The sequence below is a fragment of the Lampetra fluviatilis genome, unplaced genomic scaffold (genome assembly GCF_964198595.1).
Source record: "Lampetra fluviatilis unplaced genomic scaffold, kcLamFluv1.1 SCAFFOLD_402, whole genome shotgun sequence".
NCBI classification, from domain to species: Eukaryota; Metazoa; Chordata; class Hyperoartia; order Petromyzontiformes; family Petromyzontidae; genus Lampetra; species Lampetra fluviatilis.
The window spans coordinates 13,469-85,557 of record NW_027620772.1 but is presented as its reverse complement, the minus strand read 5'-3'; the positions used below and the strand labels follow the sequence as shown (position 1 = coordinate 85,557).

At 53.6% G+C, this 72,089-nt stretch overlaps 1 protein-coding gene across 1 annotated transcript; it reads left to right on the top strand.

The window, feature by feature from the left end:
* The first annotated feature begins 27,642 nt into the window (after positions 1 to 27,642).
* Positions 27,643 to 55,763, top strand: LOC144954372 (UDP-GlcNAc:betaGal beta-1,3-N-acetylglucosaminyltransferase 7-like). The gene is made up of 5 exons (XM_078884875.1): positions 27,643 to 27,941; positions 45,973 to 46,162; positions 48,462 to 48,863; positions 51,321 to 51,709; positions 52,847 to 55,763. The coding sequence occupies exons 2-5, from the start codon at positions 45,976 to 45,978 to the stop codon at positions 53,588 to 53,590; spliced, it is 1,722 nt and encodes a 573-aa protein (XP_078741001.1). The 5' UTR covers positions 27,643 to 27,941; positions 45,973 to 45,975; the 3' UTR covers positions 53,591 to 55,763.
* Positions 55,764 to 72,089: the final 16,326 nt, after the last annotated feature.

Sequence of the window (72,089 nt, the reverse complement as noted above, 5' to 3'; positions counted from 1 at the left end):
GTGGGGTTCACGGTGGCCGTGTGGGTGGGGTTCACGGTGGCCGTGTGGGTGGGTGGGGTTCACGGTGGCCGTGTGGGTGGGTGGGGTTCACGGTGGCCGTGTGGGTGGGTGGGGTTCACGGTGGCCGTGTGGGTGGGTGGGGTTCACGGTGGCCGTGTGGGTGGGGTTCACTGTGGCCGTGTGGGTGGGTGGGGTTCACGGTGGCCGTGTGGGTGGGGTTCACTGTGGCCGTGTGGGTGGGTGGGGTTCACGGTGGCCGTGTGGGTGGGTGGGGTTCACGGTGGCCGTGTGGGTGGGGTTCACTGTGGCCGTGTGGGTGGGTGGGGTTCACGGTGGCCGTGTGGGTGGGTGGGGTTCACGGTGGCCGTGTGGGTGGGTGGGGTTCACGGTGGCCGTGTGGGTGGGGTTCACTGTGGCCGTGTGGGTGGGTGGGGTTCACGGTGGCCGTGTGGGTGGGTGGGGTTCACGGTGGCCGTGTGGGTGGGGTTCACTGTGGCCGTGTGGGTGGGTGGGGTTCACTGTGGCCGTGTGGGTGGGTGGGGTTCACGGTGGCCGTGTGGGTGGGGTTCACTGTGGCCGTGTGGGTGGGTGGGGTTCACTGTGGCCGTGTGGGTGGGTGGGGTTCACGGTGGCCGTGTGGGTGGGTGGGGTTCACGGTGGCCGTGTGGGTGGGTGGGGTTCACTGTGGCCGTGTGGGTGGGTGGGGTTCACTGTGGCCGTGTGGGTGGGTGGGGTTCACGGTGGCCGTGTGGGTGGGTGGGGTTCACTGGCCGTGTGGGTGGGTGGGGTTCACGATGGCCGAGTGGGTGGGTGGGGTTCACTGTGGCCGTGTGGGTGGGTGGGGTTCACTGTGGCCGTGTGGGTGGGTGGGGTTCACTGTGGCCGTGTGGGTGGGTGGGGTTCACTGTGGCCGTGTGGGTGGGTGGGGTTCACGGTGGCCGTGTGGGTGGGTGGGGTTCACTGGCCGTGTGGGTGGGGTTCACTGGCCGTGTGGGTGGGTGGGGTTCACGATGGCCGAGTGGGTGGGTGGGGTTCACGATGGCCGTGTGGGTGGGTGGGGTTCACGATGGCCGTGTGGGTGGGTGGGGTTCACGGTGGCCGGGTGGGTGGGTGGGGTTCACGGTGGCCGTGTGGGTGGGTGGGTGGGGTTCACGATGGCCGTGTGGGTGGGTGGGGTTCACGATGGCCGTGTGGGTGGGTGGGGTTCACGGTGGCCGGGTGGGTGGGGTTCACGATGGCCGAGTGGGTGGGTGGGGTTCACGATGGCCGTGTGGGTGGGTGGGGTTCACGGTGGCCGGGTGGGTGGGTGGGGTTCACGGTGGCCGGGTGGGTGGGTGGGGTTCACGATGGCTGTGTCGTTGGGTTCACAGTGGCCGTGTCAGACACACTTAAGATCCTAAGTGCAGTACACGCTCCCGGCCACTAGAGACCGCTATCAGTTTTGATATCAGTCAGGGCAGTCTGTACAACAACAACCGCCACGAAGTGGAGGTGACGTCACCACGACGCTTGTGCCAGGCCAAGTGCACCTTGAGGCTACCACGTGAAGTGTCGAACGCCCGCTGGCAGGAGGTCACGGGGCAGACCCGGCAGGTGCCACGGGTCGACTGACCGAGATGACCGAGATGACTGGCTGATGCACCACCTTTGCCCCCTATTGTGCCAACTTGCTGTGCTTTAGCCACCCGGCACTCCGCTCGTTGTTGTGAGCGTCGCTCCTCCGCCCTCCGTTGTTGTTGGAGGGCGACTGCCTCCAACTGCCCAGTAGCGTCCTTCACGAGCCTCTTCCACTGAGGCCGATCTTGACACCGCTGGTACCAGTCATCGGCAAGTCCACTCAGCTCCATGTCCTCCTGTACCACATCACTCCATCTCTTCTCTAGCCCGTGCCGCGCCCGTTTAGCCCCCTCTATCCGGCCGAACAAAAGCTGTTTAGGCATGCGGTGGCTGGGCATGCGGGCTACATGACCCAGCCAACGCAGCCTTGCCTGCCGGAGGAGCTCACCGATGGGACTTTGCCCAGATCTATCAAGGATTTGTGAACTCCTCACACAATCCAGCCTGCTGATTAAACCCAGGATGGATCGTAGGCAGGCCAACCTAAATGTTTCCAACCGGCGAAGATGCTCCATTAGGGGGGTCCACGTTTCACAAGCGTAGAGAAGGGAGGGAATGACCGTGGCCGAGAAGACCTGAAGCTTCGTGCAGAGCGCCAGACCTGGTAGCTTCCACACAACCGATGAAAAGATATTGCCGCTCGACTGATTCGGAGTGAGACCTCTGCTGATAAACCGGAGCCGGTCATAAGCACACTGCCCAGGTATGGGAAACTCTCCACTCTCTCCACAACTGCCCCATCACCGATTGGGAGTTGTGGGGGTGGAGTGTCCGATGGTACAAAATACCCAGGCAGGTGCTTAGTTTTGGTGGGGCTGATGGTAAGGCCCCACCTCTTAGTGGCACGCTCCAGTCTCAGCAGCAGCGTCTCCAACTCCTCTTCTGAATGAGCAGCTATTACCAAATCATCGGCATACATAACGTGTTTGACCAATAGGGAGCCATCCCTTGATCGCACCCGGGCGTCGATCAGCCTCCCATTATATCTGTACCAAATGGAAATTCCCCCGGTACAGCAGGCTTCACGAACTACGCAGTCGAAATAGATGTTAAATAATGTGGGAGCCAGAGGACATTCCTGTCGCACCCCAAGGTGTACAGGGAAAGGCTCCGACTCCCGGCCACGTAGTTTTACCCGGGCCCGCTCACCATCATGAAGGTCCTCAATGATCGTGAGCAGAGGGTCAGGGACTCCGAAAGCACGAAGAACAACCCAGAGCCCAGGCCTACTGATGGTATCATAGGCCTTGACCAGGTCAATAAAGCAGAGATGTAGGTCTTTTTGGAATTCCCTACACCTCTGCTGTAGCAGACGGACAGAAAATATGGCATCTGTGCAGGACCTCCCTTTCCTGAAACCGCATTGGGGACAGACACATACACACATACACAGACACACACACACAGACACACGCAGACACAGACACACACAGACACACACACATACACACACACAGACACACACACACATACACACAGACACACACACAGACACACATACACACACAGACAAACACACACACAGACACATACACAGACACACACACACACATACACAGACACATACACATACACACACACATACACACAGACACACATACACACAGACACACACACAGACACACACACAGACACACACACATACACACAGACACACACATACACACACACATACACACACACAGACAAACACACAGACACACAGACACACACACAGACACACACATACACACACGATGCTGACGCTGCTGAATTCTCCAGGGGCTACTGGGTGAGGTTCACGCAGCTGCATGAGCCTCAGTCTTGAACCTCACCCAGTCGCCCGCGGAGAATTCAGCAGCGTCATCATCATCAGTGACGCGGGTGGGTGAGTGGGTGGGTGGATGTGTGGGTGGGTGAGTGGGTGAGTGGGTGGGTGAGTGGGTGGGTGAGTGAGTGGGTGGGTGAGTGGGTGAGTGGGTGAGTGAGTGTGTGAGTGAGTGGGTGGATGTGTGGGTGAGTGGGTGGGTCGGTGAGTGGGTGGGTGGGTGGGTGTGTGGGTGGGTGGGTGAGTGGGTGGGTGAGTGGGTGGGTGGATGTGTGGGTGAGTGGGTGGGTGGGTGGGTGGGTGAGTGAGTGGGTGGGTATGTGGGTGGGTGGGTGAGTGAGTGGGTGGGTGGGTAGGTGAGTGAGTGGGTGGGTGGGTGAGTGGGTGGGTGAGCGGGTGGGTGAGCGAGTGGGTGGGTGAGTGGGTGGGTGAGTGGGTGGGTGAGTGAGTGGGTGAGTGGGTGAGTGAGTGGGTGGGTGGGTGGGTGGGTGAGTGAGTGGGTGGGTATGTGGGTGGGTGGGTGAGTGAGTGGGTGGGTGAGTGGGTGGGTGGGTGGGTGTGTGGGTGTGTGGGTGGGTGAGTGGGTGAGTGAGTGTGTGAGTGGGTAAGTGGGTGAGTGAGTGAGTGGGTGGGTGAGTGGGTGGGTGAGTGGGTGAGTGAGTGGGTGGGTGAGTGAGTGGGTGGGTGGATGTGTGGGTGGGTGGGTGAGTGGGTAGGTGGGTGGGTGAGTGAGTGGGTGGGTGGGTGGGTGAGTGAGTGGGTGGGTGGGTGGGTGAGTGAGTGGGTGGGTGAGTGGATGGATGAGTGGGTGGGTGAGTGGGTGGGTGAGCGGGTGGGTGGGTGAGTGGGTGGGTGAGCGGGTGGGTGAGCGAGTGGGTGGGCGATTGAGTGGGTGAGTGTGTGTGTGGGTGAGTGGGTGGGTGAGTGGGTGGGTGAGTGTGTGGGTGAGTGGGTGGGTGGGTGAGTGGGTGGGTGAGTGAGTGGGTGGGTGAGTGAGTGGGTGTGTGGGTGGGTGAGTGGGTGGGTGAGTGAGCGGGTGGGTGGGTGGGTGAGTGAGTGGGTGAGTGAGTGGGTGGGTGAGTGGGTGGGTGAGTGAGTGGGTGGGTGAGTGGGTGGGTGAGTGGGTGGGTGGGTGAGTGGGTGGGTGGGTGGGTGAGTGGGTGTGTGAGTGGGTGGGTGAGTGGGTGGGTATGTGGGTGGGTGGGTGTGTGAGTGAGTGGGTGAGTGGGTGGGTGAGTGGGTGGGTATGTGGGTGGGTGGGTGTGTGAGTGAGTGGGTGGGTGGGTGTGTGGGTGAGTGGGTGAGTGAGTGGGTGGGTGGGTGGGTGGGTGGGTGTGTGAGTGAGTGAGTGAGTGAGTGGGTGGGTGGGTGGGTGAGTGGGTGGGTGAGTGGGTGGGTCGGTGAGTGGGTGGGTGGGTGTGTGGGTGGGTGAGTGGGTGGGTGGGCGGGTGGGTGGGTGGGTGAGTGGGTGGGTGAGTGGGTGGGTGGGTGGGTGAGTGGGTGGGTGAGTGGGTGGGTCGGTGAGTGGGTGGGTGGGTGGGTGAGTGGGTGGGTGAGTGAGCGGGTGGGTGGGTGGGTGAGTGAGTGGGTGGGTGAGTGGGTGGGTGGGTGAGTGAGTGGGTGGGTGGGTGGGTGGGTGGGTGAGTGAGTGAGTGGGTGGGTGGGTGGGTGAGTGGGTGGGTGGGTGAGTGGGTGGGTGAGTGAGTAGGTGGGTGGGTGGGTGAGTGGGTGGGTGAGTGGGTGGGTGGGTGAGTGAGTGAGTGGGTGGGTGAGTGAGTGGGTGGGTGGGTGGGTGGGTGAGTGGGTGGGTGGGTGAGTGGGTGGGTGAGTGAGTGGGTGGGTGGGTGAGTGGGTGGGTGGGTGGGTGAGTGGGTGGGTGAGTGAGTGGGTGGGTGGGTGGGTGAGTGGGTGGGTGGGTGGGTGAGTGAGTGAGTGGGTGGGTGGGTGGGTGGGTGAGTGGGTGGGTGGGTGAGTGGGTGGGTGGGTGGGTGGGTGAGTGAGTGGGTGGGTGGGTGGGTGGGTGAGTGAGTGGGTGGGTGGGTGAGTGGGTGGGTGGGTGGGTGAGTGGGTGGGTGGGTGAGTGGGTGGGTGAGTGAGTGGGTGGGTGAGTGGGTGGGTGGGTGAGTGGGTGGGTGGGTGAGTGGGTGGGTGAGTGAGTGGGTGGGTGAGTGAGCGGGTGGGTGGGTGGGTGAGTGAGTGGGTGGGTGAGTGGGTGGGTGGGTGAGTGGGTGGGTGGGTGAGTGAGTGGGTGAGTGGGTGGGTGAGTTAGTGGGTGGGTGGTTGGGTGAGTGAGTGGGTGGGTGAGTGAGTGGGTGGGTGGGTGGGTGGGTGGGTGGGTGGGTGAGTGAGTGAGTGGGTGGGTGGGTGGGTGAGTGAGTGAGTGGGTGGGTGAGTGGATGGATGAGTGGGTGGGTGAGTGGGTGGGTGAGCGGGTGGGTGGGTGAGTGGGTGGGTGAGCGGGTGGGTGAGCGAGTGGGTGGGTGAGCGGGTGGGTGAGCGAGTGGGTGGGCGATTGAGTGGGTGAGTGTGTGTGTGGGTGAGTGGGTGGGTGAGTGGGTGGGTGAGTGTGTGGGTGAGTGTGTGGGTGGGTGGGTGAGTGTGTGGGTGGGTGGGTGAGTGAGTGAGCGGGTGGGTGGATGTGTGGGTGGGTGAGTGAGTGGGTGAGTGGGTGGGTGAGTGAGTGAGTGAGTGGGTGAGTGAGTGGGTGGGTGGATGTGTGGGTGAGTGAGTGAGTGGGTGAGTGGGTGGGTGAGCGAGTGAGTGGGTGGGTGGGTGAGTGGGTGGGTGGGTGAGTGAGTGGCGTGGGTGAGTGAGTGGGTGGGTGAGCGGGTGGGTGAGTGGGTGGGTGAGTGGGTGGGTGAGTGGGTGAGTGGGTGAGTGAGTGTGTGGGTGAGTGGGTGAGTGAGTGGGTGGGTGAGCGAGTGAGTGGGTGAGTGAGTGGGTGGGTGGGTGGGTGAGTGGGTGGGTGAGTGGGTGGGTGAGTGAGTGGGTGGGTGAGCGGGTGGGTGAGCGGGTGGGTGAGTGGGTGGGTGAGTGGGTGGGTGAGTGTGTGGGTGAGTGGGTGTGTGTGTGGGTGGGTGAGTGGGTGGGTGAGTGGGTGAGTGGGTGGGTGAGCGGGTGGGTGGGTGGGTCGGTGAGTGGGTGGGTGAGTGGGTGGGTGTGTGCGTGGGTGAGTGGGTGAGTGAGTGGGTGGGTGAGTGAGTGGGTGAGTGAGTGGGTGGGTGAGCGGGTAGGTGGGTGGGTGGGTGGGTGAGTGGGTGGGTGAGTGAGTGGGTGAGTGAGTGGGTGGGTGGGTGAGTGAGTGGGTCGGTGGGTGAGTGTGTGGGTGAGTGGGTGGGTGGGTGAGTGAGTGAGCGGGTGGGTGGGTGGGTGAGTGGGTGGGTGAGTGGGTGAGTGAGTGAGTGAGTGGGTGGGTGAGTGAGTGAGTGAGTGAGTGGGTGGGTGAGTGAGTGAGCGGGTGGGTGAGTGAGTGGGTGCGTGATTGAGTGGGTGAGTGAGTGAGTGTGTGGGTGGGTGGGTTTGTGGGTAGGTGGGTGGGTAGGTGGGTGGGTGAGGAAGTGAGTGGGTGGGTGAGTGGGTGGGTGGGTGAGTGAGTGGGTGAGCGAGTGGGTGAGTGTGTGGGTGAGTGCGTGAGTGGGTGTGTGTATGGGTGAGTGACTGGGTGGGTGGGTGAGTGAGTGGGTGAGTGTGTTGGTGAGTGCGTGAGTGGGTGAGTGAGTGAGTGGGTGAATGTGTGTGTGAGTGAGTGGGTGTGTGTGTGCCTGTGTGTGTGTGGGTGAGTGAGTGGGTGGGTGCGTGAGTGAGTGAGTGGGTGTGTGTGTGGATGTGTGGGTGGGTGAGTGAGTGGGTGAGTGAGTGAGTGTGTGTGTGAGTAAGTGAGTGAGTGGGTGAGTGAGTTTGTGTGTGTGTAAGGCTGTGTGTGGGTGAGTGAGTGGGTGAGTGATTGAGTGTGTGGGTGAGTGGGTGGGTGGGTGTGAGTGGGTGAGTGAGTGTGTGAGTGGGTGGGTGGGTGAGTAAGTGAGTGGCTGGGTGAGTGAGTGGATGAGTGAGTGGGTGAGTGAGTGTGAGTGTGTGTGGGTGAGTGTGTGAGTGTGTGTGGGTGAGTGTGTGAGTGAGTGGGTGAGTGAGTGAGTTTGTGTGTAAGGCTGTGTGTGGGTGAGTGAGTGGGTGAGTGAGTGTGTGGGTGAGTGGGTGGGTGGGTGTGAGTGGGTGAGTGAGTGTGTGAGTGGGTGGGTGAGTAAGTGAGTGGCTGAATGAGTGAGTGAGTGGGTGAGTGAGTGAGTGTGTGTGTGTGGGTGAGTGTGTAAGTGGGTGAGTGAGTGAGTGGGTGAGTGAGTGAGTGAGTTTGTGTGTGTGTAAGGCTGTGTGTGGGTGAGTGAGTGGGTGAGTGAGTGAGTTTGTGTGTGTGTAAGGCTGTGTGTGGGTGAGTGAGTGGGTGAGTGAGTGAGTGAGTTTGTGTGTGTGTAAGGCTGTGTGTGGGTGAGTGAGTGGGTGAGTGAGTGAGTGAGTTTGTGTGTGTGTAAGGCTGTGTGTGAGTGAGTGAGTGGGTGAGTGAGTGAGTTTGTGTGTGTGTAAGGCTGTGTGTGGGTGAGTGAGTGGGTGAGTGAGTGAGTTTGTGTGTGTGTAAGGCTGTGTGTGAGTGAGTGAGTGGGTGAGTGAGTGAGTGAGTTTGTGTGTGTGTAAGGCTGTGTGTGGGTGAGTGAGTGGGTGAGTGAGTGAGTTTGTGTGTGTGTAAGGCTGTGTGTGGGTGGGTGAGTGGGTGAGTGAGTGAGTTTGTGTGTAAGGCTGTGTGTGGGTGAGTGAGTTTGTGTGTGTGTAAGGCTGTGTGTGGGTGAGTGGGTGAGTGAGTGAGTGAGTTTGTGTGTGTGTAAGGCTGTGTGTGGGTGAGTGAGTGGGTGAGTGAGTGAGTTTGTGTGTGTGTAAGGCTGTGTGTGGGTGAGTGAGTGGGTGAGTGAGTGAGTGAGTTTGTGTGTGTGTAAGGCTGTGTGTGAGTGAGTGGGTGAGTGAGTGAGTGAGTTTGTGTGTGTGTAAGGCTGTGTGTGGGTGAGTGAGTGGGTGAGTGAGTGAGTGAGTTTGTGTGTGTGTAAGGCTGTGTGTGGGTGAGTGAGTGGGTGAGTGAGTGAGTGAGTTTGTGTGTGTGTAAGGCTGTGTGTGGGTGAGTGAGTGAGTGAGTTTGTGTGTGTGTAAGGCTGTGTGTGGGTGAGTGAGTGGGTGTGTGCGTTTGGCAGTACAACGCCAACCCCAGCTGCAAGCACTGATGTGCTGTTGGCTCCAGCTATTATCAGCTGGCGGCACCCTCAAAACAAAAACAATGAGATCATCATCATCAGCAGCAACATCAACATCATCAGCAGCATCATCAGAAGCAGCTGTGGTTTGAGCTGCTATCTCCAAAGCAACGGCGGTGACGAGATGTTGACTACCTCGCCTGGTACGCAGGAGCTCGTGGGTTCGATCCGTGACCCTGATGAGATGTTAACTACCTCGCCTGGTCCGCAGGAGGTCGTGGGTTCGATCCGTGACCCTGATGAGATGTTAACTACCTCGCCTGGTGTACAGGAGCTCGTGGGTTCGATCCGTGACCCTGATGAGATGTTAACTACCTCGCCTGGTCCGCAGGAGGTCGTGGGTTCGATCCGTGACCCTGATGAGATGTTGACTACCTCGCCTGGTACGCAGGAGCTCGTGGGTTCGATCCGTGACCCTGATGAGATGTTAACTACCTCGCCTGGTGTACAGGAGCTCGTGGGTTCGATCCGTGACCCTGATGAGATGTTAACTACCTCGCCTGGTCCGCAGGAGGTCGTGGGTTCGATCCGTGACCCTGATGAGATGTTGACTACCTCGCCTGGTACGCAGGAGGTCGTGGGTTCGATCCGTGACCCTGATGAGATGTTAACTACCTCGCCTGGTCCGCAGGAGGTCGTGGGTTCGATCCGTGACCCTGATGAGATGTTGACTACCTCGCCTGGTACGCAGGAGGTCGTGGGTTCGATCCCGACCCTGATGAGATGTTGACTACCTCGCCTGGTACACAGGAGGTCGTGGGTTCGATCCCGACCCTGATGAGATGTTGACTACCTCGCCTGGTACACAGGAGGTCGTGGGTTCGATCCGTGACCCTGACGCCTGCTGCTGTGTTTGTGGAGGCTGCGTCTCTCTCTCTGTGGTGGTCACTGCGTCGATTTTGTCTCTGGATCCTCCGGTTTCTCCCATCCACATTTCGAATCAACATCACCACGCGTTTAGGATGTTGGGCTGCTTCACAATCGATCGAAACATCGTGGTTTTAGTTTTTTTATTTTCATTTAATTTTTATTACTGAAAGAACCCAGAATAAGTCCACATTATAGACTGCCAGTACACTCACTCAGCTTAATAACCAGGCTACAGGCCACATTATAGACTGCCAGTACATTCACTCAGCTTAATAACCAGGCTACAGTCTACATTATAGACTGTCAGTACACTCACCCAGCTTAATAACCAGGCTACAGTCTACATTATAGACTGTCAGTACACTCACCCAGCTTAATAACCAGGCTACAGTCTACATTATAGACTGTCAGTACACTCACCCAGCTTAATAACCAGGCTACAGTCTACATTATAGACTGTCAGTACACTCACCCAGCTTAATAACCAGGCTACAGTCTACATTATAGACTGTCAGTACACTCACCCAGCTTAATAACCAGGCTACAGTCTACATTATAGACTGTCAGTACACTCACTCAGCTCAATAACCAGGCTACAGTCTACATTATAGACTGTCAGTACACTCACCCAGCTTAATAACCAGGCTACAGTCTATATTATAGACTGTCAGTACACTCACTCAGCTTAATAACCAGTGTGTGTGTGACTGTGTGTGTGTGTGACTGTGTGTGTGTGTCTGTGTGTGTCTGTGGCTGTGTGTGACTGTGTGTGTGTGTCTCTGACTGTGTGTGTGTGGCTGTGTGAGTGTGTGTGGCTGTGTGTGTGTGTGGCTGTGTGTGTGTGTGGCTGTGTGTGTGACTGTGTGTGTGTGTGACAAAACTAAGCACCTGCCTGGGTATTTTGTACCATCGGACACTCCACCCACACAACTCCCAATCGGTGATGGGGCAGTTGTGGAGAGAGTGGCGAGTTTCCCATACCTGGGCAGTGTGCTCATGACCGGCTCCGGTTTAACAGCAGAGGTCTCACTCCGAATCAGTCTAGCGGCAATATCTTTTCATCGGTTGCGTAACGCTGCTGTGTGGAAGCTACCTGGTCTGGCGCTCCGCACGAAGCTTCAGGTCTTCTCGGCCACAGTCATTCCCTCCCTTCTCTACGCTTGCGAAACGTGGACCCCCCTAATGGAGCATCTTCGCCGGTTGGAAACATTTAGGCTGGCCTGCCTACGATCCATCCTGGGTTTAACTAGCAGGCTGGATTGTGTGAGGAGCTCACAAATCCTTGAAAGATCTGGGCAAAGTCCCATCGGTGAGCTCCTCTGGCAGGCAAGGCTGCGTTGGCTGGGTCATGTAGCCCGCATGCCCAGCCACCGCATGCCTAAACAGCTTTTGTTCGGCCGGATCGAGGGGGCTAAACGGGCGCGGCACGGGCTAGAGAAGAGATGGAGTGATGTGGTACAGGAGGACGTGGAGCTGAGTGGACTTGCTGATGACTGGTACCAGCGGTGTCAAGATCGGCCTCAGTGGAGGAGGCTCGTGAAGGACGCTACTGGGCAGTTGGAGGCAGTCGCCCTCCAACAACAACGGAGGGCGGAGGAGCGACGCTCACAACAACGAGCGGAGCGCCGGGTGGCTAAAGCACAGCGAGTTGGCACAGTAGGGGGCACAGGTGGTGCATCAGCCAGTCATCTCGGTCATCTCAGTCAGTCGACGCCGGGTGGCTAAAGCACAGCAAGTTGGCACAGTAGGGGGCACAGGTGGTGCATCAGCCAGTCATCTCGGTCATCTCAGTCAGTCGACGCCGGGTGGCTAAAGCACAGCAAGTTGGCACAGTAGGGGGCACAGGTGGTGCATCAGCCAGTCATCTCGGTCATCTCAGTCAGTCGACGCCGGGTGGCTAAAGCACAGCAAGTTGGCACAGTAGGGGGCACAGGTGGTGCATCAGCCAGTCATCTCGGTCATCTCAGTCAGTCGACGCCGGGTGGCTAAAGCACAGCAAGTTGGCACAGTAGGGGGCACAGGTGGTGCATCAGCCAGTCATCTCGGTCATCTCAGTCAGTCGACGCCGGGTGGCTAAAGCACAGCAAGTTGGCACAGTAGGGGGCACAGGTGGTGCATCAGCCAGTCATCTCGGTCATCTCAGTCAGTCGACGCCGGGTGGCTAAAGCACAGCAAGTTGGCACAGTAGGGGGCACAGGTGGTGCATCAGCCAGTCATCTCAATCATCTGAGTCAGTCGACCCGTGGCACCTGCTGGGTCTGCCCCGTGACCTCCTGCCAGCGGGCGTTCGACACTTCACGTGGTCTCAAGGTGCACATGGCCTGGCACAAGCGTCGTGGTGACGTCACCGCCACTTAGTGGCGAATGGCGGTTGTTGTGGTGTATGTGACTGTATGTGTGTGTGACTGTGTCTGTGTGTCTGTGTGTGAGTGTGTGTCTGTGAGTGTGTGTGGCTGTGTGTGTGGCTGTGTGTGAGTGACTGTGTGTGTATGTCTGTGTGTGTGTGACTGTGTTTATGTGTGGCTGTGTGTGTGTGTGGCTGTGTGTATGTGTGTGTGGCTGTGTGTGAGTGACTGTGTGTGTCTGTGTGTGGGTCTGTGTGTGTGGCTGTGTGTGTGCGTGACTGTGTGTGTGACTGTGTGTGACTGTGTGTGTGTGAGTGTGTGTGTGTGGCTGTGTGTGTGTGACTGTGTGTGTGAGTGACTGTGTGTGTGACTGTGTGTGTGTGTCTCTGGCTGGCTGTGTGTAGCTGTGTGTGTGTGACTGTGTGTGTGTGGCTGTGTGTGCGTGACTGTGTGTGTGGCTGTGTGTGTGTGTGTGGCTGTGTGTGTGACTGTGTGTGTGACTGTGTGTGTGTGTCTGTGTATGTGTGGCTGTGTCTGTGTGTGTGGCTGTGTCTGTGTGTGTGACTGTGTGTGTGAGTGTGTGTGTGTGTGACTGTGTGTGTGTGGCTGTGTGTGTGTGACTGTGTGTGTGAGTGACTGTGTGTGTGACTGTGTGTGTGTGTCTCTGGCTGGGTGTGTGTGGCTGTGTGTGCGTGACTGTGTGTGTGTGTGACTGTGTGTGTGACTGTGTGTGTGTGTCTGTGTATGTGTGACTGTGTGTGTGTGTCTGTGTATGTGTGGCTGTGTCTGTGTGTGTGGCTGTGTGTGTGACTGTGTGTGTGTGGCTGTGTGTGCGTGACTGTGTGTGTGGCTGTGTGTGTGTGTGTGGCTGTGTGTGTGACTGTGTGTGTGACTGTGTGTGTGTGTCTGTGTATGTGTGGCTGTGTCTGTGTGTGTGGCTGTGTCTGTGTGTGTGACTGTGTGTGTGAGTGTGTGTGTGTGTGACTGTGTGTGTGTGGCTGTGTGTGTGTGACTGTGTGTGTGAGTGACTGTGTGTGTGACTGTGTGTGTGTGTCTCTGGCTGGGTGTGTGTGGCTGTGTGTGCGTGACTGTGTGTGTGTGTGACTGTGTGTGTGACTGTGTGTGTGTGTCTGTGTATGTGTGACTGTGTGTGTGTGTCTGTGTATGTGTGGCTGTGTCTGTGTGTGTGGCTGTGTGTGTGACTGTGTGTGTGTGTGACTGTGTGTGTGTGTGACTGTGTGTGTGACTGTGTGTGTGTGACTGTGTATGTGTGACTGTGTGTGTGTGTCTGTGTATGTGTGGCTGTGTCTGTGTGTGTGGCTGTGTGTGTGACTGTGTGTGTGTGACTGTGTGTGTGTGTGACTGTGTGTGTGACTGTGTGTGTGTGGCTGTGTGTGTGACTGTGTGTGTGGCTGTGTGTGTGACTGTGTGTGTGGCTGTGTGTGTGACTGTGTGTGTGTGTCTCTGGCTGGGTGTGTGTGGCTGTGTGTGTGTGACTGTGTGTGTGTCTGTGTATGTGTGACTGTGTGTATGTGTGTGGCTGGGTGTGTGTGGCTGTGTGTGTGTGACTGTGTATGTGTGTGGCTGTGTGTGTGTGTCTGTGTGTGAGACTGTGTGTGTGTGTGACTGTGTGTGTGACTGTGTGTGTGTGTGGCTGTGTGTGCGTGACTGTGTGTGTGTGTCTGTGTGTGTGTGACTGTGTGTGTGACTGTGTGTGTGTGGCTGTGTGTGTGACTGTGTGTGTGTGACTGTGTGTGTGTGGAAAAACAACCCCCTACCTCCTCGTGGTGCCGGACGGCAACGCTGTGGTGGGCAGTGCCGTAGGGGGAGAGGCCAACTGAGATTGGCCTCTCCCCCCATGGCGTTTGTTGCCACCACAGAGGTCAAATGGGGGCTCTGGACGGGTGCGAGGGGCTGGTCACCCCTCCACCTTCAACAAATGACCACTGAACCACGAATTAAAACTTTAATTAAGCTTGTGCCGGAGGCCCCGGGGGGACAGGCGTCTATGACGTCTCCTGGCCAAACCCTATTTGGCGGAGCCAGGAGATTGAATCTTCACCCTCGGGGCTCCTCCAGAAACAACGAAAAGCCACTTCGTGTGGCCACGTGGAATGTTCGAACGCTCACTGCGGAGGAGAGGTGGTCGTGGTTACTTATGCCTCCACCGAAGACGAACATCCGTGGAGGGATGCAGGCAAGGCCGATGAGTCAGACGCTTTCTATGACCTCCTGTCACAGGTGCTGGCTAAAGTGGCCACTCGGGACAGAGTCATCTTGTTGGGTGACTTCAATGCCCGAGTTGGTCATGGTGCTGGCACCTGGTCTGGAGTGATTGGAAGGCATGGGCCAGATCAGCACAATAACAACGGCAGGAGGCTGCTAGATTTTTGTGCAACCCATGGGCTTGTAATTACCAACACGCTCTTCCGGCATCGGCGCATCCACACAACATCATGGATACATGCCGGGTCCAAGCAAGAACATCTGCTGGACTACATAGTGACGGACCAGCGGATGCGAGCCCATGTCCTTGACACCAGGACCTACCGTGGAGCTGATCTGCCCACTGACCATCGACTAGTCATCTGTAAGATGCGCCTGCCATTCTTCCACTCCGGTGGTGGGTGTACACCCAGGACCCCATTCAAACCCATAGTGGCATGGTCTCAGCTAGCTGATGAAAGTTGCAAGTGAGAATTTCATCATCGCTTGCGGCTGGGGTTGGCATCGTCCCCCACTCCTCCTGATGTCGAGGGTAAATGGGGGAGGTTTAGGACTGTGGTTCATGCAGCTGCAATAACTGCTTTGGGTACACGGTCCAGACCTCCCCAGAGACCCTGGCTGACAGAGGAGATGTTCATGCTGGCTGAGAAAAAGCGACAGGCCCACTCTCATCGGCTACAGCATCCCACGTCGGAGAATGAGGAGGCTTACCGCAGCCTTCGCTCGGAGGTTCGGAGAGCCGTGAGGCGCTGCAAGGATGGGTGGTGGTCGCGGGTTGCTGATGAGATGGAGTCTGCCTCAGTGGCCCGCGATCACTAATCGCTTTTTAATTCCATCAAAAAAGAAACCTGCAGCGCCACACCTATTACCATCATTATGGGGAAAAAACGGTGATCCAATCTCTGACCCCCAGGAACAGGTTTGCAGATTTTCTGAGCATTTCTGTGAGGTCCTGGGGGAGGGGAAATTCCTCAGCCAGGAAAACATCGTGGCACAAAGTGGGGATGACCCTGCTGAGGCTGCGGTGCCTCAAATATTGGAAGAGGAAGTCACCCCCTGTGAGTGGCTGGCTGAGGTGCCATCCGTTGAGGAAGTACTGAGGGCGATCCAGAGTCTGAGACCAGGAAAGGCACCGGGCAGAGATGATCTCCCAAGCGAAATGCTGAGGGAGGGTGGCGTTTGTGCACAGACTGCCCTACGTGACATCACAACAACAGTCTGGACCACTGGACGGGTTCCGCAGGACTGGAAGGATGCCCTGGTGGTCCCCCTCTTTAAGAAGGGGGACCGCACAGACTGTAACAACTACAGGGGCATAGGTGATACTACTGGCAGCACTTGCCCCTACTGCTTGCTGGAGGCTACCTAGGGGAGCTTTGTCTGTGTGTGTGTGTGTCCCCGTCACCGCCACTGGCAGAGACATTGACCGCTGAATCAGCGGAACGCGATGAACACACCCGCGAGGAGTGGTGGTGCAGTGGTTAGCGCACTGTGTGTGTGTGAGTGGGGAGCGGTGGTGCAGTGGTTAGCGCACTGTGTGTGTGTGAGGAGCGGTGGTGCAGTGGTTAGCGCACTGTGTGTGTGTGGAGTGGTGGTGCAGTGGTTAGCCCACTGTGTGTGTGTGTAGGGAGCGGTGGTGCAGTGGGTAGGACACTGTGTGTGTGTATGTGGGGAGCGGTGGTGCAGTGGTTAGCGCACTGTGTGTGTGTGTGGGGAGCGGTGGTGCAGTGGTTAGCGCACTGTGTGTGAGTGGGGAGCGGTGGTGCAGTGGTTAGCGCACTGTGTGTGTGTGTGTGGGGAGCGGTGGTACAGTGGTTAGCGCACTGTGTGTGGGGGGAGTGGTGGTGCGGTGGTCCGGCAAAACAACCTCCTACCTCCTCGCGGTGCCGGACGGGCAACACTGTCGTGGGCAGTGCTGTGGGGGGAGGGCCAATGCCCATTGGCCTCTCCCCTCATGGCGTCTGTGACCACCACAGTGGCTAAACGGGGGCTCTGGACGGGTGCGAGGGGCTGGTAACCCCTCCACCTTCAATTAACCACCACTAAACTACGATTTAAACATAAACCTGTAATTAATAAGCTTGTGCCGGAGGCCCCGGGGGGTCAGGCTTTTATGACGTCTCCTGGCCAAACCCCATTTGGCGGAGCCAGGAGATTGAATTTTAACCCTCGGGGCTCCTCCAGTAACAACGAAAAACCATTGCGGATGGCCACGTGGAATGTTCGAACGCTCACTGCGGAGGAGAGGCTGCCACTCCTCTGTCGGGAGCTGGACCGGTACCGCCTGGATCTCTGTGGCATTCAGGAGGTCCGGTGGACCGGTTTTGGCTCCTGCCACCATGAGGGGTGGACAGTCCTCTACTCGGGGCAGGAGACTGCCAAACAACAGGGTGTGGCTCTTCTTCTGAACAAAAGAATGAAGGGGGCGTGGGAGCGTGGCGGTGAGGTGTGGGAAGCTGTAAGCCCCAGGATACTTTGGGCTCGCCTTCCCATCAACCAGAGGCGAGGAGTGGTGGTCGTGGTTACTTACGCCCCCACCGAAGACGAACATCCGTGGAGGGATGCAGGCAAAGCCGATGAGTCAGACGCTTTCTATGACCTACTGTCACAGGTGCTGGCTAAAGTGGCCACTCGGGACAGAGTCATCTTGTTGGGTGACTTCAATGCCCGAGTTGGTCATGATGCTGGCACCTGGTCTGGAGTGATTGGAAGGCATGGGCCAGATCAGCTCAATAACAACGGTAGGAGGCTGCTAGATTTCTGTGCAGCCCATGGGCTTGTAATTACCAACACGCTCTTCCGGCATCGGCGCATCCACACAACATCATGGATGCATGCCGGGTCCAAGCAAGAACATCTGCTGGACTACGTAGTGACGGACCAGCGGATGCGAGCCCATGTCCTTGACACCAGGACCTACCGTGGAGCTGATCTGCCCTCTGACCATCGACTAGTCATCTGTAAGATGCGCCTGCCATTCTTCCACTCCGGTGGTGGGTGTACACCCAGGATCCCATTCCAACCAAAAGTGGCCTGGTCTAAGTTAGCTGATGAAAGTTGCAAGCGAGAATTTCATCATCGCTTGCAGCTGGGGTTGGCATCGTCCCCCACTCCACCTGATGTCGAGGGTAAATGGGCGAGGTTTAAGACTGTGACTCATGCAGCTGCAATGGCTGCTTTGGGTACGCGGTCCAGACCTCCCCGGGAACCCTGGCTGACGGAGGAGGTGTTCAGGTTAATTGAGAAAAAGCGACAGGCCCACTCTCATCGCCTACAGCATCCCACGTCAGAGAATGAGGAGGTTTACCGCAGCCTTCGCTCGGAGGTTCGGAGAGCCGTAAGGCGCTGTAAGGATGGGTGGTGGTCGCGGGTTGCTGAGGAGATGGAGTCTGCCTCAGTGGCCCGCGATCACAAATCACTATTTAACTCCATCAAAAAAGTAACCTGCAGCGCCACACCTATTACCATCATTAGAGGAAAAAACGGTGATCCAATCTCCGACCCCCAGGAACAGGTTTGCAGATTTGCTGAGCATTTCTGTGAGGTCCTGGGGGAGGGAAAATCTCTCAGCCAGGAAAACATCATGGCACAAAGTGGGGATAACCCTGCTGAGGCTGCGGTGCCTCAAATATTGGAAGAGGTCACCCCCTGTGAGTGGCTGGCTGAGGTACCGGCTGTTGAGGAAGTACTGAGGGCGATCCGGAGTCTGAGACCAGGGAAGGCACCGGGCAGAGATGATCTCCCAGGCGAAATGCTGAGGGAGGGTGGCGTTTGTGCACAGACTGCCCTATATGACATCATAACAACAGTCTGGACCACTGGACGGGTTCCGCAGGACTGGAAGGATGCCCTGGTGGTCCCCCTCTTTAAGAAGGGGGACCGCACAGACTGTAACAACTACAGGGGCATCTCACTCCTCAGTGTGCCGGGTAAGGTCCTGGCAAGGATTATTCAACATCGCCTTGCTAGGCATGCTGAGGAGAGGCTTGCGGAGCCCCAATGTGGTTTCAGGAAAGGGCGGTCCTGCACAGATGCCATATTTTCTGTCCGTCTGCTACAGCAGAGGTGTAGGGAATTCCAAAAAGACCTACATCTCTGCTTTATTGACCTGGTCAAGGCCTATGATACCATCAGTAGGACTGGGCTCTGGGTTGTTCTTCGTGCTTTCGGAGTCCCTGACCCTCTGCTCACGATCATTAAGGACCTTCATGATGGTGAGCGGGCCCGGGTAAAACTACGTGGCCGGGAGTCGGAGCCTTTCCCTGTACACCTTGGGGTGCGACAGGGATGTCCTCTGGCTCCCACATTATTTAACATCTATTTCGACTGCGTAGTTCGTGAAGCCTTCAATAGCTGTACCGGGGGAATTACCATTTGGTACAGATATAATGGGAGGCTGATCGACGCCCGGGTGCGATCAAGGGATGGCTCCCTATTGGTCAACCACGTTATGTATGCCGATGATTTGGTAATAGCTGCTCATTCAGAAGAGGAGTTGGAGACGCTGCTGCTGAGGCTGGAGTGTGCCACTAAGAGGTGGGGCCTTACCATCAGCCCCACCAAAACTAAGCACCTGCCTGGGTATTTTGTACCATCGGGCACTCCGCCCCCACAACTCCCAATCGGTGATGGGGCAGTTGTGGAGAGAGTAGAGAGTTTCCCATACCTGGGCAGTGTGCTCATGACCAGCTCCAGTTTATCAGCAGAGGTCTCACTCCGAATCAGTCGAGCGGCAATATCTTTTCATCGGTTGCGTAACGCTGTGTGGAAGCTACCTGGTCTGTCGCTCCGCACGAAGCTTCAGGTCTTCTCGGCCACGGTCATTCCCTCCCTTCTCTACGCTTGCGAAACGTGGACCCCCCTAGTGGAGCATCTTCGCCGGTTGGAAACATTTAGGCTGGCCTGCCTACGATCCATCCTGGGTTTGACCAGGCTGGATTGTGTGAGGAGCTCACAAGTCCTTGAAAGATCTGGGCAAAGTCCCATCAGTGAGCTCCTCCGGCAGGCAAGGCTGCGTTGGCTGGGTCATGTAGCCCGCATGCCCAGCCACCGCATGCCTAAACAGCTTTTGTTCGGCCGGATCGAGGGGGCTAAACGGGCGCGGCACGGGCTAGAGAAGAGATGGAGTGATGTGGTACAGGAGGACGTGGAGCTGAGTGGACTTGCCGATGACTGGTACCAGCGGTGTCAAGATCGGCCTCAGTGGAGGAGGCTCGTGAAGGACGCTACTGGGCAGTTGGAGGCAGTCGCCCTCCAACAACAACGGAGGGCGGAGGAGCGACGCTCACAACAACGAGCGGAGCGCCGGGTGGCTAAAGCACAGCAAGTTGGCACAGTAGGGGGCACAGGTGGTGCATCAGCCAGTCATCTCGGTCATCTCGGTCAGTCGACCCGTGGCACCTGGGTCTGCCCCGTGACCTCCTGCCAGCGGGCGTTCGACACTTCACGTGGCCTCAAGGTGCACATGGCCTGGCACAAGCGTCGTGGTGACGTCACCGCCACTTAGTGGCGAATGGCGGTTGTTGGTGCAGTGGTTAGCGCACTGTGTGTGTGTGGAGAGTGGTGGTGCAGTGGTTAGCGCACTGTGTGTGTGGGGAGTGGTGGTGCAGTGGTTAGCGCACTGTGTGTGGGGAGCGGTGGTGCAGTGGTTAGCGCACTGTGTGTGTGTGGGGAATGGTGGTGCAGTGGTTAGCGCACTGTGTGTGGGGAGCGGTGGTGCAGTGGTTAGCGCACTGTGTGTGTGTGGGGAGTGGTGGTGCAGTGGTTAGCGCACTGTGTGTGTGTGTGGGGTGATGATGATGGTGATGACGGTAATGATGATGGTGATGGTGGTGATGGTGATGATGATGATGGTGATGATGGTGGTGGTGATGATGGTGGTGATGACGGTGATGATGATGATGGTGATGATGATGATGGTGATGACGGTGATGATGATGGTGATGATGATGGTGATGATGGTGGTGATGGAGATGGTGATGATGGTGATGATGATGGTGATGGTGGTGATGATGGTGGTGGTGATGATGGTGATGATGATGATGGTGATGATGATGGTGGTGATGGTGGTGGTGATGGTGGTGGTGATGATGATGGTGATGGTGGTGGTGATGATGATGGTGATGATGATGGTGATGATGGTAGTGATGGTGGTGATGGTGATGATGATGATGATGGTGGTGGTGATGGTGGTGGTGATGATGGTGATGATGATGATGGTGATGATGGTGGTGATGGTGGTGATGATGATGATGGTCATGATGGTTACCATCACCCACACAGCCCGCCCAGTCGCCATAGCAACGGATGTCCCTTGTCGATTCCTCCGACACACACAGACAAAGCTCCCCCAGGTAGCCTCCAGCAGGGCAGTAGGGGCAAGTGCTGAGAGTAGCATCACCTATGATACACACACAGACAAAGCTCCCCCAGGTAGCCTCCAGCAAGCAGTAGGGGCAAGTTCTGCTAATGGCACTACCTATGATACACACACAGACAAAGCTCCCCCAGGTAGCCTCCGGTAGGGCAGTAGGGGCAAGTTCTGCTAATGGCACCACCTATGATACACACACAGGCAAAGCTCCCCCAGGTAGCCTCCAGCAAGCAGTAGGGGCAAGTGCTGCCAGTAGCACCACCTATGATACACACACACAGACAAAGCTCCCCCAGGTAGCCTCCGGCAGGGCAGTAGGGGCAAGTGCTGAGAGCCACTGTGACCACCACCACCACGCCAGGCTGTCTTTGTATCCCCCCCAGTGGCGATGCTGAATAGACAACACAAAAAGTACTCATTTGAGGCTGAGTCGACCTAAGGGAAGAGGTCCAGAACTGTTGTAGCTGTCACTGGTGGTGGCTCCAAACACACACACACAGTGCGCTAACCACTGCACCACCGCTCCTCCCACACACACACACACAGTGCGCTAACCACTGCACCACCGCTCCCCCCACACACACAGTGCGCTAACCCCTGCACCACCACTCCCTACACACACAGTGCGCTAACCCCTGCACCACCGCTCCCCACACACACACAGTGCGCTAACCCCTGCACCACCACTCCCTACACACACAGTGCGCTAAACCCTGCACCACCGCTCCCCACACACACACAGTGCGCTAACCACTGCACCACCACTCCCTACACACACAGTGCGCTAAACCCTGCACCACCGCTCCCCACACACACACAGTGCGCTAACCCCTGCACCACCACTCCCTACACACACAGTGCGCTAAACCCTGCACCACCGCTCCCCACACACACACAGTGCGCTAACCACTGCACCACCGCTCCCCACACACACACAGTGCGCTAACCACTGCACCACCACTCCCTACATACACAGTGCGCTAACCCCTGCACCACCGCTCCCCACACACACACAGTGCGCTAACCACTGCACCACCGCTCCCCACACACACACAGTGCGCTAACCACTGTACCACCGCTCTCCACACACACACAGTGCGCTAATCACTGCACCACCGCTCCCCACACACACACACAGTGCGCTAACCACTGTACCACCGCTCCCCACACACACACAGTGCGCTAACCACTGCACCACCACTCCCTACACACACACAGTGCGCTAACCACTGCACCACCGCTTTCCACACACACACACACACAGTGCGCTAACCACTGCACCACCGCTCTCCACACACACACACAGTGCGCTAACCACTGCACCGCCGCTCCCCACACACACACACAGTGCGCTAACCAGTGCACCACCACTCCCTACACACACACAGTGCGCTAACCACTGCACCACCGCTCTCCACACACACACACACAGTGCGCTAACCACTGCACCACCGCTCTCCACACACACACACACACAGTGCGCTAACCACTGCACCACCGCTCCCCACACACACACAGTGCGCTAACCACTGCACCGCCGCTCCCCACACACACACAGTGCGCTAACCACTGTACCACCGCTCCCCACACACACACAGTGCGCTAACCACTGCACCACCGCTCCCCACACACACACAGTGCGCTAACCACTGTACCACCGCTCTCCACACACACACAGTGCGCTAATCACTGCACCACCGCTCCCCACACACACACACAGTGCGCTAACCACTGTACCACCGCTCCCCACACACACACAGTGCGCTAACCACTGCACCACCACTCCCTACACACACACAGTGCGCTAACCACTGCACCACCGCTTTCCACACACACACACACACAGTGCGCTAACCACTGCACCACCGCTCTCCACACACACACACAGTGCGCTAACCACTGCACCGCCGCTCCCCACACACACACACAGTGCGCTAACCAGTGCACCACCACTCCCTACACACACACAGTGCGCTAACCACTGCACCACCGCTCTCCACACACACACACACAGTGCGCTAACCACTGCACCACCGCTCTCCACACACACACACACAGTGCGCTAACCACTGCACCACCGCTCCCCACACACACACAGTGCGCTAACCACTGCACCGCCGCTCCCCACACACACACAGTGCGCTAACCACTGTACCACCGCTCCCCACACACACACAGTGCGCTAACCACTGCACCACCATTCCCTACACACACAGTGCGCTAACCACTGCACCACCACTCTCCACTCACACACACAGTGCGCTAACCCCTGCACCACCGCTCCCCACACACAGAGTGCGCTAACCACTGCACCACCACTCCCCACACACACACAGTGCGTTAACCACTGTACCACCGCTCCCCACACACACACACAGTGCGCTAACCACTGCACCACCACTCCCTACACACACAGTGCGCTAACCACTGCACCACCGCTCTACACCGTATTATTTCCTGTATTAGGTCATGTTATGCAAATTAGATTAAACATTTGCATATTAGATTCTGTGTGTGTGTCTGTGAGTGTGTCTGTGTGTCTGTGTGTCGGTCGGAATGTCTGTGTGTGTCTGTGTGTGTCTGTGTGTGTCTGTGTGTGTGTCTGTGTGTGTGTCTGTGTGTGTGTCTGTGTGTCTGTGTGTGAGTCTGTGTGTGTGTGTGTCTGAGAGTCTGTGTGTGTGTCCGTGTGTGTATCTGTGTGTCTGTGTGTGTCTGTGAGTCTGTGTGTGTCTGTGTGTCTGTGAGTCAGTGTGTGTGTCTGTATGTGTCTGTGTGTGTGTCTGTGTGTATGTCTGTGTGTGTCTGTGTGTGTGTCTGTTGGAGACGCTGCTGCTGAGACTGGAGCGTGCCACTAAGAGGTGGGGCCTTACCATCAGCCCCACCAAAACTAAGCACCTGCCTGGGTATTTTGTACCATCGGACACTCCACCCCCACAACTCCCAATCGGTGATTAGGACAATTCTGGAGAGAGTGGAGAGTTTCCCATACCTGGGCAGTGTGCTCATGACCGGCTCCGGTTTTTAACAGCAGAGGTCTCACTCCGAATCAGTCTAGCGGCAATATCTTTTCCTCGGTTGCGTAACGCTGTGTGGAAAAGCTACCTGGTCTGTCGCTCCGCACGAAGCTTCAGGTCTTCTCGGCCACAGTCATTCCGTCCCTTCTCTACGCTTGCGAAACGGGGACCCCCATAATGGAGCATCTTCGTCGGTTAGAAACATTTAGGCTGGCCTGCCAACGATCCATCCTGGGTTTAACCAGGCTGGATTGTGTGAGGAGCTCACAAATCCTTGAAAGATGTGGACAAAGTCCCATCGGTGAGCTCCTCCGGCAGGCAAGGCTGCGTTGGCTGGGTCATGTAGCCCGCGTGCCCCGCCACCGCATGCCTAAACAGCTTTTGTTCGGCCGGATCGAGGGGGCTAAACGGGCGCGGCACGGGCTAGAGAAGAGATGGAGTGATGTGGTACAGGAGGACGTGGAGCTGAGTGGACTTGCCAAGTGTCAAGATCGGCCTCTGTGGAGGAGGCTTGTGAAGGACGCTGCTGGGCAGTTGTTGTTGCTGTTGAATGGGTGTGTGGGTGGGTGGGTGAGTGACTGAGTGGGTGTGTGGGTGGGTGAGTGAGTGACTGAGTGGGTGGGTGTGTGGGTGGGTGGGTGGGTGACTGAGTGGGTGGGTGTGTGGGTGGGTGGGTGAGTGAGTGACTGAGTGTGTGGGTGGGTGAGTGAATTACTGAGTGGGTGGGTGTGTGGGTGGGTGGGTGAGTGACTGAGTGGGTGGGTGTGTGGGTGGGTGGGTGGGTGAGTGAGTGACTGAGTGGGTGGGTGGGTGTGTGGGTGTGTGGGTGTGTGGGTGGGTGTGTGGGTGGGTGACTGAATGTGTGGGTGGGGATGATGGGTGAGTGTGTGAGTGTGAGTAAGTGTGTGACTGTGTGTGTGTGAGTGTGTGACTGAGTATGTGAGTGAGTGGGTGGGTGTGTGGGTGTGTGAGTGAGTGTGTGAGTGTGTGACTGAGTGGGTGGGTGTGTGAGTGTGTGAGTGAGTGTGTGAGTGTGTGTGAGTATGTGACTGAATGTGTGTGACTGAGTATGTGAGTGGGTAAGTGTGTGGGTGTGTGTGTGTGTCTGTGTGTGTGACTGAGTGGGTGGGCGTGTGGGTGTGTGTGTGTGTCTGTGTGTGTGTGACTGAGTGTGGGTGTGTGAGTGACTGAGTATGTGTGTGAGTGTGTGAGTGACTGAGTGTGTGACTGAGTGTGTGTGTCTGTGTGCAGGACTGGAAGGATGCCCTGGTGGTCCCCCTCTTTAAGAAGGGGGACCGCACAGACTGTAACAACTACAGGGGCATCTCACTCCTCAGTGTGCCGGGTAAGGTCCTGGCAAGGATTATTCAACATCGCCTTGCTAGGCATGCTGAGGAGAGGCTTGCGGAGCCCCAATGTGGTTTCAGGAAAGGGCGGTCCTGCACAGATGCCATATTTTCTGTCCGTCTGCTACAGCAGAGGTGTAGGGAATTCCAAAAAGACCTACATCTCTGCTTTATTGACCTGGTCAAGGCCTATGATACCATCAGTAGGACTGGGCTCTGGGTTGTTCTTCGTGCTTTCGGAGTCCCTGACCCTCTGCTCACGATCATTAAGGACCTTCATGATGGTGAGCGGGCCCGGGTAAAACTACGTGGCCGGGAGTCGGAGCCTTTCCCTGTACACCTTGGGGTGCGACAGGGATGTCCTCTGGCTCCCACATTATTTAACATCTATTTCGACTGCGTAGTTCGTGAAGCCTTCAATAGCTGTACCGGGGGAATTACCATTTGGTACAGATATAATGGGAGGCTGATCGACGCCCGGGTGCGATCAAGGGATGGCTCCCTATTGGTCAACCACGTTATGTATGCCGATGATTTGGTAATAGCTGCTCATTCAGAAGAGGAGTTGGAGACGCTGCTGCTGAGGCTGGAGTGTGCCACTAAGAGGTGGGGCCTTACCATCAGCCCCACCAAAACTAAGCACCTGCCTGGGTATTTTGTACCATCGGGCACTCCGCCCCCACAACTCCCAATCGGTGATGGGGCAGTTGTGGAGAGAGTAGAGAGTTTCCCATACCTGGGCAGTGTGCTCATGACCAGCTCCAGTTTATCAGCAGAGGTCTCACTCCGAATCAGTCGAGCGGCAATATCTTTTCATCGGTTGCGTAACGCTGTGTGGAAGCTACCTGGTCTGTCGCTCCGCACGAAGCTTCAGGTCTTCTCGGCCACGGTCATTCCCTCCCTTCTCTACGCTTGCGAAACGTGGACCCCCCTAGTGGAGCATCTTCGCCGGTTGGAAACATTTAGGCTGGCCTGCCTACGATCCATCCTGGGTTTGACCAGGCTGGATTGTGTGAGGAGCTCACAAGTCCTTGAAAGATCTGGGCAAAGTCCCATCAGTGAGCTCCTCCGGCAGGCAAGGCTGCGTTGGCTGGGTCATGTAGCCCGCATGCCCAGCCACCGCATGCCTAAACAGCTTTTGTTCGGCCGGATCGAGGGGGCTAAACGGGCGCGGCACGGGCTAGAGAAGAGATGGAGTGATGTGGTACAGGAGGACGTGGAGCTGAGTGGACTTGCCGATGACTGGTACCAGCGGTGTCAAGATCGGCCTCAGTGGAGGAGGCTCGTGAAGGACGCTACTGGGCAGTTGGAGGCAGTCGCCCTCCAACAACAACGGAGGGCGGAGGAGCGACGCTCACAACAACGAGCGGAGCGCCGGGTGGCTAAAGCACAGCAAGTTGGCACAGTAGGGGGCACAGGTGGTGCATCAGCCAGTCATCTCGGTCATCTCGGTCAGTCGACCCGTGGCACCTGGGTCTGCCCCGTGACCTCCTGCCAGCGGGCGTTCGACACTTCACGTGGCCTCAAGGTGCACATGGCCTGGCACAAGCGTCGTGGTGACGTCACCGCCACTTAGTGGCGAATGGCGGTTGTTGTTGTGTCTGTGTGTGTGTGGCTGAGTGTGTGTGTCTGTGTGTGTGTGGCTGAGTGTGTGTGTCTGTGTGTGTGTGGCTGAGTGTGTGTGTCTGTGTGTGTGTGACTGAGTGTGTGTGTCTGTGTGTGTGTGACTGAGTGTGTGTGTCTGTGTGTGTGTGGCTGAGTGTGTGTGTCTGTGTGTGTGTGGCTGAGTGTGTGTGTCTGTGTGTGTGTGACTGAGTGTGTGTGTCTGTGTGTGTGTGGCTGAGTGTGTGTGTCTGTGTGTGTGTGACTGAGTGTGTGTGTCTGTGTGTGTGTGACTGAGTGTGTGTGTCTGTGTGTGTGTGACTGAGTGTGTGTGTCTGTGTGTGTGTGACTGAGTGTGTGTGTCTGTGTGTGTGGGGAGCGGTGGTGTAGCGGTTAGCGCGCTGCGCTATAAACCTGGCGACACGAGTTCGATTCCCGCTCACGCCAACACCAGTGACGATTATCTGAACCGGTCCCGGCCTCCCCTAGGTCGACTCAGCCTCAAATGAGTACCTGGTGAGGTGTGTAAACATCGTCACTGGGGAGACAAAGGCGGTCGGGCGTGGTGCTGGCCACCCACCCCCTCGTGTACCGTTCTGGCCTTCATAGGTGCTCGCTAACAGCACTTGCCCCTACAGTCTGTTAAGGCTATACGGGGGATCTTTGTCTTTGTTTGTGACTGAGTGTGTGTGTGACTGAGTGTGTGTGTCTGTGTGTGTGTGTGTCTGTGTGTGTGTGACTGAGTGTGTGTGTCTGTGTGTGTGTGTCTGAGTATGTGAGTGAGTGAGTGGGTGGGTGTGTCTGTGTGTGTGTGTCTGAGTATGTGAGTGGGTGGGTGGGTGAGATCGAATTCCCCTCCAGGGGACAAGAGTCCAAACCTTGCGCGTTCACCAACAGCGCCCGCACCCATCCCCTCTCCCCACCTCCCCCCTCCCCCCTCCCTCCCCACCTCCCCCCTCCCTCCCCCCTCCCCACCTCCCCCCCTCCCTCCCCACCCTCCCCACCCTCCCTCCCACCTCCCTCCCCACCTCCCCCCTCCCCCCTCCCCACCCTCCCCACCCTCCCTCCCACCTCCCTCCCCACCCTCCCTCCACCCCTCGGAGCTGTTGACCCATCGCGAACCCGCCCTGAGACATCCATCCAGAGGCGGCATCAGCAGCAGCAGCAGCATCATCAGCAGCATCATCATCAGCAGCAGGATCATCAGCAGCAGCATCATCAGCAGCATCATCAGCAGCATCATCATCAGCAGCAGCATCAGCAGCAGCATCATCAGCAGCAACATCATCAGCACCATCATCAGCAGCAGCAGCAACAGCAGCATCATCATCAGCAGCAGCATCATCAGCATCAACAGCAGCAGCAGCAGCAACAGCAGCAGCAGCATCATCAGAACGGCTGCTGCATCTGGAGTCGAACCGGGGTTTTAAACGTCACCTACGATAACTCGAAGGTCAGTCACCAAGTGTACCATCACAGCACTTGCCCCAGCAGTCTGTTGAGGCTACACGGGGCACCTTTGTCTGTGTGTGTAGGCCTTTAATAGGAGCTCGCTAACAGCACTTGCCCCAGCAGTCTGTTGAGGCTACACGGGGCACCTTTGTCTGTGTGTGTGTAGGCCTTTAATAGGAGCTCGCTAACAGCACTTGCCCCAGCAGTCTGTTGAGGCTACACGGGTGACCTTTGTCTGTGTGTGTGTAGGCCTTTAATAGGAGCTCGCTAACAGCACTTGCCCCTTCAGTCTGCTGAGGCTACACGGGTGACCTTTGTCTGTGTGTGTGTAGGCCTTTAATAGGCGTTCGCTAACAGCACTTGCCCCTTCAGTCTGCTGAGGCTACACGGGTGACCTTTGTCTGTGTGTGTAGGCCTTTAATAGGCGTTCGCTAACAGCACTTGCCCCTTCAGTCTGTTGAGGCTACACGGGTCACCTTTGTCTGTGTAGTGTGTTTGTGTGTGTTGGCCTACAACCGATCGAATCCCGAATTGTTTTCTCCGAGACGTGAAAAAAATATCCAAATCGCCTTCTTACCGAAAGAACCAAGAAGATGAATCCCTGCAGTCACGAAAGAAACTTTACATCGAAATTATTTAATTGGTTTATTTTTATTATTTTATTATTTCCATTCTACGTGACTTTACCGAAAGAACCAAGAAGATGAATCCCTGCAGTCACGAAAGAAGCTTTACATCGAAATGTATCCAAATCGCGTAAGTGAACCCTTTGAAGCAATCAATCGTCTACTCTGCGACATTTTAATGGGGGGAAAAGTTGGTGAAAAAGCGAGTGGATTTCATGGTCGGTGATGTGCACTTATAATGGACAGGTTTCTCGTAACCACTCATCAACATTCTTAGAAATCCCATGGACCTAATGGAGACATTTCTCCTAACGAATCATCAACATTCTTACCTATCCCATGGACTGAATGGACAGGTTTTTCCTAACGAATCATGAACATTCTTAGAAATTCCATGGACCTAATGGAGATATTTCTCCTAAAGAATCATCAACATTCTTACCTATCCCATGGACTGAATGGACAGGTTTCTCCTAACCACTCATCAACATTCTTAGAAATCCCATGGACCTAATGGAGACATTTCTCCTAACCACTCATCAACATTCTTAGAAATCCCATGGACTGATTGGACAGGTTTCTCCTAACTAATCATCAACATTCTTAGAAATCCCATGGACCTAATGGAGACATTTCTCCTAAAGAATCATCAACATTCTTATAAATCCCATGGACTGAATGGAGACATTTCTCCTAACCACTCATCAACATTCTTAGAAATTCCATGGACTGAATGGAGACATTTCTCCTAACGAATCATCAACATTCTTAGAAATTCCATGGACTGAATGGAGACATTTCTCCTAACTAATCATCAACATTCTTAGAAATTCCATGGACTGAATGGACAGGTTTCTACTAACTAATCATCAACATTCTTAGAAATCCCATGGACTGAATGGACAGGTTTCTCCTAACCACTCATCAACATTCTTAGAAATCCCATGGACTGAATGGAGACATTTCTCCTAAAGAATCATCAACATTCTTAGAAATTCCATGGACCTAATGGAGACATTTCTCCTAAAGAATCATCAACATTCTTAGAAATCACATGGACCTAATGGAGACATTTCTCCTAACTAATCATCAACATTCTTAGAAATTCCATGGACTGAATGGAGACATTTCTGCTAACTAATCATCAACATTCTTAGAAATTCCATGGACCTAATGGAGACATTTCTCCTAACCACTCATCAACATTCTTAGAAATCCCATGGACTGAATGGAGACATTTCTCCTAACTAATCATCAACATTCTTAGAAATCCCATGGACTGATTGGACAGGTTTCTCCTAACTAATCATCAACATTCTTAGAAATCCCATGGACTGAATGGACAGGTTTCTCCTAACGAATCATCAACATTCTTAGAAATCCCATGGACTGAATGGACAGGTTTCTCCTAACTAATCATCAACATTCTTAGAAATCCCATGGACCTAATGGAGACATTTCTCCTAACCACTCATCAACATTCTTAGAAATCCCATGGACTGAATGGACAGGTTTCTCCTAACGAATCATCAACATTCTTAGAAATCCCATGGACCTAATGGAGACATTTCTCCTAACCACTCATCAACATTCTTAGAAATCCCATGGACCTAATGGAGACATTTCTCCTAACTAATCATCAACATTCTTAGAAATCCCATGGACTGATTGGACAGGTTTCTCCTAACTAATCATCAACATTCTTAGAAATCCCATGGACTGAATGGACAGGTTTCTCCTAACGAATCATCAACATTCTTAGAAATCCCATGGACTGAATGGACAGGTTTCTCCTAACTAATCATCAACATTCTTAGAAATCCCATGGACCTAATGGAGACATTTCTCCTAACCACTCATCAACATTCTTAGAAATCCCATGGACTGAATGGACAGGTTTCTCCTAACGAATCATCAACATTCTTAGAAATCCCATGGACCTAATGGAGACATTTCTCCTAACCACTCATCAACATTCTTAGAAATCCCATGGACCTAATGGAGACATTTCTCCTAACCACTCATCAACATTCTTAGAAATCCCATGGACTGAATGGAGACATTTCTCCTAACTACTCATCAACATTCTTAGAAATCCCATGGACTTAATGGAGACATTTCTCCTAACCACTCATCAACATTCTTAGAAATCCCATGGACTGAATGGAGATATTTCTCCTAAAGAATCATCAACATTCTTAGAAATCCCATGGACTGAATGGAGACATTTCTCCTAAAGAATCATTAACATTCTTAGAAATCCCATGGACTGAATGGACAGGTTTCTCCTAACGAATCATCAACATTCTTAGAAATCCCATGGACTGAATGGACAGGTTTCTCCTAACGAATCATCAACATTCTTAGAAATTCCATGGACTGAATAGACAGGTTTCTGCTAACTAATCATCAACATTCTTAGAAATTCCATGGACTGAATGGAGACATTTCTCCTAGCTAATCATCAACATTCTTAGAAATCCCATGGACTGAATGGACAGGTTTCTCCTAACGAATCATCAACATTCTTAGAAATTCCATGGACCTAATGGAGACATTTCTCCTAAAGAATCATCAACATTCTTAGTAATCCCATGGACTGATTGGACAGGTTTCTCCTAACGAATCATCAACATTCTTAGAAATCCCATGGACTGAATGGACGCGTTTCTCATATCCACTCATCAACATTCTTATACTGGTAGGAACCTCCTGGTTACACCAGCCCACAGGGGATTATTGTGTCCGTCCGTCGTGCATCCTAAAATGGGAGGGGTGGGGAGGGGAGGGTGGGGAGGGGCTGGGTGGGGAGGGTGGGGAGGGGCTGGGTGGGGAGAGAGGGGCTGGGTGGGGAGGGAAGGGTGGGGAGGGGCTGGGTGGGGAGGGTGGGGAGGGGCTGGGTGGGGGTGGGGCTGGGTGGGGAGGGGCTGGTCACCCCGTGGTGTCCTTATAAAACTCAACGTTGAACCTACTCACGCCGGCTTGTGCCCGCCCTCACAGTCGGCCATATTTGTGTGTCTGTGTGTGTGTCTGTGTGTGTGCGGCTGTGAGTCTGTGAGTCTGCGTGTGTGTCTGTGAATCTGTGTGTGTCTGTCAGTGTGTCTGTGTGTGTGCCTGTGTGTGTCTGTGTCTGTGAGTATGTGTGTGTGTTTGTGTGTATGTCTGTGTGTGTGTCTGTGAGTCTGTGTGTGCGTCTGTGAGTGTGTGTCTGTGTGTGTCTGTGAGTCTGTGTGTGTGTCTGTGTGTGTCTGTGTGTGTGTCTGTGTGTGTCTGTGAGTCTGTGTCTGTGTGTGTGTCTGTGTGTGTGTGTCTGTGTGTGTGTGTCTGTGTGTGTGTGTCTGTGTGTGTGTCTGTGAGTCTGTGTGTGTGTGTGTCTGTGTGTCTGTATGTGTCTGTATGTGTCTGTGTGTGTGTGTGTCTGTGTGTGTGTGTCTGTGTGTGTCTGTGTGTGTGTCTGTTTGTGTCTGTGAGTCTGTGTGTGTCTGTATCTGTGTGTGTGTGTGTCTGTGTGTGTCTGTATCTGTGTGTGTCTGTATCTGTGTGTGTGTGTGTCTGTTGGAGACGCTGCTGCTGAAACTGGAGCTTGCCACTAAGAGGTGGGGCCTTACCATCATCCCCACCAAAACTAAGCACCTGCCTGGGTATTTTGTACCATCGGACACTCCACCCCCACAACTCCCAATCGGTGATTAGGACAATTCTGGAGAGAGTGGAGAGTTTCCCATACCTGGGCAGTGTGCTCATGACCGGCTCCGGTTTTTAACAGCAGAGGTCTCACTCCGAATCAGTCGAGCGGCATTGTCTTTTCATCGGTTGCGTAACACTGTGTGGAAGCTACCTGGTCTGTCGCTCCGCACGAAGCTTCAGGTCTTCTCGGCCACGGTCATTCCCTCCCTTCTCTATGCTTGCGAAACGTGGACCCCCCTAGTGGAGCATCTTCGCCGGTTGGAAACATTTAGGCTGGCCTGCCTACGATCCATCCTGGGTTTAACCAGGCTGGATTGTGTGAGGAGCTCACAAGTCCTTGAAAGATCTGGGCAAAGTCCCATCAGTGAGCTCCTCCGGCAGGCAAGGCTGCGTTGGCTGGGTCATGTAGCCCGCATGCCCAGCCACCGCATGCCTAAACAGCTTTTGTTAGGCCGGATCGAGGGGGCTAAACGGGCGCGGCACGGGCTAGAGAAGAGATGGAGTGATGTGGTACAGGAGGACGTGGAGCTGAGTGGACTTGACGATGACTGGTACCAGCGGTGTCAAGATCGGCCTCAGTGGAGGAGGCTCGTGAAGGACGCTACTGGGCAGTTGGAGGCAGTCGCCCTCCAACAACAACGGAGGGCGGAGGAGCGACGCTCACAACAACGAGCGGAGCGCCGGGTGGCTAAAGCACAGCAAGTTGGCACAGTAGGGGGCACAGGTGGTGCATCAGCCAGTCGTCTCGGTCATCTCGGTCAGTCGACCCGTGGCACCTGGGTCTGCCCCGTGACCTCCTGCCAGCGGGCGTTCGACACTTCACGTGGCCTCAGGGTGCACATGGCCTGGCACAAGCGTCGTGGTGACGTCACCGCCACTTAGTGGCGAATGGCGGTTGTTGTTGTTGTTGTCTGTTGGAGACGCTGCTGCTGAGACTGGAGCGTGCCACTAAGAGGTGGGGCCTTACCATCAGCCCCACCAAAACTAAGCACCTGCCTGGGTATTTTGTACCATCGGACACTCCACCCCCACAACTCCCAATCGGTGATTAGGACAATTCTGGAGAGAGTGGAGAGTTTCCCATACCTGGGCAGTGTGCTCATGACCGGCTCCGGTTTTTAACAGCAGAGGTCTCACTCCGAATCAGTCTAGCGGCATTGTCTTTTCATCGGTTGCGTAACGCTGCTGTGTGGAAGCTACCTGGTCTGTCGCTCCACACGAAGCTTCGAGTTTTCCCGGCCACGGTCATTCCCTTCCTTCTCTACGCTTGCGAAACGTGGACCCCTCCTAATGAAGTATAAACCTTTAGGCTGGCCTGCCTACGATCCATCCTGAGTTTAACCAGCAGGCTGGATTGTGTGAGGAGCTCACAAATCCTTGAAAGATCTGGGCAAAGTCCCATCGGTGAGCTCCTCCGGCAGGCAAGGCTGCGTTGGCTGGGTCATGTAGCCCGCATGCCCAGCCACCGCATGCCTAAACAGCTTTTGTTCGGCCGGATCGAGGGGGCTAAACGGGCACGGCACGGGCTAGAGAAGAGATGGAGTGATGTGGTACAGGAGGACGTGGAGCTGAGTGGACTTGCCGATGACTGGTACCAGCGGTGTCAAGATCGGCCTCAGTGGAGGAGGCTCGTGAAGGACGCTACTGGGCAGTTGGAGGCAGTCGCCCTCCAACAACAACGGAGGGCGGAGGAGCGACGCTCACAACAACGAGTGGAGCGCCGTGTGGCTAAAGCACAGCAAGTTGGCACAGTAGGGGGCACAGGTGGTGCATCAGCCAGTCATCTCGGTCATCTCGGTCAGTCGACCCGTGGCACCTGCTGGGTCTGCCCCGTGACCTCCTGCCAGCGGGCGTTCGACACTTCACGTGGCCTCAAGGTGCACATGGCCTGGCACAAGCGTCGTGGTGACGTCACCGCCACTTAGTGGCGAATGGCGGTTGTTGTTGTTGTTGTATACCGTGTGGGGAGCGGTGGGTGTAGTGGGTAGCGCTACGCTGCGCTACGAACCCGGCGACCCGAGTTCGATTCCCGCTCACGGCCAACACCCAGTGACGATTATCTGAACCGGTCCCGGGCCTCCCATAGGTCGACTCAGCCTCAAACGAGTACCCGGTGCGATGTGTAGCAAACATCGCCACTGGGGAGACAAAGGCGGTCGGGTGTGGATGGTGCTGGTCACCCACCCCCTCGTGTGCCGCCGTGCCGGCCTTCATAGGATGCTGCTACTCGCTAACAGCACTTGCCCCTACAGTCTGCGAAGGCTACACGGGGGATCTTTGTCTTTGTCTACCGAGATGCACTGTGTTATGCTAACCGGTCACTCTTGTTGCTACCAACACGTTTGACTCATTCTATGAGAACACTGGACATGGTTGGGCAATCGCATAGGCACACATCTGTAATGAAGGTCGTTGAAGCGACTTCTGGAACCCGGTCTTTATTTGCCTTTCTTTACAACACTCCTTCACGCTGCTGACAGACACAGCGTGAGAGGGAGAGAGAGATAGAGAGACACGCGTGTGGCCACGTGGCAGTCTGGACCACGTGGTCCAGCCTGGACCACGTGGGGCAGCCTGGACCACGTGGTGCAGCCTGGACCACGTGGCAAGCCTGGACCACGTGGGGCAGCCTGGACCACGTGGGGCAGCCTGGACCACGTGGGGCAACCTGGACCACGTGGGGCAGCCTGGACCACGTGGGGCAGCCTGGACCACGTGGGGCAGCCTGGACCACGTAAGGCAGCCTGGACCACGTGGGGCAGCCTGGACCACGTGGCGCAGCCTGGACCACGTGGGGCAGCCTGGACCACGTGGTCCAGCCTGGACCACGTGGGGCAGCCTGGACCACGTGGTCCAGCCTGGACCACGTGGGGCAACCTGGACCACGTGGTCCAGCCTGGACCACGTGGGGCAGCCTGGACCACGTGGGGCAGCTTGGACCACGTGGCAGCCTGGACCCTCGCTCCAGCGTGGCCTCTCCCCTCCGTTCGTTCCAGTTCTGACCACGTGTCGTTCGTCTCCACCCCTATTGAATACCCGGGTCACGTGGTACCTTTCCACCAATCCTGGTTAGCCTCTATGGAATCTTCCAGACTCCGTCGTAGGCTCCTGGAACCAGGCCCCTGACGCGTCTCCCCATTGGCTGTGGCCAAAGCCAGCAGAACCAATCCTCTACTTGCAGCTGTCACCTTTCCGTTACGTCAGGGCCACGCCCCTAGGCTCCCCCCCCATTGGCTATGGGCCAGGACCGGCAGAACCAATCATCGTGACGAGTTGTAATCCGGCAACAACCTCACATTACACGTGCGTGCCAAAATTTGGACTTGATTAGACAACGGGAAGTGGACTCACTTTTGATGACAACATTTGACCACGGCAAACGCGAGTTGAAAATGTTAAATGTGAAACCGTTGACTAACTTTTGATTGATAATTGTTTTTTTACCCTTCTATCTGGCAACAAAACTGACACCTTTTTTTACAAGGAGTCATGTTTGCATAGACCACAATACCTGCAGTCGTAATGCAAACAAAACACACAACTCTGATAATGTATGCACTGTCCTTGAAGTTGATTGGTCCACACCCGAAAGCTGTCTCGGGTGTGGACCAATCAACTTCAAGGACAGTGCATACATTATCAGAGTTGTGTTTTTTTTATGACTGCAGGTATTGTGGTCTCTGCAAACATGACTCCTCGTAAAAAAGGTGTCAGTTTTGTTGCCAGATAGAAGGGTAAAACAACAATTATCATAATTTTTTTACTGGCAAATGAGGTTCCAATGGTGGTAACTTTTGATTGCAAGATTTGGACCACGACAAACGCGAATTGAAGAAATTAAATATGAAACCGTTGAATAAGACAATCAAAAAAAATTAACCCGTAAAAACAAAGTTTTTCACTATAAATCCTTTATATGCGTGGCGGCTAGAGTCCTCTCGTCCTCTGGCTTGAGATGGCTGCCACCTATGGGTCAGATGATTGCCTGGCACCATTAAGCAATTGGTAATTGAATATAATTTTTTTTTACTTAAAAAGTGTAAAATTTTGGAAAAAAAATTTCACGAAAATCAATTGTCACGCACAACGAGTCTGTGTGCAAAATGTCAGCTCGATTGGATCACGGGAAGTGGGTTAAAAAAACGACCGAAAGATTTGCACGGTCGTAAGCGAGCAAGCAAGCAAGCAATTGAACTTAACATAAAGGATAAAAAAAAATCCTAAAAAATTGAAAATTTTGGAATTTTTTTTTCACGAAAATCAATTGTCACGCACAACGAGTCTGTGTGCAAAATGTCAGCTCGATTGGATCACGGGAAGTGGGTTAAAAAAACGACCGAAAGATTTGCACGGTCCTAAGCAAGCAAGCAAGCGAACTTAATATAAAGGATTTAATGACTGGCATGTTTTTGGAAAGAGGTCAATTGTTGATTCAGGGACGTACCTAATCTTGATTTGATAACAGGTTTTTAACCCTTTTATCTGGCACCAAAACTGACACCTCTATACGAGGCATCATGTTTGCAATAACCACAACACCACAAGCAGTCAAAATGCAAACAAAAAGAGACAACTCTGATGATGATGATATGCACTGTCCTTGTGGTTATTTGAAACATGATCCCTTGTATAAAGGTGTCGGTTTTGGTGGCAGATCAAAGGATAAAAACCGATTGTTATAGCTTGCTGTTGGCAAAGGAGTTCTCATAACCTTAAAGTGACGTTTCGTAACAGAAACATCCAGGAAAACAAAACAGTTTAACACTTGGCAGACTTTCGCGATCAATATGTACATTATCAGAGTTGTGTTTTTTGTTTGCATTACGACTGCAGGTATTGTGGTCTATGCAAACATGACTCCTTGTAAAAAAGGTGTCAGTTTTGTTGCCAGATAGAAGGGTAATAAAACAATTATCATATTTGTTTTATTTCGATTTAAAGCTTTCGTGACTGCAGGGATTCATCTTCTTTGTGCTTTCGGTAAAGTCATCACGTAGAATGGAAATAATAAAATAATAAAAATAAAACATTCTTAAATAATTATCACGACGTTTCGGCCACAACGCAAGCAGCCGTCCTCAGGTGAAGAACAGGTCTGTCGGACGCTGTCTTTCCGACAGACCTGTTCATTCAGACGCTGTCTTTCCGACAGACCTGTTCATTCAGACGCTGTCTTTCCGACAGACCTGTTCATTCAGACGCTGTCTTTCCGACAGACCTGTTCATTCAGACGCTGTCTTTCCGACAGACCTGTTCATTCAGACGCTGTCTTTCCGACAGACCTGTTCATTCAGACGCTGTCTCCCCGACAGACCTGTTCATTCAGACGCTGTCTTTCCGACAGACCTGTTCATTCGGACGCTGTCTTTCCGACAGACCTGTTCATTCAGACGCTGTCTTTCCGACAGACCTGTTCATTCGGACGCTGTCTTTCCGACAGACCTGTTCATTCAGACGCTGTCTTTCCGACAGACCCCGAGTCTCTACTAGACCCTGAGTCTCTACTACACCCTGAGTCTCTACTAGACCTTGAGTCTCTACTACACCCTGAGTCTCTACTACACCCTGAGTCTCTACTACACCCTGAGTCTCTACTACACCCTGAGTCTCTACTACACCCTGAGTCTCTACTAGACCCTGAGTCTCTACTACACCCTGAGTCTCTACTACACCCTGAGTCTCTACTACACCCTGAGTCTCTACTACACCCTGAGTCTCTACGAGACCCCGAGTCTCTACTAGACCCTGAGTCTCTACTACACCCTGAGTCTCTACTACACCCTGAGTCTCTACTACACCCTGAGTCTCTATTACACCCTGAGTCTCTACTACACCCTGAGTCTCTACTACACCCCGAGTCTTTACTACACCATGAGTCTCTACTACACCCTGAGTCTCTACTAGACCCTGAGTCTCTATTACACCCTGAGTCTCTACTACACCCTGAGTCTCTACTACACCCTGAGTCTCTACTACACCCTGAGTCTCTACTACACCCTGAGTCTCTACTACACCCCGAGTCTTTACTACACCATGAGTCTCTACTACACCCTGAGTCTCTACTAGACCCTGAGTCTCTATTACACCCTGAGTCTCTACTACACCCTGAGTCTCTACTACACCCTGAGTCTCTACTACACCCTGAGTCTCTACTACACCCTGAGTCTCTACTACACCCTGAGTCTCTACTAGACCCTGAGTCTCTATTACACCCTGAGTCTCTATTACACCCTGAGTCTCTACTACACCCTGAGTCTCTACTACACCCCGAGTCTTTACTACACCATGAGTCTCTACTACACCCTGAGTCTCTACTAGACCCTGAGTCTCTATTACACCCTGAGTCTCTACTACACCCTGAGTCTCTACTACACCCTGAGTCTCTACTACACCCCGAGTCTTTACTACACCATGAGTCTCTACTAGACCCTGAGTCTCTACGAGACCCTGAGTCTTTACTACACCCTGAGTCTCTACTACACCCTGAGTCTTTACTACACCCTGAGTCTCTACTACACCCTGAGTCTCTACTACACCCCGAGTCTCTACTACACCCCGAGACTCTACTACACCCTGAGTCTCTACTAGACCCTGAGTCTCTACTACACCCTCAGTCTCTACTACACCCCGAGTCTCTACTACACCCCGAGACTCTACTACACCATGAGTCTCTACTAGACCCTGAGTCTCTACTACACCCTGAGTCTCTACTACACCCTGAGTCTCTACTACACCCTGAGTCTCTACTACACCCTGAGTCTCTACTACACCCCGAGTCTCTACTACACCCTGAGTCTCTACTACACCCTGAGTCTCTACTAGACCCTGAGTCTCTACTACACCCTGAGTCTCTACTACACCCTGAGTCTCTACTAGACCCTGAGTCTCTACTACACCCTGAGTCTCTACTAGACCCTGAGTCTCTACTAGACCCCGAGTCTCTACTAGACCCGAGTCTCTACTAGACCCCGAGTCTCTACTAGACCCTGAGTCTCTACTAGACCCTGAGTCTCTACTACACCCTGAGTCTCTACTAGACCCTGAGTCTCTACTAGACCCTGAGTCTCTACTAGACTCTGAGTCTCTACTACACCCTGAGTCTCTACTACACCCTGAGTCTCTACTACACCCTGAGTCTCTACTACACCCTACTACACCCTGAGTCTCTACTACACCCTGAGTCTCTACTACACCCTGAGTCTCTACTACACCCTACTACACCCTGAGTCTCTACTACACCCTGAGTCTCTACTACACCCCGAGTCTCTACTACACCCTGAGTCTCTACTACACCCTACTACACCCTGAGTCTCTACTACACCCTGAGTCTCTACTACACCCTGAGTCTCTACTACACCCTACTACACCCTGAGTCTCTACTACACCCCGAGTCTCGACTGTGACCCCCTACACGTGGCCACTATAACACGTGGCCAGGCCGGTTTCAAGCACAGCGACCGGTCAGACAGCTCTGAGGGCATTCCTAGGGTCAGCGTGACGTCACCCAATGTCACCTGGAGACGAGTCTCTGTGTGTCTGTGTGTGTGTGTCTGTGTGTGTGTGTGTGTGTCTGTGTGTGTGTCTGTGTGTGTGTGAGTGTCTGTGTGTGTGAGTGTCTGTGTGTGTGTGTGAGTCTGTGTGTGTGTGTGTGTGTCTGTGTGTGTGTCTGTGTGTCTGTGTGTGTGTCTGTGTGTGTGTGTCTGTGTGTGTGTCTCTCTGTGTGAGTCTGTGTGAGTGTCTGTGTGTGTGTCTGTGTGTGTGAGTCTGTGTGTGTGTCTGTGTGTGTGAGTCTGTGTGTCTGTGTGTGTGTGTGTGTATGTGTCTGTGTGTGAGTCTGTGTGTGTGACTGTGTGCGAGTCTGTGTGTGTGTGTGAGTCTGTGTGATTCCCGCTCACGGCAACCACCAGTGACGATTATCTGAACCGGTCCCGGGCCTCCCCTAGGTCGACTCAGCCTCAAATGAGTGTGTAGTGAACATCGCCACTGGGGAGACAAAGGCGGCCGGGCGTGGTGCTGGCCACCCACCCCCTCGTGTGCCACAGTGCCGGCTTTCATAGGTGCTCGCTAACAGCACTTGCCCCTGCATTCTGTTACAGGCTACACGGGGGATCTTTGTCTTTGTCTCTATTTTATTTGTCCTTAGAGCCGGTTGTGGCTACCGGGGTGTGGATTATCTCGGTCTTTGTGCGGAGAGCCGCCGTCACGCTGGGAAGTGTTGCGTTTCCGCATAGCAAGGGCACATTCACCCATGTGGCCATGCTGAGCACGTGGATTGGGGAAAACCCACTCACTCACCTACCCACCCAGACACCCACCCACCCATTCGCCCAACCACCCAGACACTCACCCACTCACCCACCCACCCAGACACTTACTCACCCACCCACCCAGCCAAACACTCACTCACTCACTCACCCATCCACCCACTTACCCACTCACCCACCCACTCACCCACCCACCCAGACACTTACTCACCCACCCACCCAGCCACCCACTCACTCACTCACCCACCCACTCACCCACTCACCCACCCACCCACTCACCCACCCACTCACCCACCCACCCAGACACTCACCCACCCACCCAGACACCCACCCACCCATTCACCCAACCACCCAGACACTCACCCACTCACCCACCCACCCAGACACTTACTCACCCACCCACCCAGCCAAACACTCACTCACCCATCCACCCACTCACCCACTCACCCACCCACTCACCCACCCACCCAGACACTTACTCACCCACCCACCCAGCCACCCACTCACTCACTCACTCACCCACCCACTCACCCACTCACCCACCCACCCACTCACCCACCCACTCACCCACCCACCCAGACACTCACCCACCCACCCAGCCAAACACTCACTCACCCACTCACCCACTCACCCACTCACCCACCCACTCACCCACCCACCCAGACACTTACTCACCCACCCACTCACCCACCCACTTACTCACTCACTCACTCACCCACCCACCCACCCACTCACCCACTCACCCACCCACTCATCCACCCACCCACTCACCCACCCACCCACCCAGACACTTACTCACCCACCCTCCCACCCAGCCACCCACCCACCCAGCCACCTAACCGCCCACCCACACAACCAACCACCCACCCAACCACCCACTCACCCACCCACCCAGCCACCCACTCACCCACCCACCCAGCCACCCACTCACCCACCCACCCAGCCACCCACTCACCCACCCATCCAGCCACCCACCCACCCAGCGACCCACTCACCCAGCCACCCACCCAGCTACCCACTCACCCACCCACCCAGCCACCCACTCACCCACCAACCCATCCACCCACTCACCCACCCAGCCACCCACTCACCCCCCAACCCACCCACCCACTCACCCACCCACCCACCCACTCACCCACTCACCCACTCGCCCACCCAGCCACCCAGCCACCCACTCACCCACCCACCCAGCCACTCACCCACCTACCCACCCACTCACCCACTCACTCACTCACTCACCTACCCACCCACTCCCCCACCCACTCACCCATCGACGCAACCACTCACCAACCCACTCACTCACCTACCCAACCACTCACCCACCCAATCACTCGCCCACCCAACCACTCACCCACCCAACCACTCACCCACTGACTCACTCACTCACCCACCCACTCACTCACTCACTCACCCACCCATCCACTCACTCATCCACCCACCCACCCACCCACTCACTCATACATCCACTCACCCACCCACTCACCCACCCACTCACTCACTCACCCACCCACTCACCCAACCACCCTTTCACTCACTCACCCACCCAACCAACCACTCACCCAACCATCCATCCACCCAACCACCTACTCACTCACTCAACCACCCACTCACCCACCCAACCAACCACTCACCCAACCATCCACCCAACCACCCACTCACTCACTCAACCACCCACTCATCCACCCACTCACTCACCCACCCACTCAACCACCCACTCACCCACCCACCCACTCACCCACCCAACCACCCACTCACCCAGCCACCCACTCACCCACCCAACCAACCACTCACCCAACCATCCACCCAACCACCCACTCACTCAACCACCCACTCATCCACCCACTCACTCACCCACCCACTCAACCACCCACTCACCCACCCACCCACTCACCCACCCAACCACCCACTCACCCAGCCACCCACTCACCCACCCAACCAACCACTCACCCAACCATCCACCCAACCACCCACTCACTCACTCAACCACCCACTCATCCACCCACTCACTCACCCACCCACTCAACCACCCACTCACCCACCCACCCACTCACCCACCCAACCACCCACTCACCCAGCCACCCACTCACCCACCCAACCAACCACTCACCCAACCATCCACCCAACCACCCACTCACTCACTCACTCAACCACACACTCATCCACCCACTCACTCACCCACCCACTCAACCACCCACTCACCCACCCATCCAGCCACCCACCCACCCAGCGACCCACTCACCCAGCCACCCACCCAGCTACCCACTCACCCACCCACCCAGCCACCCACTCACCCACCAACCCATCCACCCACTCACCCACCCAGCCACCCACTCACCCCCCAACCCACCCACCCACTCACCCACCCACCCACCCACTCACCCACTCACCCACTCGCCCACCCAGCCACCCAGCCACCCACTCACCCACCCACCCAGCCACTCACCCACCTACCCACCCACTCACCCACTCACTCACTCACCTACCCACCCACTCCCCCACCCACTCACCCATCGACGCAACCACTCACCAACCCACTCACTCACCTACCCAACCACTCACCCACCCAATCACTCGCCCACCCAACCACTCACCCACCCAACCACTCACCCACTGACTCACTCACTCACCCACCCACTCACTCACTCACTCACCCACCCATCCACTCACTCATCCACCCACCCACCCACCCACTCACTCATACATCCACTCACCCACCCACTCACCCACCCACTCACTCACTCACCCACCCACTCACCCAACCACCCTTTCACTCACTCACCCACCCAACCAACCACTCACCCAACCATCCATCCACCCAACCACCTACTCACTCACTCAACCACCCACTCACCCACCCAACCAACCACTCACCCAACCATCCACCCAACCACCCACTCACTCACTCAACCACCCACTCATCCACCCACTCACTCACCCACCCACTCAACCACCCACTCACCCACCCACCCACTCACCCACCCAACCACCCACTCACCCAGCCACCCACTCACCCCCCAACCCACCCACCCACTCACCCACCCACCCACCCACTCACCCACTCACCCACTCGCCCACCCAGCCACCCAGCCACCCACTCACCCACCCACCCAGCCACTCACCCACCTACCCACCCACTCACCCACTCACTCACTCACCTACCCACCCACTCCCCCACCCACTCACCCATCGACGCAACCACTCACCAACCCACTCACTCACCTACCCAACCACTCACCCACCCAATCACTCGCCCACCCAACCACTCACCCACCCAACCACTCACCCACTGACTCACTCACTCACCCACCCACTCACTCACTCACCCACCCATCCACTCACTCATCCACCCACCCACCCACCCACTCACTCATACATCCACTCACCCACCCACTCACCCACCCACTCACTCACTCACCCACCCACTCACCCAACCACCCTTTCACTCACTCACCCACCCAACCAACCACTCACCCAACCATCCATCCACCCAACCACCTACTCACTCACTCAACCACCCACTCACCCACCCAACCAACCACTCACCCAACCATCCACCCAACCACCCACTCACTCACTCAACCACCCACTCATCCACCCACTCACTCACCCACCCACTCAACCACCCACTCACCCACCCACCCACTCACCCACCCAACCACCCACTCACCCAGCCACCCACTCACCCACCCAACCAACCACTCACCCAACCATCCACCCAACCACCCACTCACTCACTCACTCAACCACCCACTCATCCACCCACTCACTCACCCACCCACTCAACCACCCACTCACCCACCCACCCACTCACCCACCCAACCACCCACTCACCCAGCCACCCACCCAACCAACCACTCACCCAACCATCCACCCAACCACCCACTCACTCACTCAACCACCCACTCATCCACCCACTCACTCACCCACCCACTCAACCACCCACTCACCCACCCACCCACTCACCCACCCAACCACCCACTCACCCAGCCACCCACTCACCCACCCAACCAACCACTCACCCAACCATCCACCCAACCACCCACTCACTCACTCAACCACACACTCATCCACCCACTCACTCACCCACCCACTCAACCACCCACTCACCCACCCACCCACTCACCCACCCAACCACCCACTCACCCAGCCACCCACTCACCCACCCAACCAACCACTCACCCAACCATCCACCCAACCACCCAATCACTCACTCAACCACCCACTCATCCACCCACTCACTCACCCACCCACTCAACCACCCACTCACCCACCCACCCACTCACCCACCCAACCACCCACTCACCCAGCCACCCACTCACCCACCCAACCAACCACTCACCCAACCATCCACCCAACCACCCACTCACTCACTCAACCACCCACTCATCCACCCACTCACTCACCCACCCACTCAACCACCCACCCACCCACTCACCCACCCAACCACCCACTCACCCAGCCACCCACTCACCCACCCAACCAACCACTCACCCAACCATCCACCCAACCACCCACTCACTCACTCAACCACCCACTCATCCACCCACTCACTCACCCACCCACTCAACCACCCACTCAAGCACCCACCCACTCACCCACCCAACCACCCACTCACCCAGCCACCCACTCACCCACCCAACCAACCACTCACCCAACCATCCACCCAACCACCCACTCACTCACTCAACCACCCACTCATCCACCCACTCACTCACCCACCCACTCAACCACCCACTCACCCACCCACCCACTCACCCACCCAACCACCCACTCACCCAGCCACCCACTCACCCACCCAACCAACCACTCACCCAACCATCCACCCAACCACCCACTCACTCACTCAACCACCCACTCATCCACCCACTCACTCACCCACCCACTCAACCACCCACTCACCCACCCACCCACTCACCCACCCAACCACCCACTCACCCAGCCACCCACTCACCCAACCACCCACTCACCCACCCACCCACTCACCCACCCAACCACTCACTCACTCAACCACCCACTCATCCACCCACTCACTCACCCACCCACTCAACCACCCACTCACCCACCCACTCACCCACCCAACCACCCACTCACCCAGCCACCCACTCACCCACCCAACCAACCACTCACCCAACCATCCACCCAACCACCCACTCACTCACTCAAACACCCACTCATCCACCCACTCACTCACCCACCCACTCAACCACCCACCCACTCAACCACCCACTCACTCACTCATCCACCCACTCACCCACTCACTATGCATCTATTGATGCTGCTGCTGCTGATACTGCTCCTGATGCTGCTGCTGATGATGCTGCTGCTGCTGATGATGCTGCTGCTGATGATGATGCTGATGATAATGCTGCTGCTGCTGATGATGATGCTGCTGATGCTGCTGCTGCTGATGCTGCTGCTGCTGATGATGATGTTGGTGATGGTTGTGCGGGGACAGGCGATGTCCCACGGCGTGAAGAAGAAGACGACTTCGCCGCCGCCTCCGCTGATGATGCTGATGATGATGAGGCCGTGGAAACGCTGCAAGTCGGCAGTGTTCCTGGCGCTGGGCACGACGCTGCTGGCTCTGACGGTGGTGACGGTGATGGTGGTGATGGTGGCGAGGGAGCAACGAAACACACGCAGAGGTGATGATGATGGTGGTGATGGTGATGGTGGTGATGGTGGTGGTGGTGACGGTGGCGGTGGTAATGGTGGTGGTGGTGGTGATGGTGGTGGTGGTGATGGTGGTGATGGTGGCGAGGGAGCAACGAGACACACGCAGAGGTGATGGTGGTGGTGGTGGTGATGGTGGTGGTGATGGTGGTGGTGGTGACGGTGGCGGTGGTGGTGATGGTGGTGGTGGTGGTGGTGATGGTGGTGGTGGTGATGGTGGTGGTGATGGTGGTGGTGGTGACGGTGGCGGTGGTGGTGATGGTGGTGGTGGTGGTGGTGATGGTGGTGGTGGTGATGGTGGTGGTGATGGTGGTGATGGTGGTGGTGACGGTGGCGGTGGTGGTGGTGGTGATGGTGGTGATGGTGATGGTGGCGGTGGTGGTGATGGTGGTGATGGTGATGGTGGCGGTGGTGGCGGTGGCGGTGGTGGCGGTGGGAGTGATGGTGGCGGTGGTGGTGATGGTGGTGATGGTGATGGTGGCGGTGGTGGCGGTGGGAGTGATGGTGGCGGTGGTGGTGATGGTGGTGATGGTGGTGATGGTGATGGTGGCGGCGGTGGTGGTGGGGGCTCTAGATGGGTGCGAGGGGCTGGTAACCCCTCCACCTTCAATTAACTACCACGAAGCTACGATGCAAAAAAACTTATTCAGCTTGTGCCGGAGGCCCCGGGGGGACAGGCGTCTATGATGTCTCCTTGCCAAAACCCCATTTGGCGGAGCCAGGAGATTGAATCTTCACCCTCGGGGCTCCTCCAGAAACAACGAAAAGCCACTTCGTGTGGCCACGTGGAATGTTGGAACGCTCACTGCGGAGGAGAGGCTGCCACTCCTCTGTCGGGAGCTGGACCGGTACCGCCTGGATCTCTGTGGCGTTCAGGAGGGTCCGGTGGACCGCTCTAGCTCCTGCCACCATGAGGGGTGGACAGTCCTCTACTCGGGACAGGAGACTGCCAAACAACAGGGAGTTGCGAATTCTTATGAATGGAGGGGGGGGGGGGGTGTCCATTTAGAGGGATGTCACCCATTCACCCACTCATTCACCCACTCACCCACCCACTCCCTCACCCCACTCACTCACCCACCCACCCACTCACTCACTCACGCAACTCACCCCACTCACTCACTCACCCACTCTTCCATTCACTCACGTCACCCACGTCACCCACCCACTCACTCACCCCACTCACTCACCCAACTCATTCACCCACTCACACATTCACCCACTCACTCACCCACTATTTCACTCACCCACTCCCTCACCCACTCACCCACTCATTCACTCACTCACCCACTCACTCACCCACTCACTCACACACTCACCCACTCATTCACTCACTCACCCCCCACTCACTCACACACTCACACTACCATTAGCACGTGCATTCAAGCATCCACTCACTCACTTCATTTCGTATGGATTAAAAACAGCAGATTGTTATCTATTCAACCACTCATACCCCACCCTCCCCCCCACCTCCACCCCACCCTCCCCTCAAACTCCCCCCCACCCTCCCCCCACCCTCCCCTCCACCCTACCCCCACCCTCCCCTCAAACTCCCCCCCACCCTACCCCCCAATCTCCCCCCCCACCCTCCCCCCCCCCCCAATCTCCCCCCACCCTCCCCCCACCCTCCCCTCAAACTCCCCACCACCCTCCCCCCACTCTCCCCCCACTCTCCCTCCTCCAATCTCCCCCCACCCTCCCCTCAAACTCCCCCCCACCCTACCCCCACCCTCCCCTAAAACTTCCCTCCACCCTCCCCCCCAATCTCCCCCCCCACCCTCCCCCCCCCAATCTCCCCCCACCCTCCCCCCACCCTCCCCTCAAACTCCCCCCCACCCTCCCCCCAATCTCCCCCCCCCCACCCTCCCCCCCCAATCTCCCCCCACCCCCCACCCTCCCCCCCACCCTCCCCCCATCCTCCCCCCACCCTCCCCCCACTCTCCCCCCACTCTCCCCCCACTCTCCCTCCACCAATCTCCCCCCACCCTCCCCCCCCACCCTCCCCCCCACCCTCCCCTCAAACTCCCCCCCACCCTCCCCCCACTCTCCCCCCACTCTCCCTCCACCAATCTCCCCCCACCCTCCCCCCCACCCTCCCCCCCACCCTCCCCTCAAACTCCCCCCCACCCTCCCCCACCCTCCCCCCACTCTCCCCCCACTCTCCCTCCTCCAATCTCCCCCCACCCTCCCCCCCACCCTCCCCTCAAACTCCCCCCCACCCTCCCCCCACTCCCCCCCTTGTCCCCCCCACCCTCCTCCCCCACCAAGGCCCCCAGCTGCTCGCCGCCCGCCGCTCTCTACAGGGGGCGGGTCCCCTGCCGCCTCGTGACTCCTCCCTCTTCCAGTGGTCGACCAATCACGACGACGAAGACGAAGACGCCGCGGCGGAGTGGGAGGAGTTTGGCGAGGAGGGGGAGGAGTCCGAGGTGGAGTGGGCGGGTCCAGCCGCCGCAGCCGGTGGTGGGCGGGGCTTCGGAAGGCCCCGGATGGGGGAGCCCCGGGGGGTTCGCGACGGACGCCGTCGCCGCCGTCGTCGGCCCGCGGCGGTTGCCGGTCGCGAGACCCCCTCGGGGCGCCCCACGGGCTGGGACGTGCACGTGACCAACTGCACGGCGAACAGCTCCATGCTCGGCACCGCTTGGTACGAGGGCCTCGAAGAGAGGTTCAAAGGTGAGTGGGGAGTGGGGGTGGGGGGGGTGAGTGGGGAGGGGGGTGAGTGGGGAGGGGGGGGAGTGGGGGGAGGGTGAGTGGGGGGGGGTGGGGGAGTGGGGGGGGGTGAGTGGGGAGGGGGGGGAGTGGGGGTGAGTGGGGAGGGGGGGAGGGGGGGGAGTGGGGGTGAGTGGAGGGGTGGGGGAGTGGGGGGGGGGGTGAGTTGGGGGGGTGAGTGGGGGGTGGGTGAGTTGGGGGGGGTGAGTTGGGGGGGTGAGTGGGGGGGGGTGAGTTGGGGGGGTGAGTGGGGGGGGGGGGGTGAGTTGGGGGGGTGAGTGGGGGGGGGGTGAGTTGGGGGGGTGAGTGGGGGGGGGGGGTGAGTTGGGGGGGTGAGTGGGGGGGGTGAGTTGGGGGGGTGAGTGGGGGGGGGGGTGAGTTGGGGGGGTGAGAGTTGGGGTGAGTGGGGGGGGGGGTGAGTTGGGGTGAGTGGGGGGGGGGGAGTGGGGGTGAGTGGAGGGGTGGGGGGGGTGAGTGGGGGGGGGGTGAGTTGGGGGGGTGAGAGTTGGGGTGAGTGGGGGGGGGGTGAGTTGGGGGGGTGAGTGGGGGGTGGGTGAGTTGGGGGGGTGAGAGTTGGGGTGAGTGGGGGGGGGGTGAGTTGGGGTGAGTGGGGAGGGGGGAGTGGGGGTGATGGAGGGGTGGGGGGGGGGAGAGTGGGGGGGGTGAGTTGGGGGGTGAGTGGGGGGGGGGTGAGTTGGGGGGGTGAGTGGGGGGGGGGGTGAGTTGGGGGGGTGAGTGCGGGGGGGGGTGAGTTGGGGGGGTGAGAGTTGGGGTGAGTGGGGGGGGGGGGGAGTTGGGGTGAGTGGGGAGGGGGGAGTGGGGGTGAGTGGAGGGGGGTGAGTGGGGGTGAGTTTGGGGGGGGTGAGTTGGGGGGGTGAGTGGGGGGGTGGTGAGTGGGGTGGGGGGTGTCATCAGCGGAGCCTCTGACACATCACGTGGTGGCCTCAAAGTGCACCTAGCCTGGCACAGGTGCCGTGGTGGCATCGCCACCACTTAGTGGCGAATGGCGGCTGCTGTTGTTGTTGGTTGTTGTTTTTGTTGAGAGGGCAGGGGTAGGGGGCGATGGGGGGAGGTAGTTATTTGAGCGCAAGGGAGCATTGTGTTAGTCACGCGACACACACTTGTATAGTAGTGTACTGTATAGTGTAGTGTGTGATGTAGTCATGTAGTATACTAGTACAGCACTATAGTGTAGTGTATAGTGTAGTGTATAGTGTAGTGTATAGTGTAGTGTATAGTGTAGTGTGTAGTGTATAGTGTAGTGTATAGTGTACTGTATAGTGTAGTGTGTGATGTAGTCATGTAGTATACTAGTACAGCACTATAGTGTAGTGTATAGTAGTGTATAGTGTAGTGTATAGTGTAGTGTATAGTGTAGTGTGTAGTGTATAGTGTAGTGTATAGTGTACTGTATAGTGTAGTGTGTGATGTAGTCATGTAGTATACTAGTACAGCACTATAGTGTAGTGTATAGTAGTGTATAGTGTAGTGTATAGTAGTGTATAGTGTAGTGTATAGTGTAGTGTATAGTGTAGTGTATAGTGTAGTGTATAGTGTAGTATACTAGTACAGCACTATAGTGTAGTGTATAGTGTAGTGTATAGTAGTGTATAGTGTAGTGTATAGTGTAGTGTATAGTGTAGTGTATAGTGTAGTGTATAGTGTAGTGTATAGTGTAGTATACTAGTACAGCACTATAGTGTAGTGTATAGTGTAGTGTATAGTAGTGTATAGTGTAGTGTATAGTGTAGTGTATAGTAGTGTATAGTAGTGTATAGTGTAGTATATAGTGTAGTGTATATTAGAGTAGTATATAGTGTAGTATATATTGTCGTGTATAGTGTAGTGTAGTAGTGTAGTGTATAGTGTAGTAGTGTATAGTGTAGTGTATAGTGTAGTGTATAGTGTAGTGTAGAGTGTAGTAGTGTAGTGTATAGTGTAGTGTATAGTGTAGTAGTGTGTAGTGTATAGTGTAGTAGTGTATAGTGTAGTGTATTGTATAGTGTATAGTGTAGTGTATAGTGTAGTGTATAGTGTAGTATATAGTGTAGTGTATAGTGTAGTGTATAGTGTAGTGTAGAGTGTAGTAGTGTAGTATATAGTGTAGTGTATAGTGTAGTAGTGTATAGTGTAGTGTATAGTGTAGTGTAGAGTGTAGTAGTGTAGTGTATAGTGTAGTGTATAGTGTAGTAGTGTATAGTGTAGTGTATAGTGTAGTGTATAGTGTAGTGTATAGTGTAGTGTGTAGTGTAGTGTATAGTGTAGTGTATAGTGTAGTGTATAGTGTAGTGTATCTTCGTAACCAAAAAAATCTAATCACCTACAAAAGCTCCGTTCCATAGACATCTCCTCCCACCCCCTCACCCCCCCACCACCCCCCCACCACCCCCCCACCACCCCCCCTCCCCACCACCCCCACAGACTTCGTGCTGTACCGCCACTGCCGTTTCTTCGCCCTCATCCACGACAGCGCGGGCCGCTGTTCCCGCCGCGACTCCGCCTCCGACGACGACGGAGTGGCCCCCTACCTCCTGTTCGTCATCAAGAGCACGTGCGCAAACCACGCTCGCCGAGACGCCATTCGCCGCACGTGGGGTCGCGAGGTCGACTACCAATTGTCCACCTCGGCGGGGTCACCGGGGTCCCGGCCTCTCCGCGTGAGGACCCTGTTCCTCGTGGGGCTGGCAACCCCCGCGGAAGACGGCTCCCACCGCCACCTGCAGAAGCTCGTCGATTTCGAGAGCCAAATCTACGGCGACATCCTCCAGTGGGACTTCCTGGACACGTTCTACAACCTCACGCTCAAGGAGGTGGGTGTGGTGGGGTGGTGGGGGGTGGTGGGGGGGGGGTGGGGAGGGTGGGGTGGGTGGGGAGGGTTGGTGGGGAAGGTGGGTGGGGAGGGTGGGGTTGGTGGGGGTGGTGGGGGGGTTGGTGGGGGGCAGACACAATTCAGATGTTACTGGTGCCCCTTATGAATCTCAACATTCATGCTATACACTATACACTACACTATACACTACACTACTATACACTACACTATACACTACACTATACACTACACTATACACTATACACTACACTATACACTACACTATACACTACACTATACACTACACTACTATACACTACTACACACTACACTATACACTACACTACTATACACTATACACTACACTATACACTACACTACTATACACTACACTATAGACTACACTATGCACTACACTATAGACTACACTATGTACTACACTATACACTACACTATAGACTACACTATACACTACACTATACACTACACTATAGACTACACTATGTACTACACTCTACACTACACTATACACTACACTACTATACACTACACTATAACTACACTATACACTGCACCATACACTGTACACTGCACCGTACCCTACCCGTACCCAGCCGGGTACGGGTAGGGTACGGGTACGGCCGGGTACGGGTACGGGTACCCATTTGCGACCCTGGTGCGGCCGGCTACGGGTAAGGAATCAAAACCCATCTTCTTGGTTCTTTCGGTAAAGTCATCACGTAGAAGGTAAATAATAAAATAATAAAAATAAAACATCATAAAATAATTCTCACGACGTTTCGGCCACAACGCAAGCAGCCGTCCTCAGGTGAAGGACAGGTTTGTCGGAAACACAGCGTCTGAATGAACACCACCAGGCTTGGCAGCGTATATTTGGTGGTGTTTATTCAGACGCTGTCTTTCTGACAGACTTGTTCTTCACCTGAGGGACGGCTGCTTGCGTTGTGGCCGAAACGTCGTGAGAATTATGTCATTACGTTTTATTTTTATTATTTTATTACTTCCCTTCTACGCGACGACTTTACTGAAAGAACCAAGAAGATGAATCCCTGCAGCAGTCACGAAAGAAGCTTTAAATCCGAATCAAAACCCCAATTTGCGACCTCTGTCCCTGCAGGTGAACTTCATGCGCTGGTTCGACATCCACTGCAGCTCCGTGCGCTACGTCTTCAAGGGCGACGACGACGTTTTCGTGAACGTTCGAAACGTGCTCGAGTACCTCTCGTCCCTGCGCGGCATCTCCGCACGGGGTCTCTTCGCCGGCGACGTCATCTGGAGCGCAGCCGTCATCCGCCGCCGCGACAACAAGTACTCCGTGCCGGTCGAGCTGTACCCGGGCGCCCGCTACCCGCCGTACGCCGGCGGCGGCGGCTTCCTGATGTCGGGCGAGATCGTCCGGAGGCTCTGGGTGGCCTCCCACTCGGTGGACAACTACCCCATCGACGACGTCTGGCTGGGCATGTGCCTCAAGGAGGCCGGCGGCTTCGCGACGCAACACTCGGGCTTCCGTACGTTCGGCATCGTGCCCCGGCGCTCGACGTGGATGAACGCGCACGCCTGCTTCTACCGGGGCCTGCTGCTCGTCCACAAGCTCATGCCGCCCGAGCTGCTCGCCATGTGGCGGGACGTTAACGACCCCGCCATCAAGTGCGTCCGCCGCAAGCGCATGAGCCTGACGATGCGATCGGCGGAGGAGGACGGCAAGGCCGGCGGGAAGGCGCGGAACGGCACTGGGCCCGTGTTTGTCGTCGTCAGTGGTGGCGGTGGTGGCGGCGGCGGTGGTGGTGGTGGTGGTGGTGGTGCAGCAGCAGCTGGTGGTGGTGGTGGTGGTGCAGTGAAAAACTCTGGTTCCAACCCGTAAAATTTGTGTTGTAAGCCTGAGTCCTAAGATGTTACCCTCATTCCGTTTCGTTAGGAAGCATTGTAGCGACGCGTTTCGAAATCGAGATTGAATAGCTTGTTGTCGTGTGTTAGTTTGTTGTCCTTGCCACGCACCTCCGATTTGCACGGTTGAATACGTACGGTGCTGCGAAAGAAGATCAACGCACATTCGTATCACCGTATCGTGCGCTGAAAGTTGTAGTGACCTCTAACCTGGAACTCTACCCGTAACACCGAACTGCGTAGGCCTTACCCTGATCGAGCCATAAGGCCTGGAGCCTGAAGCCTGAGGCCTGAAGCTTGAGGCCTGAGGCCTGAAGCCTGAGGCTTGAGGCCTGGAAGCCTGAGGCCTGAGGCCTGAAGCCTGAGGCCTGAGGCCTGAAAGCTTGAGGCCTGAAGCCTGAGGCCTGAAGCCTGGAAGCATGAGGCCTGGAAGCCTGAGGCCTAAGGCCTGAGGCCTAAGGCCTGAGGCCTGGAAGCCTGAGGCCTGAAGCCTGAGGCCTTGAGGCCTGAAGCCTGAGGCCTGAAGCCTGGAAGCATGAGGCCTGGAAGCCTGAGGCCTAAAGCCTGAGGCCTAAGGCCTGAGGCCTGGAAGCCTGAGGCCTTGAGGCCTGAAGCCTGAGGCCTGAGGCCTAAAGCCTGAGGCCTTACCCTGATCGAGCCATGAAGCCTGAGGCCTGAGGCTTGAGGCATGGAATCTGAGGCCTAAAGCCTGAGGCCTGAGGCCTGGAAGCCTGAGGCCTAAGGCCTGAAGCCTGAGGCCTAGGCCTTTACCAGGATTCTTCTCATTATTTCACAGTGTCACGATATATAGCTATAGCTCGTAGTATGTTTCTCCACCATTGCGTCCATAGCCGCGTATATTTATAAACTTGGCTGTTACCGAACTCTAACCCCCAAATCCTAGCCTTTCCTAGGCCCAAAGCCTGAGGCCTATAGTTTCACTGGTATTCTTCCAGTAATATGATCGAAGCATAATCAAAAGGGGTGTAAGTTACAATGCTGTTGAGATTATCGACATTTCTATTTTTAATATATAATCTTGGTGATTTAATAACTCGGATACTTCACTCCAGTGCTACCCATAGGTCTAGCCATGGCAGAGCCGTAAAGCCTTGGCCTAAAGCCTGAAATTTAGGCCGTTACTGGCGATTGCTTTTGTAAATGAGCTATCTTATAGGTACCGATCATTGACGTTCAGATTAAAATTTTTATATTTTTACAAAGTTGTTTTTTGTAAACACAACCATAGCTGCAATCCTAGCCATTAGCGTAAAGCGAGTAGAGCCTAGACCTTAAAGCGTCGGCCTTTTAGTCGTAAGTACTACTGTTCGTGAGCTACTTTACGAGCAGCCTTTAGTGACGTTGAATTTACGAGTGGATATTTATACGAAATTGATTTTTAAAAACACCTTAACTGCAATCCTAGCCGTTGGCCTAATCCTAATGAAGCCATAACGCCTAGGCCTGAAGCCTCAGGCTTGAGGCCTTTACCGACAATGCCTGTCGCTGGCGATCTACTGGATCCGAAGTGATTATTGACGCTCATATTACAAATGTATATATATTTTTTTGGCGGAAAGCAAGCAACTCATAACGTCGTACCCTTGTAGATGCATCAGAGGTCGCAAACAGGTTTTGATTCCTTACCCGTACCCGTACCCAGCCGCACCAGGGTCGCAAACGGGTACCCGTACCCTACCCGATATCCGGCTACCCGTACCCGGCCGGGTACGGGTATCGGGTACCCGATTGCGACCTCTGGGATGAAGCCATGTTGCAGGCGCGGGTGGGTTGATTCTAGGAACTTGAATTGTGAGAAGAGACAAGACGTTGGGAAATGAGTGACAAACGGTGACTCACCAGTGACTCACGGCCTACCCGTACCCGGCCGCACCAGGGTCGCAAACGGCTACCCGTACCCTACCCGATATCCGGCTACCCATACCCAGCCGGGTACGGGTAGGGTACGGGTACCCGGTTGCGACCTCTGAGATGCATGTGTTTAAAGCGATACCATTTTTACTCTGTGGTTGTTTCGGTAAAGTCACGTAGAAAATACCATCAAATGATGATAGAATACGATGTTTCGCTTGCAACACAAGCAACCGTCATCAGGTAAGAATGAAGGATTAAACGCAGACGCACTCGCCTCTGTGTGTCTTTGTGTGTGTCTCTCTCTGCATGTGTGTCTGCTAATGCTTATTTCGGTCAAGTCACGTAGAAGGGAAGCAGTAAAAATAAAACTAAATAAAATAATTCTCACGACGTTTCGGCCACAACGCAAGCAGCCGTCCCTCAGGTGAAGAACAGGTCTGTCGAGAAGACAGAGTCTGAATGACAACCCCAGGCTTGGAGCGTCTATTTAAGCTGGGTTGGAGGGGGGGAAGAGCGCCTTGACAAAATAATTTGCATATCAAGAGGACTTTAGCATATTTATGGGAAATGTGTAGGAGGTGGGCTGGGGGGTTTCAAAGTCATATTAATGCCCATGCATTATGCAGGATTAGCAGCATCAAAGGGAGGGGGTGAAAATTATTTTATTATGTTTTATTTGTATCATTTTATTACTTCCCTTCTACGTGACTTTACCGAAAGAACCAAGAAGATGAATCCCTGCAGTCACGAAAGCTTTAAATCGAAATCTGCCTTATGTTGTTGACGTGTCTGTGTTTATAACACTGGTCAAACAACAAAAAAAACATTTTTTTTCTGGCCTGGACTTTTGCAGCTGTTCTAGACTAATTTCAGGGTGCCGATTCCAAATCTGATCTCAGATTTTCTCTATCACATCTCATTTTTATGCTATCGGCATACCCCCATTTTAATTGATTTTACCCGAAATTAACTCTGTCACTTATGATTGCAAGTTGTTTGGAGTCAGTGACTGCTTTAGTGTTAAAATATGGTGCTGTATTTTTAGGATAGTGTGTTTATAATATCATTTTATGTAGATATCCACATTTATTTCATATTTTTCTTCTGCAGTTTTTTTTTATTGAAAATGCAATATTTTATATCTCAAAAACCTGACGTGATGGACAAAAACTGATGCCAGATTTGGAATCAGCGCCCCAAAATTACCCTAAAACCGTTGGAATACCTTGTGCCAGAAAAAGTGTGTTGACCTGTGTAATCCATTCTGACCTGTTGATGGTTGCTTATGTTGCCACCGAAACGTCGTGTTCTATTATTATATTTGATTTGATTTTCTGCGTGACTTTACCGAAATAACCAAAGAGTAATGCCTGCAGTCACGAAAGCTTCGAATCTGCTTGAGACACCCTTTTAATCGGTTGAGATTGATTAAACAATAATCAATACCTGTCAACGCCCTTATCAGTGCCCTGCCTTGTCACAGACCCAATTTAGACCTTACTGGTCACCCCGTGCCCATTATGAATCTCAATGTTCGTAATATACACTACACTATACACTACACTATACACTACACTATACACTACACTATACACTACACTATACACTACACTATACACTATACAATACACTATACACTATATTATACACTACACTATACACTACACTATACACTACACTATACACTACACTATACACTACACTACACACTACACTATACACTACACTATACACTACACTATACACAACACTATACACTACACTATACACTACACTACACACTACACTATACACTACACTATACACTACACTATACACAACACTATACACTACACTATACACTACACTATACACTACACTATACACTACATTATACACTCCACTATACACTACATTATACACTACACTATACACTCTACACTATACACTACACTATACACTACATTATACACTACACTACTACACTTTACACTACACTATACACTACACTATACACTACATTATACACTGCATTATACACTACTACACTCTACACTATATACTACACTATACACTACACTATACACTACACTACTATACACTACACTATACACTACACTAAACACTACACTCTACACTACACACTACACTACACTCTACACTACACACTACACTAAACACTACACTCTACACTACATTATACACTACACTATACACTACTACACTATACACTACACTCTACACTACACAATACACTACACTCTACACTACTACACTCTACACTACACTCTACACTATACAGTGAGGGAAAAAAGTATTTGATCCCCTGCTGATTTTGTATGTTTGCCCACTGACGAAGAAATGCTCAGTCTATAATTTTAATGGTAGGTTTATTTGAACAGTGAGAGACAGAATAGCAACAAAAAAATAAATCCAGAAAAACGCGTGTGAAAAATGTTATGAATTGATTTGCATTTTAATGAGGGAAATAAGTATTTGACCCCCTCTGCAAAACATGACTTAGTACTTGGTGGCAAAAGCCTTGTTGGCAATCACGGAGGTCAGACGTTTCTTGTCGTTGGCCACCAGGTTTTGCACACATCTCAGGAGGGATTCTGTCCCACCACTCCTCTTTGCAGATCTTCTCCAAGTCATTAAGGTTTCGAGGCTGACGTTTGGCAACTCGAACCTTCAGCTCCCCTCCACAGATTTTCTATGGGATTAACAGAGGTGTGGACTCGAGTCATGTGACTTGGACTCGAGTCAGACTCGAGTCATGAATTTGATGACTTGCGACTCGACTTGGACTTGCATAACAATGACTTTGTCCCACCTATGAGATGTGGACTCGAGTCATGTGACTTGGACTCGAGTCAGACTCGAGTCATGAATTTGATGACTTGCGACTCGACTTGGACTTGCATAACAATGACTTTGTCCCACCTCTGGGGATTAAGGTCTGGAGACTGGCTAGCCCACTCCGGGACCTTAATGTGCTTCTTCTTGAGCCACTCCTTTGTTGCCTTGGCCGTGTGTTTTGGGTCATTGCCATGCTGGAATACCCGTCCACGACCCATTTTCAATGCCCTGGCTGAGGGAAGGAGGTTCTCACCCAAGATTTGACGGTACATGGCCCCGTCCATCGTCCCTTTGATGCGTTGAAGTTGTCCTGTCCCCTTAGCAGAAAAACACCCCCAAAGCGTAATGTTTCCACCTCCATGTTTGTCGGTGGGGATCGTGTTCTTGGGGTCGTAGGCAGCATTCCTCCTCCTCCAAACACGGCGAGTTGAGTTGATGCCAAAGAGCTCCATTTTGGTCTCATCTGACCACAACACTTTCACCCAGTTGTCCTCTGAATCATTCAGATGTTCATTGGCAAACTTCAGACGAGCATGTATATGTGCTTTCTTGAACAGGGGGACCTTGCAGGCGCTACAGGATTTCAGTCATTCACGGCATAGTGTGTTACCAACTGTTTTCTTGGTGACTATGGTATATGGTCCCAGCTGCCTTGAGATCAGGGGCGGTTTCTTCATTAGGGCGATTGGGCGACGCACCACCAATCTCAGCCGTCACTGTGCAGCCTCTGGATATAGTCCAATCAGCGTCATGTCACGTTCTGTGGAGTACCGCCTCTTTTTGGGCGATTTCACTCCGGCTGAGAATCGCCCCGAGTGTTGCCCCGTAGACTTACATTCAAAGATGTTTTTTTTCGAAAGGCGGGCGCTGCAATGCATTCTCTACGGCTTCCGGGAGGGCTCGCCCTAACGTGCCTACGTCATCATACGTGCCTACGTCATCATACGTGCCTACGTCATCATACGTAAGCACGTTTCAGTCAACAATATTATTTGTCGCCACCTAATCTTGGAATCTTTAATAAAAGAAACTGAGTGGATTGTAATAATAGTGAGTATAGAAACAAACAAGATGTATTGCAAGAGTCACTTTATTTTTCATTAATATTAAAGAAGTGAAGTTGCCTTTACACGCTTAAGCTGTTAATTTATCCATTGCATGGGTGGACCTTATCCTTATCAATCATCCAGACATTTGCCCCCCCCTGAGAGATTTTGCAGGAGCCGCCACTGCTTGAGATCATTGACAAGATCCTCCCGTGTAGTTCTGGGCTGATTCCTCACCGTTCTCATGATCATTGCAACTCCACCAGGTGAGATCTTGCACGGAGCCCCAGGCCGAGGGAGATTGACAGTTCTTTTGTGTTTCATCCATTTGCAAATAATCGCACCAACTGTTGTCACCTTCTCACCAGGCTGCTTGGCGATGGACTTGTAGCCCATTCCAGCCTTGTGTAGGTCTACAATCTTGTCCCTGACATCCTTGGAGAGCCCTTTGGTCTTGGCCATGGTGGAGAGTTTGGAATCTGATTGATTGATTGCTTCTGTGAACAGGTGTCTTTTATACAGGTGACAAGCTGAGATTAGGAGCACTCCCTTTAAGAGTGAGCTCCTAATCTCAGCTCGTTACCTGTATAAAAGACACCTGGGAGCCAGAAATCTTTCTGATTGAGAGGGGGTCAAATACTTATTTCCCTCATTAAAATGCAAATCAATTTATAACATTTTTGACGTGCGTTTTTCTGGATTTTGTTGTTGTTATTCCGTCTCTCACTGTTCAAATAAACCTACCATTAAAATTATAGACTGAGCATTTCTTTGTCAGTGGGCAAACGTACAAAATCAGTAGGGGATCAAATACTTTTTTCCCTCACTGTATACAATACACTACTATACACTACACTACTATACACAACGCTATACACTACACTGCTATACACTACACTACTATACACTACACTACTATACACTACTATACAATACACAGTAGTGTACTATACACTACTATACACTACACTACTATACACTACACTACTATACACTACACTACTATACACTACACTATACACTACACTACTATACACTACACTACTATACACTACACTATACACTACACTACTATACACTACACTACTATACACTACACTATACACTACACTATACCCCCACCCCCTTAGCCCCCCCCCTCAACAACAACCGCCATTCGCCACTAAGTGACGGTGACGTCACCACGACGCTTGTGCCAGGCCATGTGCACCTTGAGGCCACGTAAAGTGTCGAACGCCCGCTGGCAGGAGGTCACGGGGCAGACCCAGCAGGTGCCACGGGTCGACTGACTGCGATGACCGAGATGACTGGCTGATGCACCACCTGTGCCCCCTACTGTGCCAACTCGCTGTGCTTTAGCCACCCGGCGCTCCGCTCGTTGTTGTGAGCGTCGCTCCTCCGCCCTCCGTTGTTGTTGGAGGGCGACTGCCTCCAACTGCCCAGTAGCGTCCTTCACGAGCCTCCTCCACAGAGGCCGATCTTGACACCGCTGGTACCAGTCATTGGCAAGTCCACTCAGCTCCACGTCCTCCTGTACCACATCACTCCATCTCTTCTCTAGCCCGTGCCGCGCCCGTTTAGCCCCCTCGATCCGGCCGAACAAAAGCTGTTTAGGCATGCGGTGGCTGGGCATGCGGGCTACATGGCCCAGTCAACGCCACCTTGCCTGCCGGAGGAGCTCACTGATGGGACTTTGTCCACATCTTTCAAGGATTTGTAAGCTCCTCGCACAATCCAGCCTGCTGGTTAAACCCACGATGGATCGTAGGCAGGTCAGCCTAAATGTTTCTAACCGGCGAAGATGCTCCATTAGGGGGGTCCGCGTTTCGCAAGCGTAGAGAAGGGAGGGAATGAAGACCTGAAGCTTCGTGCGGAGCGACAGACCAGGTAGATTCCACAAAGCGTTATGCAACCGATGAAAAGATAATGCCGCTCGACTGAATCGGAGTCAGACCTCTGCTGTCAAACCGGAGCCGGTCATGAGCACACTGCTCAGGTATGGGAAACTTTCCACTCCCTCTACAACTGCCTCATCACCAATTGGGAGTTGTGGGGGTGGAGTGTCCGATGGTACAAAATACCCAGGCAGGTGCTTAGTTTTGGTGGGGCTGATGGTAAGGCCCCACCTCTTAGTGGCACGTTCCAGTCTCAGCAGCAGCGTCTCCAACTCCTCCTCTGAGTGAGCAGCTATTACCAGATCATCGGCATACATAACGTGGTTGACCAATAGGGAGCCATCCCTTGACCGCACCCGGGCATCCAATAGCATCCTATTGTATCTGTACCAGATGGAAATTCCTCCGGCACAGCCATCAAAGGCTTCACGAACTACGCAGTCGAAATAGATGTTAAATAATGTGGGAGCCAGATGACATCCCTGTCGCACCCCAAGGTGGACAGGGAATTGCTCCAACTCCCGGCAAACGTAGTTTTACCCGGGCCCGCTCACCATCATTTTACTGCAAAACCAACACCAGCATCACGTCTGTCCTCCTGGCCTCGTCTGCTCTAGAAGAATGTGTCACCTGCATCCACCTGAGTCACCTGTCCAGTACTGGCAAGTCGGGTCTCGCTCAGGGGCAGCGATATCCACATTGCACGTTGCGAGCTCTCTCCCCACGAGGTCGGCGCGACTCTGAGGTCTTTTTGAGCCGGTTGTGTCCATCAAAGTGTGCACATTGCAGGCGCAGACAGTGAGTGGTGAGTATCAACCAGAGGTGTGGACTCGAGTCATGTGACTTGGACTCGAGTCAGACTCGAGTCATGAATTTGATGACTTGCGACTCGACTTGGACTTGCATAACAATGACTTTGTCCCACCTATGAGATGTGGACTCGAGTCATGTGACTTGGACTCGAGTCAGACTCGAGTCATGAGTTTGATGACTTGCGACTCGACTTGGACTTGCATAACAATGACTTTGTCCCACCTCTGGTATCAACTTTGGTTCTTTTTTTAAATCCTTTATATTAAGTTCACTTGCTTGCTTGCTTGCGCGCTTACGACCGTGCATATCTTTCGGTCGATTTTTTTTAACCCACTTCCCGTGATCCAATCGAGCTGACATTTTGCACACAGACTCGTTGTTGCGTGACAATTAATGTTTGTGAAAAAACATTCCCAATATTGTACACTTTTTAGGGAAATGTATTTAAATATTTAATTACCAATTGTTTAATGCTGCCAGGCAATCATCTGACCCATAGGTGGCAGCCATCTCAAGCCAGAGGACGAGAGGACTCTAGCCGCCACGCATATAAAGGATTTATAGTGAAAAACTTTGTTTTTACGGGTTTACTTGTTAAATCCTTTATATTAAGTTCACTTGCTTGCTTGCTTAGGACTGTGCAAATCTTTTGGTCGTTTTTTAACCCACTTCCCGTGATCCAATCGAGCTGACATTTTGCACACAGACTCGTTGTGTGTGACAATTTATTTTCGTGAATTTTTTTTTTCTCCAAATTTTAGGATTTTTTTAAAATATTTAATTACCAATTGCTGAATGGTGCAATGCAATCATCTGACCCATAGGTGGCAGCCATCTCAAGCCAGAGGACGAGAGGACTCTAGCCGCCACGCATATAAAGGATTTATAGTGAAAAACTTTGTTTTTACGGGTTAATTTTTGTGTTACTGCAATACCAACACCAGCATCACGTCTCTCCTCCTGGCCTCGTCCGCTCGAGAAGAATGTGACACCTGCATCCACCTGAGTCACCTGTCCAGTATTGTCCAGTCGGGACTCACTCAGGGACAAAGATATCCACATTGTATGATGCGAGCTCTCTCAACACGAGGTCGGCGCGTCTCTGAAATCTTTTTGAGCCGGTTGTGTCCATCAAAGTGTGCGCATTGCAAGCGCCGACAGTGAGTGGTGAGTATGAATCTTAATTTTGTGTGTCTTTTTTTAGTGTGTCTTTCTCCTAATTGTCAAGCTTGCGTACCACCGTACCACGTTGTTGTCCACTCATTGACATTCTAATTTTTTCTCTGCCCCCCCTCCCTCTCTCCGCCCCCCTCTCTATATATTTAAGGCCTCGTCACAAAGACGACCTCTCTCTTTGTGCGATACGTGTTAATCTCTCTCTGTGTGTATCTCTGTGATATCTGTCTGCTTGTATGTCTGTCTATAGTTTTCTGGTTAGATTTTTGTTGCTATTTCTTTTATACCTGATGATCATGATGTTTGCTTGTGTGTTGCAATCGAAACGTCGTAGTATGCTATTACTTAATTTATTATTTTAGCTTTAGACGTCACTTTACCGAAAGAACCAAAGAATGGTGGTATCACTTTGGTATTTTCATTTTTTATTTGTTTTTCGACGGCAGGTTTGGGATTCCTGCCAACTGTGGTAGGCTGGCCAAGGATGATTTGAAGCAGGCAATGTTTATGGTGCATTTTCTAACTCGTTTCCTTACTGCGGAGGTACACTACACACTACACTATACACTACACTATACACTACACTATATACTACACTATACACTACACACTACACACTACACTACACACTACACTATACACTACACTATACACTACACTACACACAATACACTACACTATACACTACACTATACACTACACACTACCCTATACACTACACACTATACACTACACACTACCCTATACACTATACACTACACACTACACTATACACTACACACTACACTATACACTACACCATACACTATACACTACACTACACACTACACTACACCATACACTATACACTACACTACACATCACGCTTTACACACTACACTATACACTACACACTACCCCTTTCCTCACTACGGAGGTGAGCAGTGTGATCCTGAAGAGTGCTGCTCTGTCTTCACTGTTGCTTCGTTCCAGTGAGCGAACGACCAATACCCTGATCCATAGGTGGGACAAAGTCATTGTTATGCACGTCCAAGTCGAGTCGCAAGTCATCAAATTCATGACTCGAGTCTGACTCGAGTCCAAGTCACATGACTCGAGTCCACATCTCATAGGTGGGACAAAGTCATTGTTATGCAAGTCCAAGTCGAGTCGCAAGTCATCAAATTCATGACTCGAGTCTGACTCGAGTCCAAGTCACATGACTCGAGTCCACATCTCATAGGTGGGACAAAGTCATTGTTATGCAAGTCCAAGTCGAGTCGCAAGTCATCAAATTCATGACTCGAGTCTGACTCGAGTCCAAGTCACATGACTCGAGTCCACATCTCATAGGTGGGACAAAGTCATTGTTATGCAAGTCCAAGTCGAGTCGCAAGTCATCAAATTCATGACTCGAGTCTGACTCGAGTCCAAGTCACATGACTCGAGTCCACATCTCATAGGTGGGACAAAGTCATTGTTATGCAAGTCCAAGTCGAGTCGCAAGTCATCAAATTCATGACTCGAGTCTGACTCGAGTCCAAGTCACATGACTCGAGTCCACATCTCATAGGTGGGACAAAGTCATTGTTATGCAAGTCCAAGTCGAGTCGCAAGTCATCAAATTCATGACTCGAGTCTGACTCGAGTCCAAGTCACATGACTCGAGTCCACACCTCTGCCCTGATCTGCCTGCGTGCAGGTTTGCGGCTTCCAGCTTCCAGCATATCCGTGCCTGTTGCTTCGTCGCTCGCCCATCGCCACGGGAATTGGATAGTGACGATGGATTGAAGGGAGGGTGATTTGTGCAGCGTCAATCTCTCTCTCTCTTTCGACCAGCCACCATCTGTACCCAGTGGCAAGATGTAGTCAAGATGACCGGAGATGGTCTTGGTTGCAGTGGAAAGGTCCAAAGACTTTTTTTGGTGGAATTTCCTCCACCCAGAGGTTTCACATGACATGCTCATCCACTCGCCCATCCACTCATCCACTCAGTCACTCACCCAGCCACTCACCCAGCCACTCACCCACCCACCCACTCAGCAATCCACTCACTCACTCACTCACCCACTCGCTCACTCACCCACCCACTCAGCCATCCACTCACCCAACCACTTACTCACCCACCCACTCACTCACCCACCCACTCACTCACCCACTCATCCACCCACTCACCCACTCATCCACCCACTCAGCCACCCACTCAGCCACCCACCCACCCACTCACTCACCCACCCATCCACCCACCCGCTCACTCACCCACTCACTCACCCACTCACTCACTCACCCACCCACTCACTCACCCACTCAGCCACCCACTCGCTCACCCACTCACGGTTCATCACCACCCCCTTGTGGTCACGTGAGGGATTGAACTCTCTATCGACACACTAGTATACACTACGCTACTATACACTACACTATACACTACACTATACACTACACGAATATTCACTACACTATACACTCCACTATACACTACACTATACACTACACTATACTACACTATACACTACACTATACACTACACTATACACTACACTACTATACACTACACTATACACTACTATACACTACACTATACACTACACACTATACTACACTATACACTACACACTACACTACACACTACACTACACTACTATACACTACACTATACACTACACACTACACTATACACTACACTACACTATACACTACACAATACACTACACACTACACTATTTGGAATCAGCACCCCAAAATTACCCTAAAACCGTTGGAATACCTTATGCCAGAAAAAGTGTGTTGACCAGTGTAATTCTTATTCTTAAGTTTTTTCGGTAAATTCACGAAAACAACCTAAGAATATGATTCCTTGCAGTCACGAAAGCTTCAAATCTAGAATCAGTGTAATTCATTGACCACCCCCATCGAGCGGTCCCAGTTGGTACAATCCGGCAGCGAGGTGGGCGCCCAGCGCTATTTGGGCGAATCCATTCGCAATTCGTCCACCCCGTGGGGGGGGGGGGTTTCTGACTCCTGTCTAAAGCCCCCTTCGAGTCTCCGATACAAATCACCCCCCCAGCTCATTGAGAAACCCCCATTGAGCGGTCCTAGTTGGTACAGTCTGGCGGCGAGGCGGGCGCCCATCACTACTTGGGCGAATCCATTCGCGATTTGTCCACCCGGTGGGGGGGGGGGGTTCTGACTCCCGTCTAAAGCCCCCTTCGAGTCTCCGATACAAACCACCCTCCCAGCTCATTAAGAAACCCCCATTGAGCGGTCCTAGTTGGTACAGTCCGGCGGCGAGGCGGGCGCCCACCACTACTTGGGCGAATCCATTCGCGATTTGTCCACCTGGGGGGGGGGGAGTTTCCGATACAAACCACCCCCCTCCCAGCTCATTGAGAAACCCCATTGAGCGGTCCCAGTTGGTACAGTCCGGCGGCGAGGCGGGCGCCCACCGCTTCTTGGGCGAATCCATTCGCGATTCGTCCACCCCGTGGGGGGGGGTTCTGACTCCCGTCTAAAGCCCCCTTCGAGTCTCCGATACAAACCACCCTCCCAGCTCATTAAGAAACCCCCATTGAGCGGTCCTAGTTGGTACAGTCCGGCGGCGAGGCGGGCGCCCACCACTACTTGGGCGAATCCATTCGCGATTTGTCCACCTGGGGGGGGGGAGTTTCCGATACAAACCACCCCCCTCCCAGCTTATTGAGAAACCCCCATTGAGCGGTCCTAGTTGGTACAGTCCGGCGGCGAGGCGGGCGCCCACCACTACTTGGGCGAATCCATTCGCGATTTGTCCACCTGGGGGGGGGGGGAGTTTCCGATACAAACCACCCCCCTCCCAGCTCATTGAGAAACCCCCATTGAGCGGTCCCAGTTGGTACAGTCCGGCGGCGAGGCGGGCGCCCACCGCTACTTGGGCGAATCCATTCGAGATTTATCCACCCCGTGGGGGGGGGGGAGTTTCTGACTCCCGTCTAAAGCCCCCTTCGAGTCTCCTATACAAACCACCCCCCTCCCCCCCCCTTCTGCTGCCGAGTGATTTCAACTATCGCGAAGCGTTTAATGTCGCCGCGTTTTCAATTGAAAACGAAAGAAAACGTTTCTGCCGCCTTCTCTTCAAGGAGCCAGCGCTTCGCTAACAGTTGAGACGATTGGATTAACCAACTCTCCCTCATCATTTGGTGAGTCTATGCATCTGCGGCCTAGTCTGCCCCTGGGTTGTCGGTGCAGCCTAGGCCCTTGCCTGAGGCCGGGCCGCGAGCTATCCCCCCCCCCTTACCCCGGCGAGGGGTTCAGGCAAGGGTTGGGGGCAGGTGGGCGAGGCGGCTTGGGCCTAGTTTTTATTATAATTTTTTTTTTAAACAATTTAATGAAACGTTAATTTGTGTTATTTTTTGTTTTAATCTTCACGCGAAATTGGAATGTTCGTCACGTTTACGACGGTTGCTGCTGTCCGCCGATGTAATGCGTTGTGAGGATTGTTTCAAAGTGTTGTGGTCCAGAATGCAGTGGAGACGGTTGTATATTGGAGGCTTGTCTCTGTTGATGTTTTAAACTCTTTAACGTTTTTATAATTATGGCCGTATCCGTTATAGTTGTGTCCACAGTGCGCGCAGTGACATATTTAAGTTTTCTCTCTCTCTCTCGTTAAAAGTTCTGAATGTACTTGTGTGTGTGTGTGGGTGAGTGAGTGGGTGAGTGTTTTGGTGGGTGGGTGAGTGTTTGATTGGGTGGGTGAGTTGGTGATTGCGTGGGTGAATGAGTGGGTGGGTGAGTGAGTGGGTGTGTGTTTGATTGAGTGGGTGAGTGAATGGGTGACTTTTTTTTTTTTCGATTTAAAGCTTTCGTGACTGCAGGGATTCATCTTCTTGGTTCTTTCGGTAAAGTCACGTAGAAGGGAAGTAATAAAATAATAAAAATAAAACATAATAAAACAATTTTCACGACGTTTCGGCCACAACGCAAGCAGCCGTCCTCAGGCGAAGAATGAAACACCCCAAGCTTGGAGCGTATATTTAAGCTGGGTTAGAGGGGGGGGGAGAGGTGGGAAGAAGAGCGCCTAAACAAAATAATTTGCATATCAAGAGGAATTCAGCATATGGAAAATGCGTAGGAGGTGGGCGGGGGGGGGTTCCAAATCAATACTATGCCCGTGCATTATGCAGGATTAGCAGCATCAAAGGGGGGGGGGAGGGGGGGGAGCATTAACAAAGGAAAGGAATGTTAATAGTATGTAGCTGTAGTTACTAAACAACCACGTAAAAAACTACAGTATAAACTGCATGACAAACTAAAGTATAAACTACATAGCATCATCAGTAAAATTTACTATACTCTACAATAAGCTGAGTTACTAACAGTAAGTAATACATGAAAAATTCTACGTTGTAAAAAATTATATAATATGCTTCCATCTAAACTTTATTCTCTTACATCACACGCGTCTATACCGTACTATATACTTCCATAGGCAAAACCAACATTAAATTACATACTGTATTGCTATAAACCACCCTATACCTTATACATTTTTAATATAACACTATGTATTATTCTACCCACCCTAATGTGTATCAAAATGGTTTATTACGTCCTTCCAGTGATTGCTAAGCCAGAATCCATCTTCTCGGTTAAAATTGTCTCTGTGTTTGTAAATGTGGATCGCCTCATGAACGAATCTCTCATGATAGCCAGATGGCTTGCAGAGAACCTCTGTCTTGGAGAAGTCAATGTCATGTGAGCCCACTGAGTTGTAACAGTGATCTGCCACGGCTGAGGTGTTTGTCCTACCGTGTTTCAGGTCAGCTTTATGTTCACGGATGCGGTCCGAGACATGTCGTTTGGTTTCCCCAATGTAACTGCTACCACAGAGGCAACTTAGTTTGTAGACACCAGGGTACTGTATGTCTGGAACCACATCTTTTACAGACGGTACCAGATCACGGATTTTATGTACTGTGTTGAATCGGACCTGGATCTTGTGTTTAATCAGGATTTTGGAGATCTTTTTTGTGACCCCAGCAATGTAGGGTAAGGTGATGGTCTTGAAAGGCTCCTCAACAGGATCCTTCTTGGTGGTTGGAGTGATGGCTTTGCGGATTGTGTAGTCGGAGTAACCATTAGCCTTAAGAGCTTGGCGTACGTGTTTGAGTTCACTGGAAATGTGTTCATGGTCGGAGATGCATTGGGCTCTATGATATAGAGTCTTGATGAGGGAATTCTTCTGGGATGGATGGTGGTGGGAATCCGGTTTTAGATAAGCATCCGTGTGGGTGGCTTTCCTGTAGACAGAGTGGCTCATTGAACCATCAGGTCTCCTTTTGATTAGGACATCCAAAAAGGGTAGCTTGCCATCATTTTCGACTTCCATGGTGAATCTGATGGCTGGGTGTATGGAATTGATATGGTCGAGAAATTGGTCTAGAGCAGGCCGGCCATGTGGCCAGATGACAAAAGTGTCGTCTACGTACCTCTTCCATAAGGTCGGGCGTAGAGTGGCAGTCTGGATGGCGTCCGTCTCAAATTTCTCCATGAAGATGTTGGCTACAACCGGAGATAAGGGGGAGCCCATTGGGGTGCCCTCAATTTGCTTGTAGAAGGTTCCATTCCAGGTGAAGTATGTATTGGTTAAGCAGTGTCTCACCAGGGGGGGTACCCCAGCATTCAGTCCTTGATGAACCAAGTCTTCAATGATTGCGATGGTGTCAGGCACAGGCACCTTGGTGAACAAGGAAACCACATCAAAACTGACAAGCAGGTCGTCTGGGGACAGGGCAATCCCCTTGATTGTTGATACCAGGTCAGTAGAGTTTAGTACTGCAGAGGTGGTTTTTCCAGTGAAAGGCCGTAGGATTTCGGACAAAAAACGAGCCAGTTTGTAAGTGGGGGAGTTGATAGTAGAGACAATGGGACGAAGAGGTGTATCTTCTTTATGTATCTTTGGCAAGCCGTACAATCTTGGTGGCCTGGCTGCAGAAGGTTTCAACGAGAACTGTTTGGTCTGATCAATTAATGCGGTTGAAGCAGAAATGATGTTGTTGGTTTTGGAGACGAGGCTGTTGGTGGGGTCTCTTTTTATTTTTGTATAGCTGCCATCGGTGAGTAGTTCTTGAATTTTGTTGTTGTATTCTATTTTGTCCATGATGACAGTGGCATTGCCTTTGTCGGCTGAGAGGATGACAATGTCATCCCTCTTTTTTAATTGAGCTAATTCAAAACGCTCATCTTTGCTGATGTTGCTAGCTGGCATCTTAGCGTTTTTGAGGGTTACAGAGATTTCCGATCTTGCTACGTCTGCAGCGATGTGACTCAAGCCCTTGAGAGCTACATCTACTCGAGCAATTATATCATTAACTGGTATGTGTCTAGGTGTGACTGCAAAGTTTAGTCCTTTAGCTAAAACGGATTTCAAACCTTCAGAAATAGGACTGTTACTGCGATTAATTACGACTTTGTTAACATCTAGCTTTTCAATGTGTGGGTCCGGTTTCTTGTTTGAGAGGCGGTTGAATTTGGAAATCAAGTTGTCCTTACATTTAGTCGACATAGCGGCAGCTGAAGAGGCAGTCATTTTTTCCACATGTTCCCAATCCGATGTGGACATTGTTGCACTCAAGGATAAGTGTGATTTGTAGAGTGTCTTGTCTAACTGATCTAGTTCGGTGCGCGTAAGTCTGATTTTCTCTGAGATAAGAGCTAAGCTAGTTCTAGACAGAATTCGTTTCGCATTAGAAGAAGTTACAGCAGCAGATGTTAGTGTAAATGCGTTCGGTATTACCTTAGAGTCGCGGCATCTCTTCAGAAAGGTGAGAGACTCGATTAGTTGAGCCTTCTTGTCCCGGAGCTTGTTGAAGGATCTCAACCACCTCTGCAGTACTAAACTCTACTGACCTGGTATCAACAATCAAGGGGATTGCCCTGTCCCCAGACGACCTGCTTGTCAGTTTTGATGTGGTTTCCTTGTTCACCAAGGTGCCTGTGCCTGACACCATCGCAATCATTGAAGACTTGGTTCATCAAGGACTGAATGCTGGGGTACCCCCCCTGGTGAGACACTGCTTAACCAATACATACTTCACCTGGAATGGAACCTTCTACAAGCAAATTGAGGGCACCCCAATGGGCTCCCCCTTATCTCCGGTTGTAGCCAACATCTTCATGGAGAAATTTGAGACGGACGCCATCCAGACTGCCACTCTACGCCCGACCTTATGGAAGAGGTACGTAGACGACACTTTTGTCATCTGGCCACATGGCCGGCCTGCTCTAGACCAATTTCTCGACCATATCAATTCCATACACCCAGCCATCAGATTCACCATGGAAGTCGAAAATGATGGCAAGCTACCCTTTTTGGATGTCCTAATCAAAAGGAGACCTGATGGTTCAATGAGCCACTCTGTCTACAGGAAAGCCACCCACACGGATGCTTATCTAAAACCGGATTCCCACCACCATCCATCCCAGAAGAATTCCCTCATCAAGACTCTATATCATAGAGCCCAATGCATCTCCGACCATGAACACATTTCCAGTGAACTCAAACACGTACGCCAAGCTCTTAAGGCTAATGGTTACTCCGACTACACAATCCGCAAAGCCATCACTCCAACCACCAAGAAGGATCCTGTTGAGGAGCCTTTCAAGACCATCACCTTACCCTACATTGCTGGGGTCACAAAAAAGATCTCCAAAATCCTGATTAAACACAAGATCCAGGTCCGATTCAACACAGTACATAAAATCCGTGATCTGGTACCGTCTGTAAAAGATGTGGTTCCAGACATACAGTACCCTGGTGTCTACAAACTAAGTTGCCTCTGTGGTAGCAGTTACATTGGGGAAACCAAACGACATGTCT

Coding starts and splice junctions, on each gene's coding strand:
- LOC144954372 (XM_078884875.1), top strand. CDS start 45,976: ATGTCCCACGGCGTGAAGAAGAAGACGACTTCGCCGCCGCCTCCGCTG. Junction 48,864..51,320: donor CCTCGAAGAGAGGTTCAAAG/GTGAGTGGGGAG, acceptor CCACCCCCACAG/ACTTCGTGCTGTACCGCCAC. Junction 51,710..52,846: donor ACAACCTCACGCTCAAGGAG/GTGGGTGTGGTG, acceptor CTGTCCCTGCAG/GTGAACTTCATGCGCTGGTT.